The sequence below is a fragment of the Eucalyptus grandis genome, chromosome 8, assembly GCF_016545825.1.
Source record: "Eucalyptus grandis isolate ANBG69807.140 chromosome 8, ASM1654582v1, whole genome shotgun sequence".
NCBI classification, from domain to species: domain Eukaryota; kingdom Viridiplantae; phylum Streptophyta; class Magnoliopsida; order Myrtales; family Myrtaceae; genus Eucalyptus; species Eucalyptus grandis.
Window position 1 is genome coordinate 28781889 of NC_052619.1, and position 72089 is coordinate 28853977.

A 72089-nucleotide genomic window follows, 5' to 3' on the forward strand; every position below is an offset into this window, starting at 1 on the left:
AGTGTTATCAAACATACCCTTAAGTGCCAAAACTTCTAAAAAGTACACTTAAATGCCATTTTTTTTTTAAATTAGAACACTTAAGTGCCAACATTGACGAGGATAGCTAGAAATCCGGCATAACTTATTTTAATAATATAAGTGGTCTAAGTGGCTCACCGGAATTCTTACTTAGCAATGACCGTACAAAATGACATCGTTTTACTCCTAAATTTATTAATTTAATATTAATTATTTTTTAAAAAAAAAAAAAAAGAGAGGTAGCCACAGCTTTGGTGAGGGCTATGGAGGCCCTCGCCGAAGCTATGGCTTGTTTTTAATTTAGTTTCTAATTTATTTTAATTAAAATTTATATCAAAAATTAATTTATGGGGCTTATAGCGCCACATGGATATTTTTTTAAAAGCATTGCCAAAAAATTATCACGATAGTAAAAAAGTTGCTGAAAAATGCCATGTTAGCAATTTGGCCAAAATTTCTCGCCGTTGGCACTTAAATGTTCAATTCTTCTTCAATTTTGCCACTTAAATGTATCTTTTGGAACTTTTGGCACATAAGTGTCTATCTATACCAAGTTTGGCACTTATGGCATTCAATGCTCATTGCTTTTCATTAAATGCATCAATTAGTAATGAGAATGCCAACGTAAATGTGGCATGCTAATGTAAGTTAGGGCACAATGGACAGAGTTAGATGAATATTGATGAGGGTTTTACCAAGTAGAGTCAAGGGATGCCACATTCTTAGAAAATAAATTTCCTAGTAATGGTGAAATCAATCAAGACTTCATTTTTTTAATGAATTAAATGATGAGAAATAATGTTATTGCTCGTAATCATGGGAATGATTTTGTCGACACCCCAAAGTAACCAACTTTTAATTACTATCAACGAATGACTTTTAAAAGGAGGCATATGTTGACACCCAAAAATAATAAACTCTTGGTTGTTTTCGATTAGTGACTATCATGACCCTCTCGAACGAGTGTAAGGGGAAATGACGGGTTTAGAGATAATGTTAAATAGGGGACTAACAATCTTCAATCGGTGCAAGTTCTCAAAACTCCTACCTCATGCTATGTTGGGATTTTCAATTTAAGTCAATTGACCCCAGGATAATTCTATGTGAGGATTCGCCACTAGGCTAATTGGCATTGGCGAAAAACCAAGCGACATATGGGAGTATACCTCACTTTCTACATAACTAGAGATTTAGGGTTGGGAATATAATTACATTAATTATATAACTAGTGCCTTTGCTCTCAACAATCCATCAGAGTCAAAAAAAACAAAAAATGGCTGTAAGTCACAAAGGGGAATATGCTAAGGCCTTGACTTTGTATATTTCACGAAAAATATGACATTAATAAAAAAATATTCTCTGGAAAGTGATTTTCCAAGGAAAATAACAATATATTTTGGTATTTGGCCAAGACCTAAAAATATTTTTCATCTTTTGGTAATGATTTTTCTAAATAGATATACATTATTCCAACGCTAGTGACTTAAGAATGAGTAGCCAAGAAAGACGACACAGGCACTGTGGTTTCAAGTTTGGATCCCGAACTATCAGGCATGAGCATGAGCATTATTGTTGAGTCTAGGCCCAGACGTTGGGGTCTCACACCCGGCATTGATGGATCGAGGTGTGGGCCTAGCCTTGAGAGTTGGGAAGTAGGCATGAGCGCTAAGGACCCAGTCCCAACCTTGATGGACACAAGCACAACATTAGCATCTTAGGTCTAGCCTTGATGGACCTAACCGTGGTAGCTAGTGTCTCGTGCTTGGCCTTAATGGACTCAACCCCGACCTCTAGTCTTAGCCTTGTTGCCAAGGGCCCATAAACAAGTGTTGGGGTTCTCATGATCAAGCGTAGACTTTATGATCTAGGCATTGATATCTAATCATATACGGAACATGATTTTCAATTTTTTAAAGAAGAAATCATTTTCCTAAATTTAATCTTTGGTAAGAAATTTTTTTCCATTAACTCATTTTTTAAAATGATTTCAAACATTGGAAAACAACAAAATGTTTTTCCAGAAAATGTTTTCCATGAAACAAATGGAGCATGAGCCTAATCTTATTATTTCCTATGGGCCTTTATTTTTCATGGGCTAAGATGATTTTCAAAATGTTTTAGGCTTATGCTTACGAATTATGTTGAGATGAACCGAAATAGTGGGCCTTAACATATTTCAATGGGCTGAAGTCTTTTCAATTTCTTATTGGTTATTTTTTATTGCTTTATTATTAATTTCTTTATTACAAAATTGCATATTTGAATTATTGGCAAAAATTCTTGACTCAATAGTGGCAAACTGATTAGATAAATAGTTTGATCAAAACAATTGACAAGTTGAACATAATCAACAACTCTCTGATAAAGCCATCGACACCAAACATCAATCATTGAAGGACAAAGTCATTGATGGCCATAGTAGATTTTACTAAGTGTTGGAACTTGAAGATAGTAATGATGAATCGACATTAGAACATATGTGTGCTGAGTGGTTAATTCTGTAACTTCTTGTAGATAAGTGTTGCTTAATAGTAGGAGATTGTGGAGTAACGTCTTATAACCCTTGATAGAGTAAGGGATTATTTGGTCTTTCAAATTCAATAGTCATAGCATGCAATAGTTGTGCATAATTATTTGTAGAGAGTTATAAATAACCTAAGGTTGCATTTAGTGGCCCGGATCAGAGTTTGGATAGGATAACAAATTATCCTACCAAGTGTTTGATAATGTTCTTTGGACAAGATAAACCTAGATACATTTGGACAAAATGTTGGATTAAATTTAGTCTACGGGGTGGGATAAAGTCGGATTTGATATAAAATTTTAAAAATATTAAAAATTCATATTTTATCTTCACCGTCACTACCCGCCCAAGGACCACCACGAAAATTATCCATCATCATCACTTTTGACCACCGTATGATTGCCGTCGCTTTTGACCACGCTGGTCATCACTACTGGCCGGTGATTATATTTTGACGAGTGAGGATGAAAAGGGGCCCAAAGATGGTCGTCATGTTGGGTTTGCATAGATCATCCTTTCCGCCCAATCGTATATGTCCTTCACGTCAAGCTCGACTTTTCACGCATGACTCACGATCTATCTATTGAACTGTTGGTTGTCGAAGAACGGCCAGCATACTATCAGCTTCTTGGTGACCACGCTCTCGAGTGTTGAGTTCCAATATCAAGAATATTGCAATGGCACCGTGGTGCAAAACCTCTTGTGGGCCCATCCCACGACGCCACACCTTCTTCGCCGTTACCTCTCTTAGCTGTTTTCTTTCCACAATGGAGTTCGACCGTACAACCCACCTGAAGTGCCTGCCCGCAAGGCCATCCCAAAATTACGTGAACTTGTGTCGGTTGAGAGACATCATGCTCCTAAGGTCGACTTGCCAGAGCCATCATCAAGAGGATTTGAGTTTGATGTATAGGAGGAGTAAAGTCACGGATTGGATTTTTAAAGATTTTCAAATGAGAAGGATTTTCAATCTTATCTTAAGTTGCAGATTTTCGAAAATTATCAAAGATTTTTTTTTAAAGATTCCAAGTCTTATCTTAGGTTCCACCAAACATATGAATGGGTATTTTAACAATCTGGGGATAATATTCTATCCCAATCCGAATCTAGACGACTAAGGATGTGTTTGCCAGTTAGGATAAATTCAGGATGCTTGCTCAAAATAAGATAAGTCATATATAAAGGAAATATAGGTAAGATAAAATTATCCCATGAGAAAAGTTGAATTAATGTGCATATGATTTCTAATATCCATAATAGAAAATTTATTTTTCTCAAATAACAATCTTCTTAAATTAACAAATCTAAAATTATATTTCAACCAATATAAGTTCAAAATATCAAAAAAATAACAATTTATTTTTCACATTTAATCTTATTTTTATTTATATATTTGAATTTAATTCTATCTTATTATATAAATTCAATATATAAATATATTTATTACACATTTTATGTGGTTAAGTATTTTAGGTATGTTAGTACAGTTTTTTATTTAATAAAATTTTATTAGAGAATGATGGAAGGAGAAGAAAGAAATAGAAAAGAAATTAATTTAAAAAGAGAGTAAAATAAGATAAAAAGAAAATAAAAATAAAGTAGACAAAAGTATCATGAGAGATTTATACCATCTCTGTTTGCAAAATTTGTGATAATTTATATTGATATGTCATTTATACTAAACAATATATATGATATAATGTGAATATATCTGACTTTATTACTGCAATTACCAAACAATTGAAATGATATAGATAAATCCCTTAGATTTTATATCATATCATGTCCAGTCTTATTTTGATTAGAAATTGAAATGACCAAATGTAAAGTGCATTCATTGTAAACCCCCTCCTAATCAATCACAAAACTCAACATTTTTTTGCACATTTATCTTTATGTTTACTCTACGACAATTTACATTGCTAGTCGCAATTGCCTTTAGTCTTTGTACCTTCAAAAATCTTGTCAATTTAAGCACTATTTGTTTTGTCGAAATTGTGACATTACAATAAAATGTTTTTCGGAAAGTCATTTTCTAGGAAAATGATAATGTTTTCACTATTTGGTTGATACCTAAAAATGAATTGGAAAATATTTTTCATCATTTGGTAAGGAAAATCTTTAGATTTTTCCTAAATAAACACACATTACTTGGGTGCTAGAGACTTGCGCATGAGTAGCTAAGGAACCCAATACAAGCATCGGGTCTCAAGCACAAATCCCCAACTTCTAGGCACTAGTGCAAGCATAATCTTGGTCCACCAAAACCGAGCTAGAGAACTCAGTGCCCGTGCTTGACTCTATAGTGCCTCGACTCGATCTATAGAGGTGGGCCAAGGAACCTTGGCCCAAAGCATCAATGAACTAGGGCTTGGGATCGGCTCAACCCGGTCGATCCTAGTTTGGTTCCCGGGGAACAAGGTCGGTCATTGGTCTTGGGACCCCTAGACCTTGCACGATACGAGGTTGATCCTTGGTCCGAGAAGTTTAGAGTTGGTCCAACCTAGATCAATCTGTACATAATATATATTGTTGACACGATTTTTAGCCGACATGTCATTAAAGGTTAAAAAAATCAAGATTAGCACCTCTAATAACGAAAAAACCCATTTCTCAAACAAAAAAAAAAAATGTTGTTTTTCATTTCATTTTGATGTGTTGTCATTGTTAAACAATTTCCCACTCATTTCCATCGAAAACCCAAAAGTCAAATTGTTGCAATGATTGACTTTTGGGTTGACCTTTTCGTCAACTCTTTGACAAAAAGTTAACCCTAGGTCAAAAGTTGACTTTTTGTACAAAAAGATTCTAAATAATCATAATTTCACTTTAGCTAAATTAATTTTCAAGAATTTCAAATATTTGATTCAAAAATCAACATTTTAGAAAAAAATCAACTAAATAGTTGACTTTTGTTCAACCATTTGACCAAAAAAATTGGGAAAGTAAAAATCCACAAATCATTTCATTTTAGTTTCAATTTGAATTTAGCGTCGAAAGTCTTGTGAAAATCAATTAAAAACCTTATTTTTTGAATTTTTTTGTTTTATGTTTAAAATTAACCAAAAATAAAATTACTTATGTTCTAGTCATAATTAAGTTTAATTCTTTTTACGACATTTGATCTAGGGACCATCACACATTTATCATTTATTTAGTTTCAAGAATGATCATGTTAAAATGTGAATTGTCACTTTTAGCCTTAATTAGGGATTCAAATCAATTCTTCATAAGTGATGAACTGACACTTCCTTTCCACTCATTTTCATGAGATAAGTTTGAATTCAAGGTTTGTTTTAGTAAATTCATTCAGGAACTTTTCAATTTAATGAATTTAGCCTTCTTGAACATAGGAAAACCAAGCTAACAGACTTCAATTAAAGAAATTGAACTTGACCCATTTGAGACTAAGGTTCAATTTTGCAAATCAAGGCGCAATTTCATCATTAAACCTTGATTCATTTTTGGCATAAAAGTTGTCTCACTAATTCAAAGTAAATTTGGATACAATAGGTCACCATAGATATGGGCAGTTGATTTACTAGGTGCCTCACAATATTAATTGAATTCAATTTTAATTAATTTGTGATTTCGATCAAGAAACTAAGTGAAATTGTCCAATTTGGCCTAAAAAGTCCAATTGCATGTACCCATGGTGTAGGTCCAATATTTTTCATGTTAATCAAGCAATTAGGTCAATTGAAAATTACTAGATTGCATTTATATGGTTTAATTGGCCTAATTTCTTAAAAATGGGACTGTTTTTCTTAAATTGGGCAAGTTTTCATTCTAGGGACTAAATTGCATAGAATCTAGAACCCCAAGGACCAAGCTGCCCAAAGGATCGCTGAATCAGTTGAACTAGCTTGGATCGGTCCGATCGATCCAATTGACCACTGGCGAGGAGGCTAGTTCGGCCATCCGCCGACCGGCTCTCGATGGTCCGCAACCAACCTTGGATTTAACGTCACATATATTTTATTCCTTTGCCCCTCAACTTCCCATATTTTGCAAAAATTCCCGAATTTTGTGAAATTATAAAATTGCCCATAATTAGGCCTTAATCGTAGATTCGGTTTAAACTTCGATTTTGATACATCGACATCATCTAGATGATCATGTGATACATTTTGAATTTGATTAACCCCTAACGGATTTAATTAGACAATTCAATCAAGTTTCGATTTGTTAGATCAAACCGACGGCCGAGATTTGATCTCAAAGGGAAAGTACATAAGCATTTTCCATCCAAAACTTAAGGGAGGTTCATTTTTACACATTTTCTATATCGGTAAATTCTCGAAAACTCTCTCTCTCTCTCTCTCTCTCCCTCATCTTCCCACCATTTCTCTCTCCTCCCTCTCTCTTGTGTGCGGTTGCATTCACCACTAACTCACAGCCCCTCACCAGCAGCCCTTGGCACCGTGCCACCTTTTCTAGCCTCCCTCTCTCTCCCTCGGTGCCAATCAAAGCCACTACTGACTCTGGTGGTTGTTGGAACCGTCCATCCAAGTCGATCTACCGATTGAAGCTCAAGACTCGCAAATAAGCCGATGGTTAAATAAGTAGTTCTATCCACTCCAACCAACGACTAGCAGTGGTCCTTCATGGTCCGCCACCGCCAATCCTTCCTCAAGTGTATCCCCAAGCTCACGGTGGCTGGGGAATCTTGCAAAGGTAGATATCTGAAACTTGAATCCAATGAGGCAAGATCGAGTTAGTCGATCGAGGCTCGGATTTGAACCCTAGGTCTATATCTTATGTTTAGATCTATAATTTAGATGTTACATGATGAAATTTGATGATGTTGTGATGATTGAAGATGAGATTGAGACATGATTTGTATGTTTACTTAGTTCTGATAGGTTTTGAACATAAGTTTTGTTGGGGCTGATTGAAGTTCCTAAACCTCGTTATTTGGCTTTGAAGTGTTCTAGACATTTGATCTACATTTGATAAGCTTCGATTTGATATGTACAAGCCCTGAACAGAGTGTTTTTGATACTTGAAATCTATCTTGAAAGTTGGATGATTTCTGTTGGAATTGATGTGTTATTTTGGTTGTTTTGACTTTTGAAAGTGTTGTCTATTTGCTGATTTTTTTACCGATTTTTGTGATTTGATTTTGAAGATAGTTTTTTCATGAAAGTTGTAGAAAACTATGTTGGTCATTACATATCTTTTTTCTAGAATTTTTGGAGTAGATTTGATTAGGAAAATCTTCAAAAAAATCATCACTCTACTATTTTGCCCTATCCGAATCTTATTTGTTCTAAAATGAGGTAGTAAACTTGTTCAATTAGATTTCTATCATTCATAAAAGTCGTAGAATGCATCACAAGATTTCTAACTAGGTATAATTGTGCCAAATTATCATCGTTTACTAGGTCAATCGTTTGTGTGAAGACATGTTCAAACTGTTGCAATTTCAAACATTGATTGCATTGTCTTGTATTCTCTTTTTCGTGTAGGTTTTTGTGAACCAAACTAGACTTTGATGTCTGCGCAAATAACAATCATGACATCGCATTCTCATGTAGGAATTTTGTAGAATTTTACCATGTCATTAGATTATTGAAAAAATTCACGTTCTATGCAACCCCCGCTGCAATTGTGGCTGATCATGTACCTATAAAAACGTTTTTGTTTGAGCTCCTTAAGAGAGAAATTGGCATATGATGCCTTCTAGACATACTTAGAGTATATCACAAGCTTCATAATGATGTATGATATGCCTCATTTGAAGATCATTTGTCATGTGAAAACCTTACACCAAGTTGATATGTTACAACTAAAATTGTCATGCATTTTGTCATAAGTGTTTCCTAATGATGAGTCACCTATCAATGTTATTGAATTTGTGTGATTTGTTGTACATCGATCCAAGGTTAAATGTCTTAACCAAACTTATTTATCACATTTAACCTTACGTCATATTCAAATTTCACAATTTTCATGTGTCTCGATCCGATCTCACCGCCCGATCCCTCTCATGAGGAAAGGAAGTGGGAAAGGTCGGATTTAGGGTACCTGACTATGAGAGTTCTCTCACGGTTAGCGTTCCAAAGACGTCATCACATTGTCTATTAGATCGAACCTCTTGTGAGTTCCCTCTACAAGGTCGCGAGTTCTTCCAAACTCATACCCTGTGTGACGGTGGAGTGTCAAGACCCGTAACCACACCTGCAACACACCTTGAGAAAGGAGGTTGGGTGTGAATATTAGATTTAAGGGTACCTTTAGCATGGTAGCTCTCTCTCTCTGGTACTCTCTTCTCTAAGGATGGCATCACTTCATCCATTAAGAGTTTTACACATGCGGGTATGCTAAACCATGGTGAGTCTTATCAAGACCCGTATCCCACGCGACGGGTTTATTTATACGATCTAATTTTTAAGACATCCTAGAAACAAGACGGGAGTCGCTACTAGCCTTGTTTTAGGGGGGGGTCAGCTAGAAACCCAATTGAGGGTTGAGAGTGTTCCCTCGTTTCCTATATAGTCAGACATCTAAGTCTAAGAAGTTGGGTTACGCTAATATTTCTATGAGTACATTTTCGATACCTAAACAGCATGTTGTATTTACCTAACATGTTGACGCATTTTTTCTTACATTTTTGGGATTATTAGTCTTAAACTAAGCGATCATGTGTGATTGGTCGTTTTCATGCAATTCTATTTCTAAGGAAAATGAAAAGAAAGCATTCAATTGAATTGAAAATTGCAAAGTAGTAGATAAACAAACAAGGAAAATTGTAAATCTACCATACATTCCTAGAAAAAGTATAAAAGAAAAAAACAAATGAAAAGGAAAAGAAGAAAAGAGAACTCGCAACTCATCAAGCTTTGTACAACAAAAGGAACCCAAGACATATGTTGGGAATGAATAGTACATAATAACAATCGAAATGGACATCGACTTTCACCATCTTCATGTCCTCTTTATCTTTAGGATCCCAATCTAAACCTAGTCTCAAAAACTATATAACTAGGTACATACAATAGAAAGAAACAAGCATCCACATCAAAACAACATGACATCATACCAAGGTAAACTCTAAAAGAAATTCAATTTCACAAATTAGATTTGAGTCTCGGGGTCAACCTTTGTCTTTCATGCGTAATTCCTTCTAAGACACCTACCCAATTCATTTTATGTGACTTATAGCCACTATCGACCAATTATATTATCCGCATGACTGATAACACTTATAAGTCTCTAATGAAGCAGTCTATGTGATTCTAGGATTTCCCTTGATATCATGCATCGACCCTATCATTCATCTAGAAATCACATACTTTTGGTGGAATTAAACATGCATACATGTCTTTTGGACTTTATTTCTTAACGAATCAAACAAATGAGTGAGCCGTTGACGGATCACTTATTACCAAAAGCATGCACCAATCGCAAACATAGATACTTCTAAATGAATGACATAATTGTGTGCGTGGGGATATATGTGATGTTTCAAAGACATTTTTCGAAATCATCCACAAAAAGTTTTGAGATAGAGTGATGTCTCGGCTATGAAAGGCATTCAATTGCCAAGACTAGCTTAAGGCTTGTATAAGTTCACTCACAAGCGTTGCATGTATTTTGAATACAATTTAAACCGTGACTTTTCACAATGTCAAATAGAATTTTAAAGAGATTTAAAAATATTTAAGATTAAGGAATATCTAGATTATGGAATACATTCAATTGCTAAGGCTAGCTCAGGGCTTGCATAAATGCACTTACAAAGAGTCATAGGTATTTTGAATACGGTCCAAACCATGATTCTTCCTTAAGCCAAATCGAGCTTTGGAAATGAATATCTTAGAAATTGTTTTTGGGAAACATCACATATACCAAAGTATTTTTGAAAGATGCAATTTGGAAAAGTCAATTATTTAACAACAAAAATCAAAGCATTTAGAACAATTTTCATGAAGATGACATGGCCTAATTTCATGCACAAACTAGCCTAAAGTTTATCTCGCCAACATTCTTCGGATTCGTCATGAATGTACCAACAAGGATTTTTATCCATTCACCCTTCCGCTTCTCCTCCAAATTCTCAATACGTCCCTGCGTGGTTCCATCCAGTAGGGCGAGGTTTAGGTTCACTGGAGCATGCCACCCTCTGCTATTTTTGTTCATTTTCATCATGAATGTGACCTCATATGTAGTCTTCGGCGAGAGCATGATCGTCTTAAACTTGCCTCAAGCATACTTCCAACAACTCTGCCGCGGGTATGTCTACTTCGCCGCTAAAACTGAGAGTCCAAATTTGAAACAATTTGCTCATTAATGATGAAACTTGTAGATAATTTTTATTTTCTTTTTGTTCTTAGAAAAAAGTCTTAGACAAAATTAGTCATAATGGATGGAGCACAAATAGAATTCGATTATTTTGATTCAATTTGGTTTATTACTATGTTATAATAGAGGTAATGTTTTATGCGAGCTCTATCGATGTAAATTAGGTATATCCGAGACTTTCAAAGACAAAAGTTGATTCTATTATTTACATTTAGGTAGACAAAATTATTCATTGATCTTTCGTATTACAAGATAAGGACATCACAAGCATTATAACTTTCGTATGATACTTGAGTGCTATAATTTGCAGTCAATCACTTTAGTTTCATACTTTTTAAAAACGTTTATCCAAGTGCCGAATATTTTATGTAACATGACATTTGTGGTAAATACTCAAGTGATCAATTGAAAATTTATATAATAATGAAATTATTTGAAAAAAAAAATTCATGGCGCTTAGGGAGTGTCATGCATAATTTACTTTTCCCTCCATATTACACTTTCTTGTCTTTGGGCAAAACGTCCATATCAATCCAAAACTTAAACAATTCGAAGTAAATCAAGCGGCGAAGAATACCTTTTCAGATGAAACTATGAATTGATATCAGTCATTGTTTTCTTCTATCACTCATTTTTACAATACAAACACGCATTTCAAGAAATACTGAGATCCACGGTGGATGCTACTAAAAACAAACAAGTACCGGCAGGATTTCGACCATGTAAATGATTCTGTGTTCACAATGAAGAGCGAGTATAGTTACCATTTTTCCTTCTGGTCGATCCAACCCCAGTATCGCTCATTGTTGATCCCAGTGATGGATAACTCTTGAGCAAGCAACAAGAAGCAATGCTTTTCGAGATCTTGGTCGACCCAGAACTTCTACAGTTTTACACCAAAAGTGAATGGAATATTTATTTCATAGATTCAAATCTGCTACACGTTTCTTACGTCTAAATTAAATAATTATAAAGTCACAGTTTCTACAATATTTGTTTCTCCTGATAAAAAAAAAAAAAAAAAAAAAAAAAATCATTCAGAGAGTTGAATTACCAGTTTGTTAGGATTCATGAACACCCCACCGTAGATCCGATTGCACAATTCTTCGATGCCGATAGTGGAATCCGAGTTCGCCGCTTTTCTAACAAAAGTTACGGCGAGGAGAGGAGGCCTTCTCTCCCCTCTTTCTCTCTTCTTGCGTGGCTTCTGCATCTGGCCTCATCGAAACTTCCTTTCCTTTCTGTATATCTTCCGCCCTTTGTTTTCTCTTCCATGTTCTCCCCATTGAGTTTCTTGCAGCGGACTTCACCTGTTTCAATTCAAGAAGATGTCTCGAATCTCACAATATTGTGAGAAAGGATGAGAAGAGAAGGGGTGCCTGTCGAAAGTAGACTTTGCGGTCTTTCATTATGGGTGGTTGACTTTTCAGTCTTAAATAAAAACCACAGGGTATTAATTTTATTTTAATTTGCGAATGCACACTAGAATGAGTTAGGTAAAATCCTGCTGCCGGTTACCAATCAACCAAAAATATGATCTAATGAATTGCAAGACCAAATCGATATTAGTCTCATTCTTTTCCCTAATAATTTTCGCTAGCTTCTTTATTTGAATACTGTATAAAAGGTATATAAAAACCAATCTATTAATTGTGTATGTGTGACTTTTCTTAATTAAATTGTTATATAACTAGTTTTTAATCCGTGGTAACAGATTTTATATGACAAAACATGTTACAAAGAAACTCACTTAGAGACTCTAAATTTAACTATGTACAATTAAAATGAAAAAAGTTTTGTAATCTTGTGGTACATGAAGAGTTTGAGAAATCCAACAATGAAAGCTGTTAATCACAGAAAAAAAGAAAGATTAAGAGAACTTACTCATCTAGGAAAAATCTGAAAGCATCCCATACAATAGAAGGATATAGTACAAATCACAGCGATAGGTTCTCGTAATGCATCGCCAAACACTAAATTGAAAGCTCAAGCTATCCGCCATTCGACAATTCAGATGAGCGAAACCGAAACCCCTATACAATCACGACGATTACCCCCACTGCACCGCGAGGACTCGTAATCCCAGTACTCCTTGGGCCGGATCACGTTGACGTCGGCGTAAACCCAGGCTTTGGACATGCTTCCGAGGTCGCCCGGCGCGAGATCTCGCGATCGCGGCGGCTGCTGTGGCGGGGGGCGGGGGTGGAGTCGCCGCCACCGGGGGTGCCCGCGACGGGGAGGTGCACGACAGGCGCGCGCAGGGCGACGAGGGCGAACGCGAGCAGGAGGTGGAGGTGGAAGGGAGACAGCGCGCGGCGGCGGGATGCTCTCATGAACCGATGGACCGCCGCCGGGAGCCCATTCGCCTGCGACTTCTCGGAACGCCCTTCTGCTCCTTCCGCTTCGCGACGAGGGCAGGAAGATCGACGACGCCGCTCTCGAGATCAGGATTCGATTTCCATAAAGAATCGAATTAAAAAATTACCTTATTAATTTTAGATCCCTTTTATTTCGCCAAAAAAATATTTTAAAAATAATTCATATAGTTTATAAAAATAAATGAACAAAAAATATTTTTATAATCTACAAAATTATTTAAATATATCGATTAATTATCTCAAGTGATACAAAAATTATTTTTAAAAAATAATATTCAAATCTTATCTTTTCTATTCCTATAATTGATTGTTCTTGTACTTATTTTAAAAAAATTAGACTATTCAAAAAGCAATGCGATTTATCATATAATTGTTAGGAAAACGTCCCTATGAATTTGGATGATTACCCAATTGTCTTAGGTACTAATTTTTCAAGATGCATACAAATGGTAACTTTGAGTTATTAGTGGTTCTTTTGCATCAGTAAAGACTAGAATCAAGCCTATAACTATTTAAGTGAACAAGCACCCATTAGAATGGTTGCTCGGAGGTACTTCTATTGAGGAAAGTATTCTTGTAAGTCTTTGGATATTGATAGAAACAAAAGAGTCAGTGGACCTGTCGAGACACGCCACTTTGGTTGTTATCATCATTGAAGATGTTCAACCAAGTCATTCACAATCTACACTTGCTGATGGTGAGGTATCGGATTGCAATGTTTGATGTATTGGCTTTGATGATGGTAAGATAGACATAGAAGATGACCGTTGGTAGTCCAGAAGATAGTTGTTGTGGTCTTGAATTGCACAGTTGAAAGCCAGGTAAGGCATAAGAAAAGCAGTTGACATTTTTTTTTTTTTTTTTTTTTTGCGTCAAAGACAAGACAGGTCCAATAGAAACCATTTTGAGAAACTTGTGTCGATCAGAGGAAGCGACTGTAGGATTAAACCTAATTCTAATCAAGCACTCCAATGACTCTCAAACGGCTAGATGATTGTTCTTGAAGGTTTCCAATGGATAAATTGAAGACCTCTGTATATAAAGAGTAGTGAAGCTGTGAAGAGGGTTAGACATGAGTAATATTGTTATTGTGCTCTGAGCTTTAACATCCTTTCTGATCTTGTTCAGAGCGTCTCTCTGAAGTTTTGAAGCAGTGTAATAATATCTAGGCAAATGTACAAGTGTGAGTGCAAGTGTGTGTGTCCTAGTAGTGTGATCAATTGTGTTAAGGTAACAACACTAGTCGGTTGTAACTCGATTTGCTAATTATTAGTAGAATTCAACTGCTGTTAAGGCTGTTAGTTGGAAATGGACTAGGTTTAAATATAAAGCCAAACCACTACATAGCGTTGTATAATCTATCATTTTCCTCTAATTTACTTACTAGCATCACACATGCTAATCTATTCTTGTTGCCATCTAGAGTGCCGATACTTTGATATTCCGTAGAAGTTTATAAAAACCTCACTCAATCTATTCAACTTTCCCATTTAGAGTGCCTTGTTAGTCTCAACAATTAGTATCAAGGCTTCATTGCTTGTTTGTTGAAGTGCTATACTTTTGAGCATAAATATATGTTAATATGGCAAATCTTGGTAGTTTCCTTGCTCCCGATAATCATGCTCCCAAGCCAACAAGTGTCTATATTTTGATGGAACCTTTGAGCAACTTGTGCTATGTTGTCTAGTTGCGATATATCTCGTATGTAGAGGCCTTTTAATTAGTAGAACATTGGTGAAGCTATGGTAACGGGCTTGCCAATATTGAACCTTTGGATTCCGAATGGTGTAGGGTAGCTATGACTCAAAATTGGGGGCCCTATTGTAAAGTTCAAAGAGAGTATTAATAAAAAGGGATAATAGCTATAGAAGTCCTAAAACTTGTCACGAAAATGCAATTAAATCCTAAAACTTGCAAAAAGTGCAATCAAATTCTAAAACTTATCAAATTATTTCAATCGAGTTCTAAAGTTAACGCCGTCGACTTTTTAACAGAAAATGCTAACGTGGCATTTAAAATTAATTTTTATTTTCTAGGTGGCTTTTTAAATTATTTTTATTCAATTTTTTAAAAATTAGATTTAAAACTAAAAAGAAAAGTTAAATTTTATTTTTAAAAATTGTTAAAAAAAAAAATGGCCCGCCGCCGCCCATTGCCGGAGGGGCGGTGATGGTTGCCGGCCCACGGCGAGGCCGGTGACCCTCGCCAAGCTCGAGCGAGGGTGCCCGGATTTGGGCACGCCGGCCCTCGTGAGGGGCCAGCGACCATCACCTACCCTGGGCGAGTCGCCACCGGCCTTCACGGGGGCCAGCGGCGTCGCCTGCCTTGGTCAACACCTCGTTGGCCCTCGCTTGGAGCCGCTAATTTTATTTTATTTTTAAAAAACAATTTTTAAAAATAAATTTTAACTTTTCTTTTTAGTTTTTAAATCTATTTTTAAAATTGAATAAAAAATAATTAAAAAAGCCATTTGAAAAAAAGAAAAATTATTTAAAATGTCACGTCAGCATTTTCCGTTAAAAAAACTAATGGTGTTAATTTTAGGACTCGATTGAAATAATTTGACAAGTTTTAGGACTCAATTGTATATTCGTGACAAGTTTTAGGATTTTTGCTTCACTTATCTCTAATAAAAAAGAAAAAAAAAAAAAAGCATCCATTCTCAACCGCCATTCAGGAACCAAGCACATGTGCTTATTGAATCTCGCGTCTACTCTAGGGCCACGATTAGGAAAGGCATTTGAAATTCACCAAACTACATGGCAACCTCCTTCAATTAAATTGTCGTGCCAACTTCCACGTCCTTTGTTAATGACCAAGACTTCACTCCTTTTTAAATATCAATCTACAATTTAGTTAGTGGTCAATAATTTGGCAAAATGTTTATCTACGCGCACTTTAGCCCATGCATCAAAGAGCCTGCTCTTGATTCCGTGTTGACTTAGTTTAAGTATAAGAAAATTACAGAAACAAAAGATTCTTTAAAGCATGTGACACAACTTGTAAAGACAAAATATATTGACTTAAAGTTGCCGTTGTTGTATAGCGACGACATTACAATGTGCAATAATCAAGTTATAAACTTTCATTATTACGACTCTCAGTCATTAAAAATGATTGGCTTCATCGGCCTCCTTTTCTGATATTCCTTTTGGTGAATTCATTATGTTTCCACTGGGCAACTAGACAGAGACAGAGAGGACTTATTTATTGCATAATTTATACTTTCTCATGCAACACAACATGTAAAGACAAATAATTTATACTTTCTCATGCAACACAACATGTAAAGACAAAATATATTGACTTAAAGTTGCCGTTGTTGTATAACGACGACCTTACAATGTGCAATAATCAAGTCATAAACTTTCATTATTACGACTCTCAGTCATAAAAAACGATTGGCTTCATCGGCCTCCTTTTCTGATGGTCCTTTTGGTGAATTCGTTATGTTTCCACTGGGCAACTAGACAGAGACAGAGAGGACTTATTTATGTGCATAATTTTATACTTTCTCATGGAGCGTTCCTAGCCCTCAATATCTAACCTTTTGTCGCATACCTCAATATCATTCCTCTCTAACCCTCCTCCATAATCTCTCTCTCTCTCTCTCTCTCTCTCTCTCTCTCTCTCTTTCTCTCTCTCTCTCTCTCTCAAACGCACTAGAGATTCTTGTCCAACAGGAGACTGATGTTTCATTAAACCTTTGGAGCAACATTTTCACATCGAGTCATGATATTGCCAGTTATCGGTAAGTAAAGGACACTCGTTTCATCTTGGCTGCAGTGAACTTCGAGCTACATATAGTTTGTCATCGGTTGTGGATGTCCAAGTTTTTTTATTTGGCGTAGTAGACTTACACTCTGAGCAAAAGCAGATAACATAAAAAAGTAGGGGAAAAGAAGAAGAGAAAAACAACTAAATGTAGAATGAATGCGAGAATTTCCTTTTGTTCTCAAACGTATCAACTTAAGAAACTACATAAGTAACTTGTTAGGAGGCAAATATTCTAATGCAGCAAGCAAAGATCAATGGAGTTACTTGGATTTTCGAGGGCAACCGTTTAATTAGGTAACATCATTCATCATTTTTGCCCAGTGCGCATTCAATGATATTATTCTCTTTTTATGGGAGATGTACTTTCACAATTCTTTTGCCAATACAAGTGTTGCATCTCAGCTGCTTTAAGCAGTGGCATCGTCGTGAAGCAGATGAAGGTGATGCAGGTCTTCTCTTTGCGTTTCAAAGAGCTATGGGAAGAATGGGAGCTCTGCGGTGTCATTTTCCTCAGCCTCGCCCTTCAAATCCTGCTCATTTGTACAGGCAATTGCCGCAAATACATACGCTTCGCCTCGTTCTGGGGGATCGTTTGGCTGGCCTACCTAATGGCTGATCCGGTCGCTATCTATGCACTGGGCATAATCACAAACAAGCTCACGAAAATAAACAGCCAAAGTGTGGACGCAAACACTGAGCGGAATGCCTTCTGGGCGCCATTTCTCTTGTTACATTTAGGAGGCCCTGACACCATCACGGCATACGCCCTAGAAGACAATGAGCTCTGGGTGAGGCACCTGTTGTCACTAATCACCCAAGCAGGAGTAACACTTTATATCTTCCTGATGGATTGGACTGGCCTGGATATATCCATCCTTGCCATCGTGATGATTCTTGCTGGGCTCGTCAAGTATGGCGAAAGGGTTTATGTGCTCTGGGCTGCCAGCAGTGAGCAGTTCAGGGACTCCATACCCGACCCACCTCCTAATTATTCGAAGATATTGGAGCAACATAAGTTGATGGAGGCTGAAGGCTACGACGTCATACCGCATGAAGTGATTGAGGTCCGTGATGTGATCGTGGAAAACAATGTGGATGGTGTTGATCTTTCGTCTCTGGAGGAAAAACTTGATCCAGCGAAGCTTTATAAGCGTGGGCAAGGAGAATTACTTGCAGCCAGAGGCTTGGTCAAAATATTCCAACGCCTTTTTGCAGATCTACTGCTGAGTTTCAAGGATCGCGACACAAGTTGGTCAGTGCTCAAGGATAAGAATTTCCTCGTGGCCTTCAAGATCATTGAGATTGAATTGGGAATGATGTGTGATTTGCTCTACACGAAGGCCATGGCAATCCATACCAGTTGGGGCTTCACTCGCCGCATAATTGGATTGGTTTCGACCTGCATCATATTGGTACTCTTCATCCTGATCGAGGATCATCGATACTCAATAGCTGATCTTTGTATGACCTTTGTACTGCTAGGAGTGGCCATATTCCTGGAGATTTATGCTTTGGCTGTTCTTCTTTTCTCTGACAAGACGGCTTGTTGGTTGATCAAGGAAAAGAAATTCGCTGTCTTGGATATCATCAATTGGTTGAAACCTCTGACTAAACAGCGCCGATGGTCCAATCACATGGCTCAATACAACCTACTGAGCTTTGCGCTCAAAGAGAAGCACCTCTTTTGCCATCGACTCCTTGGATATCTGCACATTGACGAGAAGGTCGAGAAGCTCCTTTACAAACATCACAAGAAAGTGACCAAAGATCTAAAGAAACTTCTAATGTCACATTTCACGGAAATGCAATCCCTGTGGACCACCAGAGGAAGCAGGGTGCTCGAAAAGTTCAACAGAATGGAGAGTTTGAAATGGAGCATTGAGTTGGAGTTCGATCAAAGCATCCTTATTTCGCATATCGCAACCGAATTGTGTTGCCACCCGAAAGACAAAGACAGCTTGAAAAATCCGGTTTACAACGAATGACATATCATAGAAAACATCAAATCGAGATCCAAGATCAGCAAGTGCTTGTCTCGATACATGCTGTATATCCTTGTCATGTACCCTGTGATGCTGCCGACTGGGATTGGACGCATCAAGTTTCAAGAAACCTATGTCGAGGCCAAGAAATTCTTCAAATGTAAATCCAAGCGTCTCGTGACCCCAGACATGGCCAGGGGCGAGTAGACTTCTAAAGTTTATCAGACTGTCGAGGACATGCGGATGGCTCCAAAACTCGAACACCGCTGTGAAGGATTGCATTGAACGAGACTCCATAGGCGTCAAAATGATCCTCTCCAGCCGCATGTCCCACCAGGCGTTCCAAAATAAAGTTGTTGAACATAGATCTGCAAGTGCACTCAAAGACAAGTTGGTGGAAATTGACGTGCGCCGAGGCGAACCGACTTTAGATGTTTGGACTTTAGATGTTTGGTGAGCAATTGAGATCGCTCCATGGATCCACACTAGCGTGCAAAGTGCATGAGACTTGGATGGAGTGACAAGTGTATGATTCTACATCGCAACGGAAAGTGAAGTGTATTAGAATTGAGATTACGCAAAAACAAAGTACATTCAAACAAAACGCGTGACTGAAATTGAAATTACATTAAATATGACAAGTCTCTCCCAATTATTGTCATTCACTTTTTCTAGTTAAAGTTTTCACAGTGTACTTAAAAAAGTCACAAACCTATTGCATCTGTACTAATTCAATTATAAAATTTTTAATTGAACAATTTAGTCCTAGAATTTTTGACAACTTGCCAATGTAGTATTAAAATTTTCAATTGTGTCAATTTAGTCATAAACATATTCACGATTTACCAATTTAGTATTAAATATTTTAAATGTTTATGACTAAATTGACATAATTGAAAGGTTTAGGACTGAACTGGCAAATCGTCAAAAGGTTTAGAATTAAATTGGTTAAATTAAAACGTTTATGCTTGAATTGACATAAGTCCAATAGGTATAAGGATGCGACCAAAAAAACGTTTTTTGGTAATTTTCTCAGATAAAAAGTCTCTCCCAATTCCTGTCATTTTATTTTTATAGTTTATGTTCTTGCAGTGTACTTTATTTTTCCTCCTCGTTCGACTTTGAAGAACCCTCAACCCAAGTTTGGCTCTTGTCATGGCCATGGATCGTCTGATCACTACAAGTACAACGATATTCGTTCATCCGATGACCTGCAGCACAATTTCGTGCGAACACCACCGTGGTGTGATGGTAGACAAGTATTTTTACAAACTCATACATTTTAGTCAAACATAGCAACATCTAGATAAGATAAACCAGAAAATTCATTCAGAGAAATTGGATCGACCAAGCACTTTCATCTTGATCAACAACAGAAACTTATTAAGTGTCAATCAATTCACTAGACAACACCTCTCGCTTTATCTTTTTCTCCAAGTGACGTTGCATACCCAAACTTTTTGACAGATTTGATTTCTAATCTTTCGGTCGAAGGACGACACCTTTGATGAGGATTCCGGACTTCCAATGACCACCCGTTTCGGAGAAGGAAAAGCTTATCTCACCAACATTCTTCGGATTCGTCATGAATGTACCAGCGAGGATGTCTATCCATCCACCCTTCTGTTTCTCCTCCAAATTCTCGATACGTCCCTGCGTGGTTCCATCCGGTAGGGTGAGACTTAGGTTCACTGGAGCATGCCACCCTCTACTATTTTCGTTCATTTTGACAACGAATGCGACCTCATATGGAGTCTTCGGAGAGAGCATGATCGTCTTAAACTTGCCCCATATACTTAGCCAGCATACTTCCAACAGCTCTGCCGCGGGTATGTCTACTTCGCCGCTAAAACTGAGAGTCCAAATTTGAAACAATTTGCTCGTTAATGATGAAACCTGTAGATCATTTTTCTTTTCCTTTTGTTCATAGAAAAAAGTCTTAGACAAAATTAGTCATAATGGATGGAGCGCAAATAGAATTCGATTATTCCAATTCAATTTGGTTTATTACTATGTTCTAATAGAGGTAATGTTTTCTGTGAGCTCTATCAATGTAAATCAGGTCTATCCGAGACTTTCAAAGACAAAAGTTGATTCTGTTATTTACATTTGGGTAGACAAAATTATTCATTGATCTTTCATATTACGGGAAAAGGACATCACAAGAATTACAACTTTCTTATGATACTTGAGTGCTATAATTTTCAGTCGATCACTTCAGTTTCATAATTCTTAAAAACATTTATCCAAGTGCCGAATATCTTATATAACATGACACTTCTGATAAATATTCAAGTGATTGATTGAAAAGTTATATAATAATGAAATTATTTGAAAAAAAAAAAGTTATGGCGCTTAGTGAGCGTCATACATAATTTACTTCTCTCTATATTACACTTTCTTGTCTTTAATCCAAAACTGAAACAACTCAATAAATTCGAAGTAAACCAAGTGGCGAAGAATACCTTTTCAGATGAAACTATGAATTGATATCAGTCATTGTTTTCTTCTATCGCTCATTTTTACAATACAAACACGCATTTCAAGAAATACTGAGATCCACGGTGCATGCTACTAAAACAAACAAGTACCGACAGGATTTCGACCATGTAAATGATTCTGCGTTCACAATGAAGAGCAAGTATAGTTACCATTTTTCCTTCTGGTCGATCCAACCCCAGTATTGCTCATTGTCGATCCAAGTGAGGGATAACTCTTGCGCAAGCAACAAGAAGCAATGCTTTTCGAGATCTTGGTCGACCCAGAACTTCTACAGTTTTACACCAAAAGTGAATGGAATATTTATTTCATAGATTCAAATCTGCTACACGTTTCTTACGTCTAAATTAAATAATTATAAAAGTCACAGTTTCTACAATATTTGTTTTTCCTGATAAAAACAAATCATTCAGAGAGTTGAATTACCAGTTTGTTAGGATTCATGAACACCCCACCGTAGATCCGATTGCACAATTCTTCGATGCCGATAGTGTAATCCAAGCTCGCCACTTTTCTAACAAAAGTTACGGCGAGGAGAGGAGGCCTTCTCTCCCTTCTTCTCTCTTCTTGCGTGGCTTCTGCATCTGGCCTCATTGAAACTTCCTTTCCTTCCTGTACATCTTCCGCCCTTTGTGATGGTTTTAGGTGATGTGCCTAAGTTGGCCCGTCCACCCATGTTGGGCCTAAAAGCCCGGCCTACAAGATTAGGGCCCATGGATGGAGGGATACGATGAAGGGGTACGTTTCTATTTTTGAGGGAACGTATATAAGGGAGGAAAGAGAGAGACAAAACACCCTTTGGCATAATAACGTACGTTTTCTCTCCCACTCTCTCTCTAAAAAGACAAACGAGCGCAAACGGCGACGCCATCTTCCCTCCAAGGCCAATCGACGTCATCGGATCGAACTGAATCGGTTTTCTCTTCCTCTTATCGGCGTTGGTGTTTAATCTGTGACTAACAAGGTACGCTCGATTCCGTGGTGTGCTTTAGGATCGGTGATACATGTGAATTTCCCGGGCTTGTCTTCCGCATTTGTTTTAGGGGTTCGATTTAGCGTCGAATCCGGATTTTGGGAATCCGACTATCCCAACATTGGTATCAAAGCCCTAGTTCATGTTTTCCCGACCCCTTTCATGTTTTTTGATTGAATTTTCGCGAAAATAATCGGCCGACATAGATCGGGGCGAAAAATCCCGACGCCCGAGCACTGTTCATCCACTTTTTCGAGTTTTTGTAAGTCGAAATCGATTTCTGAAAATATAGGGTGAAAGAGCTCGTCGAGACGAGTCCATCGATATGTCGTGCCCTGCCAGACGTGCCGACACGCGTGGCTAGAAGTCGCTGCGCATGGGCGCCACGCGCCGGTGGCGAATCAGCACTTGCGCGCCGTCGGCCGGCGAACCGGCACGCGCCGGTCGGCGAACCGACGCGTGCTGACGTCACCATGATGTCATCCAACGGTCGGTAACCACTGGGATGACGTCATCTATGACGTCATTGCCGGCGACCGTTGGTTGGCCAGTCACCGGCCGGCGACCCGACCCGACCCGACATGCGTGGAAGCCTGGCGCGTGCTGCGCACGCGCCGACTGACGTCTGCATGACGTCAGCCCACACACGCATGCGACACGTGCCGGTCGATTCGTCCGACCCGCCGCTCGTCGACCCGTTGACCACCGTTGACCGACGACCGTTGGCCGTTGACCGTTGACCGTTGACAAAAAAAAAAAGGAATTTGTTTCTTTTTCAATTATGTCCGTGTAGGTTAGAGGTAATCCATTGTTTTTATTTTGCATTTGTTGCATGAATCATGAAAAATTATGTATTTTCCATTATGTTTATTATGGATTATAAGTGATCCATTTTTAGTTCTGCATTTGTTGCAGGAATTATAATGCGTTATGCACGGATACCTGCAATCCCGAGAACGGATGAAGGAAAAGCAAGACTTAAAAGGCTGATGAAAGAGTTAACTGATTATCGGTGGCATGATGATGATTTAGTATCACACGTGGTTAGGGTCAATCAGATGATACAGGAAATCATCTGGAATGGTTATCATATGCCGGATTTTGATAAAGTGCCGGCTTTGATGAACACTCTTCCACCTGAATGGCAAGCAGTGTTAGATCGGCTATGGGAGGTCAACGTGGTCCCGGGTTATAGTAGGCTAGTGGTAGCTTTTGTAAGAGAGTATTATAGGATTGAGTTAGCCAAAACTTCAACCCTTAGATTGAGCGCCACATCGCGCAGAGTGAATGCGCCTTGGAGGCGACATGAAAGCTCTCCAAAAGTTTTTCCATGGTTGGCAAATGTGCCTTCAAATTTCTCAGATATTTTGACTGATAGATTAGAAGGAACATTCCCTATTTATTTCTTAGATTAGTTTGAGATGTTTTTTAGTATGGATATCTCTTTCTATGTTGATATTTTTTTTTCCTCTGTATATATTGCTTAGTGTAATTGATAGTTATATTATGTGAAAGCATTATTATTCTATTGGATGTCAAATATTATTTGTTTTCTGTTATTGTTGACTGCTGCGGGTAGTTCATAGAAGTTTTTGTAACTTCATAGAATTTATTTTGCATAAGACAATTATATTAATACTAATCTTAAGTTAGGATTTTTGGAGGATGATTGGAAATATAGTGACATTTTGATTCTAAAACCTTACTTGAAATTGCTTATTGATATGATGAGTCTAGAAAAAGTGGATGCATAAATGATAGGCATTAATTATTCGTGCATATATGTCTAATGTGTTCGAATCGATGGTTTCAGCAACTAAGAACGTAATTGCTTATATGAACGGCAACAATTGTGAAATATTGAATATGAAGATTCAATATATATTGGAAAAGCAAGAAGCACTAGAAGCTCTTGACCATGTTATGGAAGATCTTGAGAATGTTGTGCACCACCTTGAGCTAGTAGAGGACCGCATAATGGCATTTGAGCCGAAAATAGATATTTGCAATGTAGGTTCTAGCTCAGAAAGGGCTTTGAGCTCTAAGAGCAAGCGTATTGATTCGTTCAATATGTGGGAATGCAAAGGATCAAGTCCTTATTGCAAGAAATCAAGAGTTAACCAACACAAGAGAGGAAAACGTCCTCAAGTGAAGAAAATGTCAAGAGCAAGGTGTTACAATTGTGACAAGAAAGGTCACTATGCTCGCAACTGTTGTGAGCCGAAAAAGGTAAACACCTCTTGTACATTTGAGAACTTTGCTTATGTGTCAAGTTCTGTATTATTGATTGAATCCAATCCTTTGTGGGCTGTAGATTCAAGAGCGACAAATCATGTAGCGAAGGATAGAGGATCCTTCGTGGAATTCCGACAAGTACCAACTGGAACTAAGTGGACCTATGTGGGATATAACTCCAGAGATGAAGTTAAAGGGATTGACACCTACCAATTGAACATGCATGGTGGACGCACCTTGTTCCTACATGATGTTCTATATGCTCCGGAGATTCGTCGAAATTAAGTGTCTGTTTTTGGTGTTGGTTAAGCTTGATTTTAATATGAACTTCCATAATAGATGTGTAAATTTGTATTTGGATACAAACTATTATATTTGTGGTTATTTTCTAGATGGTTTCATTGTATTATATATTGACTATGTTAATGCAAATGTTTGTTATTCCCTTCTTACATCTCCTAATTCATTTGATAATGATGTGAATGTGTGGCATGCTAGACTTGGTCATATTAGCCAACAACGAATGAATAGACTGGCCAAAGAGGGCTTGTTGGGCAACATTGAAAAAGTCGATTTGTCCATATATGAGCATTGCTTAATAGGGAAAACAACAAGGAAACCATTTGGAAAAGGTAAAAGAGCTGAATTTCCTCTGCATTTAATCCATTCTGATGTCTGTGATCCAATGAATGTGAGAAGAAGGCATAGGGTTGTTTATTTCATCACTTTTATATATGATTATACTCGATTCAGATATGTCTATTTGATTTCTCATAAATCTGAAGCATTAAGTTGTTTCAAAAGGTTTATGAACTTGGAATAAAATCAATTATACAAGAAAATAAAAGCATTGAGATCTGATCGAGGTCGAGAATATTTATCTGATGAGTTCAGAAAATTATGTGGTAAAAAAGGAATAGAAAGACAGTTGTCTATTCCATATACTCCTCAACAAAATGGTGTTGCAGAGAGAAGAAACAGAACCCTACTGGAAATGGTTAGGTCCATGATGGCGCATGCTAACTTACCTATTACTTTTTGGAGTGATGCATTGTTAACTGTTGCCTATATACTTAACTGGGTGCCTTCCAAATCAATTACTTCCACTCCATATGATTTATGAACAGGTAGAAAATCGGACTTAAGTTTTTCTTAAGTCATGGGTTTTGTGCTGCCTATACTCATGAGCCCTCTCACAAGTTTGGGAAACTGGGTCCTAAAGTAAAGAAGAGTATTTTAATGAGATACTCCGAACACTTGAAAGGGTATGTGTTCATAGGTGAGCAGGAAAGTGGGAGTATAACTGAATTTGAATCACGAGATGTCACATTCTTAGAGGATGAATTTCCTAAGAATGGCGAAATAAGGGAAAATTACTCACTATTTGAAACCTTGGATCAAGATAATGATATTAGTGAAGTTCGTCCAAGTGAGAGTAACATGAGAAGCGATGAATTTAATTCAACTCAGTCTCAATTGCAACCACATGATGAGACGATATCATCATTATCTAATCCAAGTGGGAGCATAATGGGGAATGATGTGCAAAGTGTACAATCTCCCATACGGCGAATAAGTCGCCACTTTTATGATTGCTCCACAAGATGAGGATGAGCCAAGAAATATCGATCGGTGTCCTCGATTGAGGTCAGGCACCCCCAACAAATCGATGCCTTGAGAAAGGTCGGCGTATCTCCCGAGAAAGGTCAGGTATCAACCGGTGTCCTCGACTGAGGTCAGGCACCCCCAACAAATCGATGCCTTGAAAAAGGTCGACGCATCTCCTGAGAAAGATCGGGTACCAACTGGTGTCCTCGACTGAGGTCAGACATCCCAACAAATCGATGCCCTAAGAAAGGTCGGCACATCTCTTGAGCAATGTCAGGTACCAACTAGTGTCCTTGACAGAGATTAGGTACCCCCACAAATCGATGCTCTGAGAAAGGTCGGCACATCCCCCGAGAAAGGTTAGGTAAACAACTTATTGTTCTAACAGGCGACCGAAGAATGGTTTGGGTCCTGCAAGAGCAATTTCCCATCAAGGTGACCGAAGAAAGGTTTGGGTCTTGAAGGAGCAACCTCCTCATGTCACCAGGTAAGATGATGCCTTGATACTTGCCAAACTCAGGGTTCACACCCTATCTCACTCACTCCCGGTAAGTAACTACAGGTATCTTCTTATCTGTCTTAGTATGTGTAATGTTATATTGCTCATTTTCTGCATAGGACAATAGGTCCCAAATAAAATATAATCTACTGCATATGAACGGACATAATTTAGGTATCGATTTGTCTTTGAATGCAACCTCTGCGAACTCACCTTCAAAGAGAGCCAGCTGTTGACACCTAAATTTTGATTAGGTTATTAATTAGGCTTTAATTTCTTTTATTTTCCTTCTTTTAAATAATAAAAACAACAACAAAAATAAACAAAAGCAAAGAAAAAACAAAAAGAAAAGCAAAAGCCAGCACCACAAGGCCGGGCCTTCAAAGCCCCTCTACTCTTTTCTTTTCCTTCGCACAAGTCCGCGAGGCCCAACCGTAACCTAACTCGGCCCATGCCCCCCTTGTCTTCTTCCTCCTTGGCTTCTCCCTTCACGCCTTTGCAACACACGCACAGAGAGCGGCAGCTAGGGTTTCGGTGAGCGCGTAGGCCAACTAGTGACGGATGGGACGTGCCTTCAAAGCAAGCAAGTGGGCGGTCGAGGTGACGCCAGTTCGGCCGCACCAAGGCTGGTCGCCACACGGAGGATCAGCAGCCAAACCTCTCCGTCGACTAGACTCCCTCGCCTATAAATACGCCAGCACCACCTCCATTGAAGAAGACACGGAAGCGGCGAAAGATCGAGGGCTGCAGATCTTCGAAACCTCCCACTGAGAGACTGAGAGCTTGCGGCCGGAGAGAGAGCGACCGAAAGTGGGCGAGCGTCGCAAGCTTTCCTCGAGAGACTTTAGGGGAGGCCCAAGCACTCGCAAGCCTAGATCTGAGGGAGGGAGAGAGATCTGAGCGGAAGGGGCTGAGCGAGAGAAGAAGCCGGAGGAGGGAGGGTCAGATTCGAGGAGAAAGGAGGTGCCGTCGCCGCTGCCCGACGCCATCCTCGCCTCTCGACCACCCCGACACCGTTCCTTCCCCAGATGTTGTCACTATACTAAGCTGTGTCGCTGCCCTCGCTCATGTTGTTGTTGTTGTACCCTTGGACGAAGACATCCCCGCCGCCAACCATCCAGGCGCCTCATCTCGCCACCGTGCCACACTAACCAGTATCCCCCCGGACAAGTAACAACCGACTCCGCTCGTCTCCGTTGCCGTCACTGCTTTTCCGAGAAATCAGCAGCCGCCGTCATCGTCGCCTCTATTCCCCCTCGAAACCCTAGCCGCCGACCACCTCGTCGCCGCTGTCGAGTCATCCCCAGTGCCCCAACCGACCCCGCCTCGGCGCCGTGGATTGTCGAACCCTAGGGCTCCAGAAATCCGGGTTCGCAAAGAAAGACTCGGATCAGATCTAGGTCGAGTAGGGTTTCGAGGAACTGGGTCGTCGAGTCGGGCTTGGATTATGAGCTGGGCCAGATTTACTCGTCCGGGTTTGGGTTGGCTAGAACGCAGGCCTGCGGGCTGTTTTATGGGCAATCGCCGCAAATACGTCCACTCTGCCTGGTTGAGGGGGATCGTTTGGCTGGCCTACCTAATGGCCGATCCAGTTGCGATCTACACTCTCGGCATAATCACAAACAATCTCAGGAAGGTAAGCAGCCAAGGTGTGGACGCGAACACCCAGCTGAATGCGTTCTGGTCGCCATTCCTCTTGTTACATTTAGGAGGCCCCGACACCATCACAGCCTATGCCTTAGAAGACAATCAACTCTGGTTGAGGCAATTGTTTCACCTAGCCACCCAAGCAGGAGTAACGTTTTATATCTTTCTGATGGCGGGGACCAGCCCAAATTTATCCATCCTCACCATGGTGATGATACTAGCCGGGCTCATCAAGTATGGCGAAAGGGTTTATGTGCTCTGGACCGCCAGCAGTCAGCCGTTCAGGAACTCCATCCCTGACCCGCCTCCTAATTATAGCAAGATAATGGAGCTACAAGAACTGACGGAGGCTGAGGGCTACACTGTCATACCGCTCGAAGTGATCGAGGTCTACGAAGTGGAGAACAGTGTGGATGTTCCACAAGGAGAATTGCTTGCGGCCAAACGCTTGATCAACATATTCCAACGCCTTTTCGCAGATCTCCCGTTGAGTAAAGATGATAGCCGCATAAGTCAGTCGGTGCTTGAAAATAAGAATGCCCTCTCCGCCTTCAAGATCATCGAGATTGAATTGGGATTTGTGTACGATTTGCTCTACACGAAGGCCATGGCAATTTATACTAATTGGGGCTTCGCTCGTCACATAGTCGGATTGTTTTTGACCTGTATTGTACTGGTACTCTTCATCCTGATCGTGGATCAGCAATCCTCAAGAGCTGATTATTGTATGAGCTTTATACTGCTAGCAGTGGCCATATTCCTGGAGATTTATGCTTTGACTGATCTTCTTTTCTCCGATAGAACGGCTTGTTGGTTGATTAAGAAAAAGAATTTCGCCATCTTGGATCTCATCAATTGGTTGCAACCACTGACTGAACGGCGCCGATGGTCGGATCACATGGCTCAATTCAGCGTATTGAGATTTGCTTTTAAAGAGAAGCACTATCCTTGCCATCGACTCCTCAAATTTCTGCAAATTGACGAGATGGTCAAGAAGCCCCTTTACATACATCACGAGAAAGTGACCGATGATATAAAGAACTTTATCGTGTCATGTATCAGAGAAATGCAATCCCAGTCTACCGCCCCAGGGTCCCCGGTGGTCTGCTTGTCAGCATGCGTTGAGCATTTGCAATGGACCACGGAGTTCGAGTTCGACCAAATTATCCTCATCTGGCATATTGCAACTGAATTGTTTTTTGGTGTGGAAGGCAAGCAAGAGTTTCCTCAGCAAGCTGAGCCCGGTAAGTACTTGTCTCGATACATGTTGTATATCCTTGTCATGCACCCCGAGATGCTGCCAGCGGGGATTGGACGCATCAAATTTCAAGAAACCTATATCGAGGCCCTGAAATTTTTCGATGGCGAGAAGAGGGAAGACTCGGAAGAGCGCAAACTCGGCATCACTCAGGCCTACGAACAGCTGCAGGGGCTGGTGAATACGGAGCTGAATTTGATGGTCCCAAAAAGAGAAAAAAGCAAGTACGTGCTGTTCCACGGGTGTCGTCTTGCTTCGCAGCTGCGCAGCGAGATCCCCGATGGAACGCTGCCGAAGGACGTAGTAAGTAAGATGTGGGTTAAGATATTGTGTGTTGCAGCGATTAAGTGTAAAGCGAATTATCATGCAGAGCAACTGAGGAGAGGAGGGGAGCTTCTGACTCATGTCTGGTTCATGATGGCCCATTTTGGCTTGACTGATCACTTCCAGATTCCACTTGCCCCTGCTGTAGCTGAGCTGATCGTGCGCTGAAACAACACTATCGGATTTGTTCTGTTACCAATTTTTAATGTAAAAGAAATTGCTAGATGTCAATTGTTCCCCAAGTTAATTCAGTATGGAATTAGGCCAATTAGCCTTAAGAACCACAAAAACAATTAGTGACCCAAGTAGGGCACTTCTCTGTTTTTCCCCTGTTTCTATATAATTATGTTGTAATCCAAGTGACTAGTTCAATGAAGTCCAAATTGAGCGATTCCAACGGCTAATGAAAGTTTAAGAAGTCTATTTTAATCTTCATTAAGATCATTCACCCGAATTATGCCCCAATTGGTACAGTTTAATCTAACTTGCCCACTCATGGTCCCGGTTTTTTGAAAAATACGAGAAAAAAGAGCAAACAAAGTCCAATTGGCGCCAAATTTTACAGGCAGCAGGCCAAGGATGCGCTTTTCAAATTTCATTTTTTGACTTTCTACAAAACAGAGCCCTTCAAATACTAATAAACACAAGGTAAACACCACAGCCTCAAATCGGAACAATTTTGAAGGCTAAATCTGGCCTTGTTCGAAATTAATCAAATTGTCCGCCCATATCTCATTCAAATATTATGAAATTTCCAGATATCCATTTCATAACTCCTCTAAAACTTTCATTTTTTCAAGTTTTTCAGGAAAAAAAAAACCTTAAACTATTTTAAAATTGCAAAACAACTTGGACGGACGCGGAACAATAATTCTATATCAAGCACAACTTTTCTTTATATTTTTAAACAAAATTTGGATGAACCAAATGAACCCTGATTTTATTGATCATTGGAAAGCTTATGATCTTAACTACAAATCATCTAAAGACAACTTTTTCTAATTCGTTTATTATTTTTGTACAAATCGATGAACATGCAAAGTTCAATCAAATTTTGAGTTTTTCCAAATTTCATTTACATCTTCAACCTATGTCCATGTCAATTTCTAGGCTATGAGCATCTTCAAACTACTCCTATGAAAATTCAAGTCATCATTCAAGCATTCAACATCAGAAGATCATCAAAATCTCTAATTATTTCACAAAAACTCTAAGAAATCAATATGAAAACTCAATCAATTTACTCACTACTTTTCAATCACCTAATATACATCAACCCTAAAGCTAATTCACACCAAATGAACACTCATCTTCATCCTAGGATTTTCGGCTACATCTAAATTCCAAGAGGAATTGAACATGAAAATCATACTATCTAACCATACTTAAACTAACTCTCAAACAACTATCACTAGTATATGTATTGGTTGAGTAGCACCAGGTAATATACGCACAAGCCAATACGGGGATGATGTCATAAGCAGCACTAGATGATTTTGATATGAGGATTGCTTTGTCACTATCAAGTATGCTCTACCGTTAGAGTGATCGCTTCTAATATCAAGGGTGAACAAGGCATTGGGCATGAAAATGTCTATGAGCTAAAAGGGATTTTTCGATAAAGTGAACATCTAGAAGGATCTTGATCGAGAATGAACAAGTCGAGAAGACTAGGGATGTTTGTGATGACTTAGAGGTACTAAGATTAGCTAAACAGTTGGATGGACTTGGTGATGGTGAGCAAACCTAGAATGAGATTGTTTAGTAAAGTTTAGAAGTAGTATGAAGATGAATAGATTGATAGAGTTCAAATTGTCAATATGTTTGGAAGGACCAATATATCAACATGATTGTAATCAAAGTAGTGAATTGTTGGTAGGAGTAGCTATCAATATTAGTGAGATGGAAGACATATGAAGTCTACCTTCCAACCTCGATTTGATGTGTAACAATTATCTTCAAGGTTTGGAACCTAGGAAAAGAGCATCGGAATTGATCGGGAGCGGTTATGGCATTAATGAGTAAGCTTGACAAAAAGTACACTGACATTATTTTAGAAAACTGTTACTCTGTCAGAGAGAAATGGTCAATGTCAATGTCAAAGAGCCGTTTTGACTATTTTGAGAGACATTTTACTGCTAGCAACAATAGAATCAATGGCTACTTCATGGAGTTGATTTGCAAATAGTCATCTAAGGTTTTACCAAACCTAACACAGCTTTTTGCTATTCATTAGAAGAAAGAATGTGTATTTTATGCATAATATTGAGTAGTAAAAAGGCTATCTTGTTGCGACAGCCTCTTGAAGATAATGAAGTTTTGATTTTTTTTTTTTTTCTAATTACAATCTTTAACTAACGTGTTTATATTCTTACCATGTCTAATCTATAATGCCTATTCCAACACATATTGCAACAAATATTTTTAATTAAGATGAAATGGGAAGTAAAAATTGCATTTTGTCGATGTCGTCCTCTTAGAATCATGAGTTGATTTTGTTCATTTTAAATTTGAAAGTGGAGAACGTAAATTTCAGTTTTTCATTGCAAAATTTGAATAGTACGTGGTGGCATAACTCTTTAGAATTAGGGGTAAAAATTATTCTTTTTATATTTTCATTTCATATTGGGAATTACGCAATTGGTGATATTCCTTTTTAAGATGGTGGTGATTTTCTAGACAAATAATTAGCAAAGTAAAGGGAAAATTGTCCAAAAAACCATGAATTTATTGTATGACGGCCAATTCAATTTTAAATCTTTTAATTTTTTCAATTCGTTTCTAAAGCTTCGATAACTTGTCAATTCAGTCATAAATATTTTAATTGTATCAATTCAGTCTTAAACATTTTCACAATTTGTCAACTAGTCCTAAACCTTTGAACAATTTGTGAATTTAGTCATTTGGGCTAATCTTGATCAGAAATCGTTGATGTGGCCACACAATCAGTGCTAGTCATCCTACATGGAGTTGATAGCGCTAACATGTGATAATTTTTTAATTTAAAAAAAAAAATTGAATTTTTTAATTTTAAAAAATTAATTTTTTTATTGATTATTTTCTTTTTTTTTTTTTCCTCCTTTTACACATGGCTAGTGGGCTTCCAACCCCTTTGGCTAAGAGTTAGTGACCTCGACTGGCCCTTGGGCATGGGTGTTACAAGCCATCGCCTAGTGAGGCCTTCATGGCCCAAGCCTAAGGGCCGGTCAAGGTCACCGGTGCTCGACTAGTAGCTGGTGACCCTGCTGGCCTTGTGTAAAAAGAGGAAAAAGAAAAGGAAAAAGAAGGATAGGAAGAGAAAATGAAAAAAATAATAGAAAAAATCAATTTTTAAAAAAATTAAAAATTGTTTACGATAGTATAGACCACGCAACGTAAGATAGCGAGCACTAACTGAGCCATGACGTCAGCAATGTCCTATCAAAATTAGTTAGAATGACTAAATTGACAATTCGTTTAAAGTTTTATGACTAGTTTGGCAAATTGTTTAAATATTTAAGACTAAATTAGTACAATCGAAAGATTTATAACTAAATTGATACAACTGAAAGATTTAAGATTAAATTGGCAAGTAGTCGAAATGTTTAGGACTGGGTTGACAAACTCGAAAAGTTTATAACCGAATTTACTACCATACAATAGACTTAGAACTTTTGGACAATTTTCTTGCAAAGTAAAATATATGATTGATGTAATTGAAAGCTTGCCATATTCATGATTTCATCTTTCTCTTTTTTTAATTATACGTTTTTTTTTTTTGGTGCTGGAGGAACCGCTTTAGCCGACAGTCGCTACATAAACCCACAGGTGACGCTAGCTCAAGACCCACCACCAGGGCACCACGCATAATACACCTAATGGTCTACTAGCCTCCCTACAATTTGCGTTGCAGGGGCTTCAAACACCTGACCTTTCCTTTCAAAGGCAGGAGCCTACCCAGCAGAGCCATCACGGCCGGTGGTATTATACGTATTAGTCTCTTCATGTTTCACAAAAAAAAAAAAAAAAAAAAAAAAAAAAAAAAAAGGTCATACTAAATTTATCGAAAAACATTCCGACATCTTGCCTAACCAAAGTTCAACCACTCATGATGCTTGATGATGAATTTTACGAAAGACTTGTTTATTTTATGATTGTTGGGAATAACTGATCCCCGAAAACTAGATTCGACACTAAATCGAACTTCGAAATCAATGCGGAAGACGAAGCCCGGGAAAACACGTATCACCGATCATAAAGCACACCACGGAGGCGAGCGTACCTTGTTAGCCACAAATTAGACACCGACGCTGATAGGAGGGAGAGAATTTGGCTCTATTTGATCCGATGACGCCTTGAAGGGAAGAAGAACAGTGGCCTTGTGCTTACTGTTCTTTTTGGAGGGAGAGAGAGCGAGGGAGAGAACGTACGTACGTTGATTATCCAAGAGGTGTCATCTCTCTCTCTCTCTCCTCCCTTTTATACCTTCCCCATCCACGGGCCCTATTCCGTGGGCCGGGCCTTTTGGGCCCAGCATGGGCGGACGGGCCTTAAGCCCATCACCAATTAAAACCATCATCTCCCACTCGCACATGGTGGGCTGAACAGGATTCTCTTTACCTCTCTTCAACATTCATACCGGTGAATAATCCGTGCGACCGGCATACTTTGAGAGCTCGTTGCTATACATCTGTTAGGAATATATAGCAGCTCATAATGGGCGTCACACTCCGAGTAGATTTAGTATGCAGTACCCTAGATCGATCGATCACATTTATACCTCTCTTAATCTCTTTTAAACAATTATATATATATATATATATATATATATATATATATATATATTGCATTCACAATTATGATTATCCCAAAGACAGTCATAATTGGTTAACCGGTGAATACAAAACTATAATGTGATTCTCCAAAATCGATCTTCCTCTTTCCTTCAAACTCTCAATTTCAGTTCAGCTTGCTTTTCTAGAAATGTCCTATTAGATCGAATTAACTCATGACCATTGGCAACACCCTAAGATAGCAAACACTAAATAGAAATTTTGAGAATAAGTAAGAGTCATGAGGGGACTAAAAAATTGATGAACTATTTTCCTCAAGAGTCTCACACGACATAAAAAGTTGAGATCAAACTTTTGCCACTCTTATTAGTCGTCTCATGCATACGTAGTATGAAATACGTATTACGGTAATAACTCATTTCTCATGGAACGTATGTCTACACCTTCAATACCGTACAGATGATAGTTTAGACATACCCAATGTCTAACTTGAGTTCACGTATCTACTCATTTACAAAATTCATCAGAACTCACATCTGGCATCTTAGACAGATAAAGTAAAATATGTGGGGTATTTTACTTTTGGACATAGTAAGTATTATGTCATCATCTTAACACCCAGTTAAGGCGACATACATATTTTAAGCTTGAGCTCTCGATTATCACCTAGATAATAAGCTTAAAAACAGTCTCATCTCTATTTATCACACAGTAAATAAAGGCGATTACCCGTGTGAGTGGGCTAATCTTATATCTGTCCGACATACTTTCTCAACTTAAAATAATACACTAAGTATTAAGATGCATAAAGATCAAACAAAGATACATAGGCATTAATGATGAAAACACAAATTCATCAAATGTGAACACTTAGGGAAATTACAATATTCAGTACATCAGCCTCTACGCAATCCTAGAGATTTCATATGGCCACAAAACACATCTCTAGGTATTGGCTTTTCCATAGGATCTGCTACCATTCTATGCGTAGTATGTACTCTAAGTTCACATCTTTTCGTGCAATCATATCATTGACAAAATTATACTTGGTATATATGTGTTTGGTCTTGCCATGATATTTTGGATCTTTGGTATACGCTTTCGCTGCTTGGCTATCACAGTTAACCAATAACAAATCTGCAGCACTTCCAATAACACCTAAATGATCCAATAATCTCTTAAGCCAAACATCTTCTTATACTGCTGCTGATAATGCCACGAACTCAGTTTTCATCTTGGACAAGGCTATACACTTTTGTTTCTTACTGCTCCAACATATGGTGCCATTATTCGGTAAGAGAACAAACCCAGAGGTAGATTTCCTTTCATTTAAATCTTCTCCCCAATCAGCATCAGAATAGCCTTTGAGTTGCAAATCCTTTCCTTAATAACTCAACGTATAATCAGCAGTTCCCTTTAGATACCTCAGTATTCTTTTAACGGCTTTCCATCGTGCTTGACCTGGATTGGATTGGTATCTACTCACCATTCCAACTGCATAACATATGTCAGGTCTTGTACACATCATAGCGTACATCAAGCTCCCAACAGCACTAGCATAAGGAACATATTTCGTTTGTTCCTTCTCTCGTGGAGTCCTTGGACACAGTTTATGGCTCAATCCTTCACATTTTGCAATAGGAGTGTCAATGGGTTTACAATCACATATCCTTCAATTCAAAATTGGAAGACAACCAACTTTTGACAATATTGACAAGCTCCATATTGCTTCCGGCAATTAGTATATCATCAACATATAATGATATGATCACAAATTGATCATTGGATCTTTCGATAAATATATATATATATATATATATATATATATTTCCTTTCACAAATTGATCCTCATCTATCATTGTAAAATCATATGCCATTATGACATTATGAAATCATATATACCATTGTCTTGACGACTGCTTAAGGCCATATATCAACCTCAAAAGTCGACATACCTTTTCTTCTTGGCCTTTCATTATGAAACCAGCAGGTTGTTCCATATATGTTCATTCCTTTAATTCTCCATTAAGGAGAGCAGTCTTTACATCCATTTGATGTAACTCAATATCAATACTAAACACTATTACCAGAATTATGCGAATCAAGGTAAATCTCACTACAGGAGAAAATGTTTCTTCATAATCAATTCCTTCCTGTTGATTATACCCATTCGCCACAAGGCGAGCCTTATGCCTTTCTTTTTATTTTGAGAACCCACTTGTTCCCCAATAGCTTTGCGTCCTTTTGGAAGATCAACCAGTTCCCAGACTTGGTTTGACTTCATTGACTCAATCTCCTCTTTCATTGCATAAATCCATTTTTCCTTATTAGGGCAATTCAGAGCCTCATTAATATTTCTTGGCTCATCCTCATCTTATGGAGCAATCATAAAAGTTTCCCCTTCAATGTAAAAACATCGATGGGGAATACTCTGGCGACTTGTTCGCCGTATGGGAAAATTGTACATTTAGCACATCATTCCCCATAATGCTCCCACTAGGATTAGATAATGACGTTGTCTCATCATGTGGTTGCAATTGAGAATGAGTTGAATTCAATTCATCACTTCTCATATTACTCCCACTTGGACGAACTCCACTAATATCATCATCTTGATCCAAGGTTTCAAATAGGGACTAATATTCCCCTATTTCGCCCTTCTTAGGAAATTCATCCACTAAGAATGTGACATCCCGTGATTCAAATTCAGTTATACTCCCACTTTCCTGCTCACCTACGAACACATACCCTTTCGAGTGTTCGGAATATCTCATTAAAATACTCTTATTTCCTTTATGACCCAATTTCCCAAACTTGTGAGAGGACTTATGAGTATAGGTAGTACAACCCCATGGCTTAAGAAAACTTAAGTCCGGTTTTCTACCTGTCCATAACTCATATAGAGTGGAACTAACTGATTTGGAAGTCACCCAGTTAAGTATATAGGCAGTAGTTAACAACGCATCACTCCAAAAAGTGATAGGTAAGTTAGCATGCGCCATCATGGACCTAACCATTTCCAGTAGGGTTCTGTTTCTTCTCTCCGCAACACCATTTTGTTGAGAAGTATATGGAATAGACAACTGTCTTTCTATTCCCTTTTCATCACATAATTTTCTAAACTCATCAAATAAATATTTTCGACCTCGATCAGATCTCAATGCTTTTATTTTCTTGTCTAATTGATTTTCAACCAAGTTCATAAACCTTTTGAAACAACATAATGTTTCAGATTTATGAGAAATCAAATAGACATATCCGAATCGAGTATAATCATCTATAAAAGTGATGAAATAAACAGCTCCATGCCTTCTTCTCACATTTATTAAACCACAGACATCATAATGGATTAAATGTAGAGGAAATTTAGCTCTTTGTCTTTTCCAAATGGTTTCATTGTCGTTTTCCCTACTAGGCAATGCTCACATCTGGGAAAATCGACTTTTTCAATGTTGCCCAACAAGCCATTTTTGGGTAATCTATTCATACGTTGTTGGCCAATATGACCAAGTCCAGCATGCCACACATTCACATCATTATCATATGAAGTAGAAGACGTGAAACAAGGGAATAACAAATATTGACATCACCACAGTCAACATTTAGTACAATGAAACCATCCAGAAAGTGACCACAACCATAATAGTTTGTATCCAAATACAAATCTACACCTCTATTATGGAAGTTCATATAAAAAACAAGTTTAACCAACACCAAAACAGACGTTAAATTTCGACGAATCTCTAGAGCATATGGAACGTCATGTAGGAACAAGATGCGTCCACCACGCATGTTCAATTGGCAGGTGTCAATCCCTTTAACTTCATTTCTGGAGTTATATCCCACATAGATCTACTTAGTTCCAGTCGGTATCGTCGGAATTCCACGAAGGATCCTCTATCCTTCGCTACATCGTCCGTTGCTCCTGAATCTACAGTCCACAAAGGATTGGATTCAGTCTATAAAGTAGAACTTGACACAAAAGCAAAGTTCTCAAATGTACAAGAGGTGTATACCTTCTTTAGCTCACGACAGTCGCGAGCATAGTGACATCTATTGTCACAATTGTAACACCTCACCCTTGACATTTTCTTCACTTGAGGACGTTTTCCTCTCTTGTGTTAGTTAACTCTTGATCTCTTGCAATAAGGACTTGATCATTTGCATTCCCACATATTGAACGAATCAATACGCTTGCGCTTAGAGCTCAAAGCCCTTTCTGAGCTAGAACCAGCATTGCAAATGTCTATTTTCAGCTCACATGCCGTTAAGCGGTCCTCTACCAGCTCAAGGTGGCGCATAGCATCCTCAAGATCTTCCATAACATGGTCAAGAGCTTCTAGTGCTTCTTGCTTTTCAAGCACATATTGAATCTTCATATTCAATATTTCACAATTGTTACCGTTCATATCAGCAATTACGTTCTTAGTTGCTTTGAAACCATCAATCGAACACATCAGACATATATGCACGAATAATTAATGCCTATCATTTATGCATCCACTTTGCACAGACCCATCATATCAATGAATAATTTCAAGTAAGGTTTCAGAATCAAAAGGTCACTATGTTTCCAATCATCCTCCAAAAATCCTAACTTAAAACTATTATTAATATATTTGTCTTATGCAAAATAAATTCTATGAAGTTACAAAAACTTTTATAACTACCCACAGCTAACTACCCACAGCAATCAGCAATTAACATAAAGCAACATATAATTGACATCCAATAAAATAATAATGATTTCAACTAATACAACAATTCATTACACTAAGTAATATATCCAAAAAGAAATATCAACATAGAAAGAGATATTCAACACTCAAAAACATCTCAAACTAATCTAAGAAATAAATTGGGAAAGTCCCTTCTAATCTATCAGTCAAAGTATCTGAGAAAACTGAAGGCACATTTGCCAACCATGGAAAAACTTTTGGAGAGCTCTCATGTCGCCACCAAGGCGCATTCACTCTGTGCCATGTGGTGCTCAATCTAAGGGTTGAAGTTTTGGCCAACTCAATCCTATAGTACTCTCTTACAAAAGCTTCCACTAGCCTCCTATAATCCGGGAGCACGTTGACCTCCCATAGCCGATCTAACACTGCTTGCCATTCAGGTGGAAGAGTGTTCATCAAAGCCGGCACCTTCTCAAAATCCGACATAAAATAACCATTCCAGATGATTTCATGTATTATCTAATTGACCTTGACCATATGTGATACTAAATCACCATCAAGCCACCGATAAGCAGCTAACTCTTTCATCAGCCTTTTCAGTCTAGCTCTTCCTTCGTCCGTTCTCGGGATTGCAGGTATCCGTGCATAACGCATCATAGTTCCTGCAACAAATACAAAACTAAAATGTATCACTTTTAATCCACAATAAATAAAATGGAAAATACATAATTTTCCATGATTCATGCAACAAATGTAGAATAAAAAATGGATTACCTCTAACCCACACAGACATAATTGAAAAAGAAACAAATTCCTTTTTTTTTCTTTTTTTGGGTCAACGGTCAAAGTCAACGGTCAACAGTCGTCGGTCAACGGTCAACGGGTCAACAGTCAGGTCGTCGGACCGGTCGGACCGGTCGGGCCGATCAGGCCAGGTCGGACGAACCGACCGCACGTGCCACGCGCATGCGCCGGGCGACGTCACGCGGACGTCGGCGGCACGTGCCGCACGCGTGCCGGCGTCCGCGGTCGAGTAAGGTCGGGGTCACGGTCGATTCGCCAGCCGGTGACCGCCCGGCCAACCGTCGTCGTGCTAACGTCATCGATGACGTCACCCTAGCGGTTACTAACCATTGGGTGACGTCATGCTGACGTCAGCACGCGTTGGTCCGCCGACCAGCGTGTACCGGTTCGTCGCCGGCGTTGCACACGTGCCGGTTCGCCGACCGGCGCGTGAGGCGAACACGCTAGCCGATGCCAGCGCTTCGAGCGCGTCGCGCCCACGCGCATCAGCTTCTGGCCACGCGTGTGGTCGTGTGCGGCGTCGTCTGGCGGCGCACGACATGTCGCCGGACTCGCCTCGACTAGCCCTTTCACCCTATGCATTCAGAAATCAATTTCGACTTATGGAAACTCGAAAAAATCGATGAACAGTGCTCGGGTGTTGGGATTTCTCGCCCTGATCCGTGCCGGCCGATTTTCTTCGCGAAAATTCAATCAAAAAACATGAAAAGGGTCGGGAAAACATGAACTCGGGCTCTGATACCAATATTGGGAATAATCGATCCGAAACTGGATTCGACACTAAATCGAACCCCTAAATCAATGCGGAAGACGAAGCCCGGGAAAACACGTATCACCGATCGTAAAGCACACCACGGAGTCGAGCATACCTTGTTAGCCACAGATTAGACACCGACACTTATAGGAGGAAGAGAATTTGGCCCTATTCGATCCGATGACGCCTTGAAGGGAAGAAGAACAGTGGCCTTGTGCTTACTGTTCTTTTTGGAGGGAGAGAGAGCGAGGGAGAGAACGTACGTACGTTGATTATCCAAGAGGTGTCATCTCTCTCTCTCTCTCTCCTCCCTTTTATACCTTCCCCCATCCACGGGCCCTATTCCTGTGGGCCGGGCCTTTTGGGCCCAGCATGGGCGGACGGGCCTTAAGCCCATCACCAATTAAAACCATCAATGATCATCCAAGGTACTTTAGGGTAAATATTACTCCACTAACGTTTATAATTTACCTCTGTATTGCAGAAAAAAAAAATGAAATAATATGATTAATCGCGAGCCTTTTTGCAAGCTAGCACTACTTATATGAGGGATTTGTGAACAATTTAAACAGATTTACATAATGAAAGATGGTGTGATTTATTGTTATCTTGAGATACTAAGATTGTCAATTGCAGGTCCAAAATTTGTTTGGTTGACTTATGTTCCCTTTCGTTTGACCACAATAAAATTAATAGACATCATATGGATTTGCCATTCTATAGACAAATTATTTGTTTTGCACAAGATGATTGGACTATTTTTAAAGCCTAGTCCATTTCCTGAATTGCAGAGATTAATATTCTAGTATATTATTTACTGTGGAGATGAGGAAGTTAGATACTAATAATTTGGAGGTACATCATAATAAATTCACTGCAGGCATTGAACCTAGTATAGTCCCTGTTATATTTACTAAATTTACTAAATTTTTAATGATAATGTTTGTTGACAAAACTATATTCACTCATTGGCCAAATGATTGTTGGGGAAAATCTATTTGTCTTCCTCATGTGGCGAACAATTAAGAAAAAGAGAGCAAATGCTCATGAGAAATTCAGTGGAGCTTGTGAAGGACGCTTTAGCAACGTCGAGTTCTAAGAGCTATGAAATAGTCCCCTACATGGTTTGGTTCGGTCCTAATTTCCTCAATGAATCCAACTTAACTTAGTTCATTAAACGTATTATACATAATAATGATGGCATCAATAAAGTTAAAAAAAATCTCTCGTATCTTTCGATGTACTTATTATTGTTATTAGGTTATATAATTAATTTATTATTAGATTGCATTAAATTGTATTTTAACAATGACCTATATAGTAAGGGGTCTAATTTATATATAAGAATGTCGACAATGATAATAGAATTTTGGTATTGGGAATAATGGCAGAATTTTAAAAGAGAGTAAATGCTCGTGATGCATTCTTTTTTTCTTTTTTCTTTTTTATCTTATAGTATATTAAATGCTGCAGATAATTTCAGAGAAGAGAGGAATGGCCCAGTGGAGGCTCCGTTCTTTTTATTTGAAATGGTTATGGGCTGAGAGGAGTAGATTAATTTGGGCCCAAGATGCGAACAAGGCATGCTGATTATCTTCTACCTTCCTTTCATTTTCCCCAGAATTGTTCCCTATTATACATTGGAACGCTTCTGATCCATAGTTTCATGACGAGCGAGTGAAATCTGAAGTTCGCAAACTTTCGGGTACTGCGAAAAAACGAGCGACTTGTCCAATGGGTCAAAAATTGATAGTTGGATCCGCATGACCACATGGGCGTCAAAAGACTCGTTTTGACGGGCAGAAGTGTATTTTCGGGGTTTACGACGGGTTTTGTGCATTGTGTTTCATCGGTCAAACATTGATCGACTATTGGTGGACTCTAAGTCGAACCCAAAGATTTTTTAAAATGATGGCAAAATTTGAGGTGTGTTATCTCGCAATATGTCCAACAATCAAGGTGTTGCTCAAAATCGATTCTTTTGAAGATTGAATTAACTCGAGCCTTACACGAAAAATCATTGTACACAAAGAACTTTTAAACCATCCCAGGTATTGAACCTCAATCTTTGTCCTGTTTTCGTTCGTATACTATGCTGTGGTCTTCAAAATCATATCAGAAATTTTTTCTTATTTTATGTCTGCAAAAGTCAGCATGTATAATTTTTTGTGACGTGCATTCTTCTTTCCATCAATTAATATTGGCTGATTTCCAACTATTTCACTGTTAACACCTATTTCTTTTTCTGTTAAACAACAATCTGTTTCATAATTCGATGAGGAGAAACGAGAGGATCCTAAGCATATGCTTAAGGAGATCCGAGAGCACAAACATATGTTGCCGGAACCTTTGTATACTCCCATTTGGGATTTAACCTTATTGCACTCGATATTTAACTATTTCGTGCCTCTTCCCGATTTACAATTTAAACTGGAAACCTCAAGTTGTTGGGTTTTTAAAAATGCTTCTTTACTAATTAATAGAGGTACAATAACCAAAGAAAGAGTTTAAGATTAAAATTATTTAATACAAATAATACGGTATGATAAATAAATAATAAAAAAATGCATGTCTTGTTTTGAATATAACTTAGACGCTCGAGCAACTTTCGAACTTGTGTTAATGTCGAGAGGGTTTAGGACGAGAGAATGCATCTGAAGACCTCGTCAAAGGAAAAAGAATGTATCTTCTGACTACACATCAATTGCATTAAATGGATATATATCAGAGCAGATAATTCAATTTACCTAACATAAGTAATTAAAATGACTTGCTATTGAATAAACCAAACACTGTATATTAAATAAATTTTATAAGGAAAGTGAAGAAGAAAGAGAAAGAGGTAGGAAGCCCAACGAACGAATGTGAAGTATTCAGAAATGTAAGATGACATGTTAGAAATTTGTGTAAGGCGTTCGTGAAAAGTTAAAATTACGAAAAAAAAAAAAAAATCAAAGTGTTGTAACTTTGGCATTTTGCAATTCTAATTAATATCTTTTATTTTCTTGAAAAATTTGACAAACCGCTACATGGTTAAACTTGTGATTGATGATGAAGATGGAGAGGCGCAATGTGTTGATGCTTGACATAGCATTAGAAGTTATTGGATGCCCTGTCGAAGAATTAATTCAATTATAAAGATTGGTGTTTGGTTATCCTTATTCTCTATCTTAATTACGATGAAGCTTTATTTTGTTCAGCAAAATGGGTTCAATAACTTCTTCATTATGTGGAATATAGCAGAAAGGAATTCAATGAGCAGATTTCAGTGTAAAGAAAAGGAGCTGCATCTTCCATGGCCAAGCTGACAGGACGAATGGTTACTCCGACTGCACATTGAAAAGGATAATAGGATAAGAAGCGATCGGGAAGTGACTCCACTAGAACCTCAACAAAAAGGAAGTAGAACTAAATAAGAACCTAATCATTCAATCAAGAACTTCAGATTTATCACGTACTTGTCGACGTAGATTTCAGCCAAAGAAAGGTGAGCTTTGGGACTAAAGCACTTCAACATCGACCGTATGAAATGGATATATAAGATTCAAGCAACATCAAGCTGATTATAGGACTCAATAGTTGTTATTATTTCACTTCCAAGCATGTTTAAAAACAGCGACCAGAAATCGAAATTCAAGCTCAGCATGTGTTTATCTTAGAGGACACTTCTTAGATTGGAGATGCGCCTCCACGACAACGACGACGAATATCGAGATTTACTCGATTTACAAAATTGGGTTTCTCGTACGTTGACGGGAAGAACAACCTCGTTTCTATCCGTCAAAGAAAAAGCACGCCAAAAATATTTGGTTTTGTCTTCAAGCATTTAATGCAGTCGTCATCTAATCACAAACATCTGAACAAGTAGAGAGAGAGAGAGAGAGAGAGAGAGAGAGAGAGAGAGAGAGAGAGAGAGAGATGGTCAATATATTTATGATCTGGAACAAACTAAGTATCAGCTAGATGATTCCTCACCTCTCTCTGTCATCCAATTTTGGAAGATGCTAAAAGGAGTAGCTAATCAACGTAGAGTCTAGTAAATTGATGACGAATGAACTACTTAACAAGCTGCGAAAGAGCACTAAAGCCTAAATCCATAAAAAAGAGTTGATCAAGCAGGCAACCATGCAGCGGCAAAAGCTACATTATGTCCCTTCCATGTTAATACAAGATCATCTTCTTCCTTCTTCAATCCCCAGCCCGCTGCATGCTCGTCGAGCATGGCCTTGACTTCCGAGACTGCATCATCTCCGAATGGGACGGCCCGAAAGTCCGCGTTCCTCATCCGCTGCACCCACCGGCTCTTCGGCTCGAGCCTCTCGATTCTCTGAAGACCCTCTTGCGCGATGATATTTTGTATCTTCCAGTATATGTAAGACTCATACCACTGCCTCTGCTTGCTTCCCCTCGGGAGGAACGTGTCGACCGTGTCGTAAGGAATCCAAAGATAATTGAATGCTGACCGCAATCTCGAGGCGACATTATTCGATGTGAAGTCCGCATCCTCGTCCACTATGATGACAACGTTCGGGTCTAAGCACCGAAGTGCCTTAAGGAGGGTCGACCGAGGAGAATATACCGATGAAGACTCAAAGAGGTAATTAGGGTTTGCTTCGGAATCCGATATTAACGGAACGGTCTCGTCGGGCACAAAGTGAAGCATCATGTGACAATTTATAACCAGTGCTTCCGGTTCACCAACTCCTCCCGAGTACATTAGTTTCTGCATCCTGAGTTGTTCAATCAAGGACGAGAATCCGTCTGCGTAACTCGAAGAAATGACCTGAAATTCCATGTGTATGTTTCGAGACCTTGCGAAACTCACCAACTTGGATCCCAACTCTTCGTACGAAAGGTCAAGCATGGGCGGCGCATCCTCCACAGCGCCGGCAACCGTGAGCTTCACCAATGGGGGCCCTTCAAGACGATTGGCGATTGCATCAATAAGAGTAGGAATCTGCATGCAATGCGTCGTGCTCAAGTCGACTATGTGAACCACCGAATACCCTTCGACTGCTTCGATTATGGTGGCATTCGCTGCGGTGAATCCGAACCGATGCCACGGGGTCAGGTCGACGAAATTCGCAAGCTCAATGATGGAGAACTTATGCGTCTCATTGCACAGGTTGTCGTAGTTCTGCGCATTCGCCATGGCCGCCAGCATCTTGCACGTACCGCTCTTGGCGGCCCGAGCAATGAGGGCCCGGAGGAAGCCACACGTGAGCCGCTGATTCGAGTCGCCATCGGCCGGGGCAATGTTGTTGAGGACCCAGAGGATCTGCTGGGCGAGGGTCGCGTCATTGGTCTCGATGGCGTTTGCACAGTGCACTAGCAGCTGCTCCATGCAATTCGCGTCTCCGAGGCTCCCCAAGGACTTGGGCATCGGGAAGCCGGGCCAAGGGCGGGTTCGGTGCACTTGGTTCTTGTTCATGGAGAGGCTGGAAAAGAATGGTGGTGGTGATTGGTGGAAGGAGGGGGTTTGAGGTTGTGGTGGTGGGATTTCAGTGAATTGCATCATCAGTTGGTGGTCACGCAGAAAGAGAAAGAGAGAGAGATTGAATTTAAGAAATTTTTCTGGAGGAGGGAGCAGAAAGAAAGAAAGAGACTAGACTAACAATGGTACCTTGACATTGGGAAGCGACCCACAATATGGAAAAGCCTAAGAAAAAAAGAAAAGAAAGAGAAAAACTTGGATTTGAATCAGCTGAGAAATGGACAGTTCATCTTTTCTTTCTGGGTATTTTGGGTTCTTGCAATGGGGTGGAAAAAAGGACTGATAAGTCAGGAGGGCAGAAAAGAGTCAAGAATCAAAGAGAAACTCAGCTGTTAGTCAAGAATAGGCAAAAGAGACACATCCTTAAAGGGGCAAAAAGAAACATCAGCCTTTTTCAGTTGTGATGCAAATACCTGGTATACATTAAAACAAGGCCAGAACAGCAGCAGCAGCAGCGCCTGCAGGAATTCAACAGACCTTCACCAAAAGGACTCCCTCGTAATAACTGCAAAACCCTGCTCTTAATACTCCTTCCTGCTTCCGTTTATTGTCAGTTAATGAAGTTCATAAGCATCAGAGAGAGAGAGAGAGAGAGAGAGAGAGAGAAGGGGGCTAAGGAGAGAGTTGGATTTTTTTGGTAGCATGTGAAGTAGCCGGCCAAGGAGTTGTCTCTATGCAGGAGTGGGGGTGGCCTTGGCATGTAGCGGGAGCGAGTGACCGGGGGCAGTTAAGCTTTGGCTCACTCACGGGCCACCATATCATGAACAAATCATTTTTATGGCAGTTCCCTCCTGATCTCCTCGTTTTGTTTCTTCCTTTTACTTTTCTTTTCCCCTCAGTCCTCCATTTAGCAGATTCTCCCTTTCATCTGTGGGGACAATTTAGCCCAGCATGCCATGACACCCTTTCAACCGATTTTTTTGTATGCTTTTAGTGGGCGTTGCTAGTTATACTAATGCTACCATGTGAAAATCAGTCCATCGAATGACGCGACGGATTGTAAATACAGTAGATATTACGAACAAATGAATTATATTCAGCTACAAAAATCGAATAGATCTGAGTTTACTCAACTTTAGATGGCTCCTTCGTTAGAAAATACTTAATTGTAAAACTATAGCGTCAAATAATTTCAAAAACTCTTCACAAAAAACCTTCTTGCCATTCAACCGCCAACTCTCCATCGCTGTATATATCTCTTCTCTCACAAGCAATGTTTTGAAAATCGTATAATAGACCAAACCAATGTTTTGAAAATCGTGTAATAACCAATCAAAATGGCTAGCTTTTAACTTAAAGGTCAATTTAAAATAGTTTGTATTTATAGTATAATAACAAACATAACATGTTATAATGTAATCAGATCTGACAAGTATCCAATTGAACTCATTGAACTGGCTAATTCGATCTGACTTTAGATTCACCCCATCTCCCTTGTCTCTTTCTCCCCCTCCTCTCTTCACCTCATTGTAGCTTTCTAATAGGACTCCCTCTCTTCATATAACTTGTGGCTTCGTCGATTGGGCGGTGCCATTAGCTACGATTTGGCAGGATAAAATGAACAACTCCTTGTATCGCTTCTCATATCATAATGAATGCCCATAATTTTTGCGCTGGAGTCCCACTTGTTTGGTCATTCGATTCAATCTTTTTCCGGACCACTTATTTAGCGTGAAAACTGACTAAACATCCGCAGGAAATTCTTAACATAACTGGACAAAACATAAGTCACTTCATCAGTTCCCTACAACTTCATCATTGAGTGATTAAATAGTGGGAAATGGCCATATCTGCCCCCGACTTCCTTCCAATCGGCCAGAAGAAAATGATGGGCATGTGTCGTTTCATGCCAAACCTTTCACCATCTAGTTGAGGCCAAAATCTCCACATCAATCCAAAAGGACAACGGGATTAGTCATTTTCCAAGCCAACGATTATATTTGAGCTTCCCTCTCTCTGTCTCTCTTGCTGCTTTTCACCGAAAGGATATTTTTCAATCGGCACATGCTTCGTATTGTATCCCAATTGAGCAATTATTTCTGCTTCTTAAGCATATATGTTCCCGCCATTATGATCCACTTCTTCCAAAAAAATAAAAATAAATTCCCCCATCAACAACCCAAGTCGTATAATGTCCTTCACTTACGATGACTTGATGGATTATCCTTTTATAACACGCTAAGAGACAAACAATTTGCAAAACAAAAGCTAGCATTCAAGTTGCATTTTTGAATGAATTGTGACAAATCTTGTGGAACAACTTAAGTTTTTCTTTACTGACTATGGAAAATTTTCTAATAAAGTATCTTTTTGTACGGTAAACCGAATGGAACGTTTCTAATTATATATTTATGTCATCCATAGATAGATTAAAGACAATCAGGAAAAAAGCTTATCCATTTGGTCACATTCTCTAGGATGGGTTTTGTCCGGGTATAATAATTTTCGAATGGAAAAAGAAGATCCCATACTTTTCGACATCCACTAAAGATGGAAGCTTTGGTCCCATGTTTCGGTTACTTGAAGGAGCTATCGCATTTAGACGTCTATTGAATTATTACACCGACAACTTTTTACGAGATTTGTTTATGGAAATCTCAATGATTGCATTGTATAAGAACCATGGAAGAAAGAATTAAGAATTTTGAGAAAAGATTTAATAGTTGAATTTTCCACGTGTGTAGAAAGATCCGCTCGCAGAATATGCCCTTTACAATGTTAGAAAGCACCACTTCGTTTCATATTTGTCTATTTCATGGCGACTATACTGGAGTCAAGAACTAATGAATAAGAAAAGGTAAGATTTTGGCTTATTTTGCGAAAAGTGAATGATTTGGAAAATGTATTCCTGAAAATAATTGATTGTATCACTTACAAAAATAGATGAACAAAACATAATTTCATCGACACAAAAAGTTTAGACATAAATTGGTTTCAAAATGAAAACATTTTTCATTGATTGATTATTTCATTTTTAGGAAAATATTTTTTATATCATTCATTTTCTGCTAAATAAAGGTAATCTTTATGAGAAACTGCTCTGTTTTTTCCTGACTTAGTAAAGACGGGAAACAAAACGCCTAACACAAGTGCTGCTTTAAGAAGTACGGTTTTTCAGGCACGCACAAAATATTGATAGATGGTTAGTTTGAAATTGAGGTAGATGATGCCATATGGAGCTTATCTATAAGCTCGTAATATATAGTTTTCTTTAGGATTTTTCTTGGCACTTTTACGTGGGCAACATTTTCCTTCTTCCTTGATTGGAAAACCCTCTCTCCAGTCAGTCCTCTGATGGGTGGGGTTACGAGCACGAACATCCTCCTTACTTAAGATTCAATTAATGACTTGCATGGTAACATTTTTGTTTATTGGTTTTTTTTTTATTCTTTTATTCTTCGGAATATAAAAAAAAAAACATAAATCTATTTGATAACGTCAGTTAATTTTTTTATTCCCCAGAATAAAAAAAAAAAAAAATCAGGGAATAGATTTGGAATGAAAACAAGAAATAGAAAAAAAAAAAAAGTGGCTTATTGTTCCCGAAAATAACTTCTAGAAATAATTTTTTTCTTTCTTTTCTTTTTTCTTTTCTTCTTCTTCCTCTTCTAATCGGCTAGTGGAAACTCGTCGCCCACCGCTAGTTGCCAACCTTTGCCTCTTGCTCCACCAGTTGTAGGCTGCTAGGGCAGCTAGAGGAGGAGAAAAAAGAGAGGAAAAAGAAAATAAAAAGAAAATAGAAAAATAGAAAAAAAGTATTAAAAATTAAAAAAATTCTATGGCATAAAAAAATTTGTGGGTTGTAACAATTATTCCAGAATATAAATTATGTATAGTTCTTAAACGCGTTGTTTCATTTAGAAATTATTCCAATGAATAGAAAAAAATATTTCCAAAAAGTTAAAACTGTTCAAAACAAAAATGTTACCAAACATATCCTAAGTTTCCAATCAAGGGACGTTCACAACTTGTAATGTACCAATCAGAGGCATGATTGGAGGAAGTTTGCTCCAATAAGAGATTGAGAAAACATAAGCCTTCATTTGTAAAGCGGTCAAGTGGCATCTAGGACAACTTTCACGCATTCAAACCGATCTATCTCTCCAAAAACTTTTAACTCCATGTTACCACATGAATCCAGTGTATCCAAAAAAATTTCAGTACTATGCCGCAAGCTGCAGCACACGTGAACTCTCTCTCTCTCTCTCTCTCTCTCTCTCTCTCTCTCTAGATGAGAAAATTGATTTGTTCACATCCATCCGTAAACATAGGACCTTATCCGATGACGAGTCTCTGGATATTCCTTGTGTCTGGGTCCTCGATATGGCACTACATATTAGGAAAGGACCCATTAGCATGTTGAAGGCAAACACGTGATGGCACCTCTTTTGTTCCCTCACGTAAAACGACCGAACCCTGCTTCCCTTCTCCGGCAAATAGCGTACACCCGCCCCAGCAAAATTGACCACTCGACCGCGCCACCTGTTTCATGGGGTCCCAATTATGCGTCTCGATCTCGTTTCGGCATTGCTTGCCCTCAATCATCCATGCGCTAGATATCTCTTCCAGAATTCACACCCTAAAAAGAATAATACGAGATATCGTTGATGTTTTATAAGTTGAAAATCGTATTTAAGGTAACCCTAAAAAAGATCACGCAAGAAGTATTCAAATGGAAATGCCCATCTTTTTGTAATGAAAAAGAAGTGATTACTAAAAGATTATATATGACTTTTTACATCGCGATGACCCCAACATTAAAGTTCTAAAAGAGTAATATTCACAATATATGCAAAAAGTTATTAGATAACATTTTCCTAAAGTTTCTCGATTAGGTTTCATTTTCTTCCTCAAACTAGAACAAGTTAGTTCCTTGGACCCATAATAGAGCAATGGAAGAAAAGAGTGCAAGACACATATATATCTCCCGTGGGCATTTTTTTAAAGGATATGCTTAAATCAGTCCACCTCCTGATACTATGAAACATCTCTTAGAACTAACTTGGGTATTAGAAAGGCAGGTTTGCGAAATTTGTTTGCGTAAAACCCCACAGGGTTGGTCAATAGCAAGTGTGTTCGTCTTCCTTGTTGATGGTTCAAATTGCAATCACCTTACTAATGCAATATTTTAGAGTCATCCCACGAGCATGGCCAAGTTATGCTCCGATAATTAGTCACAAGGCAAGGAATACAGCAACTTTCAGGGATTAGTAGAGTACTTAAGGAGTTCGACATGGTCCTTGTTAGAGAAAAGAGAAAAGGATGATGGTACGTCGAGATTTATCAATTACCATATAGACTTGTGATGTTGAATAGAATTGTTATAGATCCGATTGCCTTGTATGTAGTTTATTAAAATGAATTTAGCTAATAATCTCCCCGATAATTATTATAGGTCAGACATCCAACTAGTCACCTGCGGAACAAAGCACCCAAACAGACACCAAAAGTTGTACCATGTTGTTTTTTTGCCGCAGGTCGATTCATGTTACAAACTTTCACCAAGTCAAATTAGACCTCCTGCGTAGAAAAGCTGCTTCACTCTTTCCCAACCCATAAACTATTATTTCCCACATTTTCCCCCAAAAAATAAATTTCTCTCTTTTCAAAAGAACGATTTTTAGAAGAGCATAAGAAGAATCCGTGGGCAGCATAAAAGGAGAGCCACATAAGTCCAAAAAATTAGGGCATCGAAAGGCTATAAAAATAATTAAGTTTTGAGAGGTTTGAGGAGGGCATTATTCCAGAGATTGTGATACAACAGCTAGAGGACATACTGGCTAGCGCAACAGAGTTCACCCAGCCCGCATTGGAATTGCTCAAAAGGGAATTCCCTTGCATCCATGCTCCTTGGCCTTTCTTCCATTAAGACAGCAAGTGGAACAAAAGGTGCTACCATGAAAGCAAGGAATGTATCCCATGTGGCTCAGATACCCTCGTCGAATATAAAATCGCACTGCCATTGGGGTTTTGTACTTTACTGATTAATTGCTTAATGAGCACACTGGCATTTGCGCTTTATTTATTTGGGGGAAGAAGCACAATTATGCCCGAACGTATGGAAGCCAAACATATACGGACAAGGACTCTGATTGACGTTCGGCTAGGAGAAAAACGACAAGTTCCCTTTGCATCATGCGAGATGAGTTTGCGCTGTTTAGGCCAAAACGCCAATTCAATCATTGCTAGGGCCTGTTTTCTCCCCCTTTACGGGTGGCGGACTTAAAAAAAGATGAGAGCCTGTATAGTTGCTAAGTCACGTCACATTAGGGTTTCGTTTTCGGGCACTATATAGTACTCTGAGAATGCAGCTTGTAGACGTGTTGATGGGATTGATTGGAAATGGGGACAGCACTGATGAGTGGTTTTTCCTTTGGCGAAGCACTGAATTTTCACATTTAATGCAGGTGTTCACGTGTCGTTAATTTAGATTGATTGTTGCGAATAGGAGAATACGAGACGCTAGGAGCTGAAGGGACAAGCTTCGCGCAGATTACAACTATGCTCGTCCAGTTAGCTGCTGCTCGAGTGTAAGTTTGGTTTTGATATGTTCAGGCATCATCTCCCAGGCTCATTCATAATTTATTCGAGTAACTTGTTGGCCTTGTCCTCACCTAATAGAATAACGGTTTCAATAGCATAATTTCATCATTTACTAAAACCTTATTTACCTTTTACTTTGAACATCCCTATTTGAACTAAACACATATCGTGGATTGTCTAATTTTGATTGATTTTGATGATACAATTAACTCAAGTTGAACTTGGCTATATTGAGTACTAAATGAAGTCAAGTAGAGAGTCAAACGGAGTTAGATAAGATATCTATATCATGACCTCACCACCACTAGGAGTGACGGTCCAATCTCAAGCGACCCAAATTCAGGATTGCTTGAAGCCCGTGTCATTTGATCTGGACCTGCAACCTTTCCACCAAGATCAGGGGCATAGATCCAAGGCTAGAGAGAGAGAGAGGCTTGGTTGTGCAAGCGGCAATGTCGTGGGGCTCGTATTGAGGCAGGGTGGGGCAAATGCTTCTCCTTAAACTCCTGAAAAAGACATTATATCAATTAGATTAAAAATGTCTATCTACCGAAAGTTAGATTTAATTTCTCACAAATATTTATTTGTAAACATATTATACCTTAATGAATTAGCATGACTTGGGAGGGACAGCATTCGGTGTGGATCAGAAAAATAGGACTCGTAATTTTTAAGACACGACTCTAATATAATCCCAATCCTTGATATACGCCCATATATTTGAATTCATTTGAACAATGGTCCCATTGTTTATGTTCTTTTTTTAACATTTGACCAAACATTGACTATTGATTCTCCCTCGCTAGCCACCCAGTGGATGCGATTTCGGTTGCATCGAAAAGAATTTCATCCCTACTTTGGTAAAATGCGCTGACTTATTCTCTGGATCTTAGTCGCTTCGTGAGACGTAATGAACAGCTACAAAATACTCCATTTGCTAACCTAAGACCGGCGGAAAAGGCCATGGGCTTGATACTGACGAAAAGGCCATGGGCTTAGCTTGCTTCTAGGCGGATGGGGATATGCGAGTCAATTGCATTTCGAACTTGTTCTTGCTATCTTACTTTAATATCCGCAGCCACGCACTGGACGTTGATAGAGTTTGTGAAATAATTTATTTTGAAGACTGGTAACAGTCCCCAGCTAATCACTCCTTTTAGGAGCTTTTCTACGTAGAATCGGTTGGGTCCTTTCATTGCCGCATAATGCATCGACAATTAAAAACCTTAGAATTAAGTGCCACGCATAAATCACGATATGCCATCCAAATACACCTGTTGAATTTGTTTGCTAAATGGTGAGAGGTCCTGCATATCTAGTCCGAGTCTAGGTTTCTACTTCGACCAACAATTACAAGAACGTCAATACTTAAGTATGGAGTCTTTGACCTCCCAAATCCAACATTAGATGAAATAGATTCTTAATTGATATGTATCCTAAATAGTTGCTATCTAAACGATTCACTTGGGAGGCTTTAGGCGAAATGGGTCGAATTGTTAAACATATCGGATGTATGCAAAGCTTAAAAAAATGAAATATCTGATTTTCTCAAGTCACCCATGAATTTTAACAATGCATAAATTTCATTTATACTTTATTATTAACCAGAAGGACCACATTACTAACGGGAAGGACCAAATTACTAAGTTATTGGGAAAATCATCAAAAAAAAGTCCTACAATTATTGTATTTGTACCCATTCAATTATAAATCTTTCAATTAAGCCAATTAATCATAAACATTTTCAAGTTTTGCCGATAAAGTTCTTCCGATCAATTTTAGCCAAAAATCATTGGCATTTATAGAGCTCAACATGAATAGAATGGTGGCAGCAGAGAGGGGGAGGGGGTAAATTGTGTGATCACTCATACCCGTATTGAGAAATTAGTACATGAGTATAATATATGTACTAAGTCCATCAGTTTTGTCTGTCCTTGCAGCAGATGGTCACATGCCCAACCCTTAGCTTTCTTTTGCTTGACTCGTGCAAGTTTGGAATTTGCTCGTGATCCTCGCAAAATGGTCAAGGACACAAATGGCATGTCGATTTCCACAGGCAAGATGGTACGACTTCTATCATCTCCACGAAGCGAGCATCTTCTCGTCACGAAAAGAAAACAAACACAACACTTTGGGAACTTAGAACAAAGAACGTGATTTTGAATGTTTTCCCTGTCGACGACTTTAGGTACAATGTAATCCCACTAGATTCTCATTCTTTGCATTATTTCTTACCAGTCCCCCAGGAAAAAAAAAATGGACATATGTACAAGTGGTTGCGAGAATGTTTTATTTCCAAGGCTGACAAGCTTTGATCGATGAAGTAATTTTATATTTATTTTCTATGCAATCCTTTGTCACCATCCGTATTTGAAGTGTGGAAGTGGGGGGAAATCTGTAAAAAGAAATACGATTTCTATATATTTTAATAGAAGAAAGATGCAAAAACTTGCATCGGTTTTTACCCTATGACCCAAAAATATACCTCTAATTTCAAAACTAAAACTTACATGCCTCGACCCCAACTAAAATGACAATTCGTTTCGAGCTAATTACATTTTACTTTAAATGTATTTGTCAGAAATAACTTTCTTTATTTATAGATACGTCGATGCGTGCATATATTTCAAATAATCAAAGATAAATTTGACCATCCAGATATAATAAAATTCCACGATCAAGAACGTGCATGAAGCTAGCACAACTTACAACCCCGGCTTCACCATCGAAGATTTCCAGCTGCCGCGGACGTCCGACGTGGACGGCGAAGAACTGCAGCATTGGCCCAAACGTATTGGGCTTTTAATAGAATTTAATGTATCTTAGCAAACGAAAAAATTGATTTTCTCATTAGTAGGAAAGCTAGACCCGGTCCAGAACGTGGCCCAATAGCCTCGTGGGCTGGTCCAACCAACTTATGCTGGAGAACAAAGGCACGGCCTTTGGATGAATTCGGTTTCACGTAAAAGGCCCATCTGACTTGAGAAAACCGGATTTTAATTTTCAGAGTATGATTAGTCTTTTAGGCCCTGCATGGTCAAAAATGTTTATGTTCCTGGGAACACAAATTTTTGTTTTTTGTTCATGTGAAAAAAAGAACAAAATGCGTTTATTTGCGTTTTGTTCCAAACTTGATTTTGTTAAACACATCTCCTGAACGAAACAAAAGAAAGCAAAAAAAAAGTTGTTTTTGTTTCTGGAACAAAATTTATGAACACTTTTCTCTCTCTTCCATTTTCTTCTCTCTTTTTCTTCTTCTTTTCTTCTTCTTTTTTTCTTTCTTTTTTCTTTGGTGGTCATCGGTCTCGACCATGGCGGCGACCAACCGTCCGGGCCGGTGACCTCGTCGGAGCGTCGCCGGCCCCCGAGGCCGAGCGTCGCTAGCCCCTAACAAGGGTCGGCCTCGCCTTAGCCGGGGAGCTCGGCATTGCCGGATCCGGGCGAGCTCGAGCTCGCCCAACCAAGGCGAGGCCGAGCCTCGCGGGGCCGCCGGCCGAGCTCGCCGTGGCCGGGCGAGGTCGCCGGCCCTCGCTGGCCGTCGATCGCCGCCATGGCCGAGGCGCGGACCGGCCAAAAGAAGAAAAAAAGGAAAATAAAAAATAAAAAATAAATAAATAAGAAAGAAAAATAAAAAATAAAATAAAATAATTAAAAAATTAAAAGAAATAAATTATACAAATTTACCAAACGTGTTTATATTTTTTTTATATTTTTGGAACAGATTTACAAATGTGTTTTTTTGTTCAAAAATTATTTCCTAAAACAGAAATACTTTTTTTATTTATTCTCGAAACAATTTTTAAAAGAAATATTACCAAACGCACCGTTATTTTCTTACGAACTTATCTCGTCAAAGCACGGTAAAATTTCTCTTTATGAAGAAAAGGAGCTATACTCCATCAAAATTGCAAAACGAAGCTTTTCGCTGTTGGTCTTTCAAACCACCTCATCTTTGATTTTTCAAGTTGAAAACATCGAAAAAAAAAAAACTACAAATGCCTTCGACATAGACTCTAAACGAGCTTTCTGGATGGCTCTTTTGGGCCTCGTAACTCCACTAAGATTTCACTCACGACTCCTAGTAAGTCCATGGAAATGGAGATCATACCCTATTCAAGTTGGCTTTCTTTTTTCCAAATTATTCGGAGATTTCAACATCCTGTAATGTTAATTACACTAGAACTGAATGTTTCAATTAGAGATATTACTGTTCGGGGAACGGCCCTGCTTGCATGCATGAAGTTAACTGATTATTGGGAGAAGAAATTGGGTAGTTCTAATGTTACATGAGAAAAGTGGATCAATTGAAAAAGTCATAGGACATATGTGCCAACAATGTCTTCTTGTTTTTCTTTCTATTTCCTCCTAGGGTAGTTTTAAGTCCAAAAAGTAAGACTAAACTCACTTTTCCAGTTATATATTAGATTATTGACTAAAGTCTCTTTTGGAAGACAAAGGACCAGAACTAGTAGAAAGGAGATGATTCAAGTAGTCGAACCCGGTGCCATTAGCCAAGAGATTCAAGGATGTGATTTAAGTCGATGACTAGAGATAATTTTAATTTCAACATGCAAGCAATTTCGATTTCAATCCATTTACTAGAGTTTTTGCCAATGTTTGGTAGTATTTATGGAACCTCGAATAAGTTGACAGAAGGCAGGATTTCTCTGAGAGAGAGATCGTCTTAGGTAGGTAAATCTCCGACTCATGAAATACCATGTTTATTTTATAGAATAGGCAAGATGCGATTCAAGCATTCCGAATAGGCAGCTCAGCACTTTGTAACATGAGAAATCAAACTTCTACAGTGCCCCTAATCCACGTCGGTTCCGTGATCGCCTATTCAAATCCGTACCATTGAAATCCCCAAAAAATGAGACGCGAGAGATAGGGAAACGAGCTCCGCCGCTGGGCTCCGACACAGATTTCCAGTACTCGGTCGGAACGCAGGGGGCGGCTGCCGTGGGGAGATGTTTGGCGACCGAACCGAAGGACGCGAGTTTTACGCGCGGGATGCATTGCATCTCGTGTCGTGGTGCCGTGGTGGGACAAAGTCACGTGGCGTACGAGAACATTCTGTGGGCTGGAAGAAGGGTGGGGGAAGTGGGAAGCGGGAAGCGGGGTGGTCGAAGTCAAACATCAGGCGCGGGAGATTCCGCCCCCCGCGCTCCGCCGATCCGGGGCGGCGCCCTCTTCAAGCGGATCCGCCGCGCCCTTCCCCCACACTGTGTTGGCCCACCTCAGCTGTCTGAAGATAGACATGCCCTGAATGAGGTTAGCTTGGAGCAACTCATTTGAAAGAGGATTGATCTAATTATCAAGTGCACACGACTCGCACTTAAGATATTTGTCGACTGATTTTAAGACTAAATCACAACTCGTGTTGAGCATGTCAGATGATCTACTTACACGATTTGTGTCAATAAGTAGGTTGTGCCTATCCTGTCGTGTGATAACTCCAATTTTCTCTTTTATGTTTTCACTTTCATTTCATTTTGTGGCTTAGTAAACTCTATTGAGTATGGTAATTTCAATATGTGCCCATTTGAAATAATAGCGAAGCATGCGTGTATGTCTTATAAGTATTGGCCTTACAGAACGTGCAAGTACGGTGATTGAAATTAATGGTTTTTCCACCGACTATCAGGCAACCCTTTGTGATCAAAACGAACGTATTGCTCAGCATAAAGCTGCCATGCATTTGACCTTTTTGGTTCTTCCTCTTTCTGGTCGACTGCAGCATGCATGAACTCGGTTCACGGGTCTCGTGGACATCCTCTGTACAGGATGTCGCATTCGGGCTTGAACAGACTTAAAAATCCTATTATTGCCCCAATTCACATGATTTTCTTTATATATTATTACGTTCGGGAGACATAACTTTGAGCTATCATCATGTGCACGGGAAAATTAAAGTCGACTATTGTGATTTTCCCTACAAGTATTCAAAAACATGTTACAAGCTAGCAATCGCAATTCGGGAACATGAAGCAGCCATTGAGAAGGGTTCTTTTTAGGCTAACGCAGTATTGAATGACCCTTAGAGCCTATGATTTTCAAAGTAATAAGGCAAGCCAGGCAAGAGGCAAGAGGCAAGCGGCAAACAACGAGCGGGAGCAAGACGCGCATTGAGTGTCACTTACAAAGAGGGTTTCTAAACTTCTAATTAGGGCTTTATTCTTTCAGATTTAATTGGCAAAGATAAAAAAAGAAAGAAGAGGACAAAACATAATGCCGGAGGAGGAGGACTCGTTGATGCCATTAACGTTAAGTTAGGGTTATAGACATTAAAATAGATGAGGGAATATTATATGTAATATATTAAATATATAATATATCTATTATATATATATATATAGTATATATAATATATAATATTTATGCGGTTGGGTCTGGGTTGGTCTGGGTTGGACATAGAGTGGTTGCAAGAATGTTTTATTTCCATGTGATTGATGAAGTAATTTTCTATTTGTTTTTCTATGCAATCCTTTGTCACCATCCGCATTTGAAGTGTGGAAGTGGGGGAAATTTGTTAAAAAAAAAAGATTTCTATATATTTTAATAGAAGAAAGATGCAAAAACTTGCATCGGTTTTTGCCCTATGACCCAAAAATATACCTCTAGTTTCAAAACTACAACTCACGTACCTCGACTACAGCTGGGTTAGGCACATTTCATTTTAAATGTATACGTCAGGAATAACTTTCTTTGTTTATCAGATATGTTGATGCGTGCATGTGTTTCAGATAATCGAAGATAAATTTGACCATCTAGATAAAATAAAGTTCCACGATCAAGAACGTGCATGAGGCTCGCACAACTTACAACCTCGGCTTCACCATCGAAGAATTCCAGCTGCGGCGATGTCCGACCAGGACGACGAAGGACTGAATCACTGACCCAAACGTATTGGGCTTTTAATAGAATTTATTGTATCTTAGCAAAATGAAAAATTGATTTTCTCATTAGTAGGAAAGCTAGACCCGGTCCAGAACGTGGCCCAATAGCCTCGTGAGCTGGTCCAACCAACTTATGCTGGAGAGCAAAGGCACGGCCTTTGGATGAATTCGGTTTCACGTAAAAGGCCCATCTGATTTGAGAAAACCGGATTTGAATTTTCAGAGTATGATTAGTCTTTTATTTTCTTACGAACTTATCTCGTCAAAGCACAGTAAAATTTCTCTTTATGAAGAAAAGGAGCTATATTCCATCAAAATTGCAAAACGAAGCTTGTCTCTGTTGGTCTTTCAAACCGCCTCATCTTTGATTTTTTGAGTCGAAAACATCGAAAACAACTACAAATGCCTTCGACATAGACTCTAAATCAGCTTTCTGGATAGCTCTTATGGGCCTCGTAACTCCACTAAGATTTCACCTACGACTCCTAATAAGTCCATCGAATCAAGATCATACCCTATTCAAGTCAACGTTCATGAAATCCCTTTTTTCCTCCAAATTATTTGAAAATCTCAACATCCTGTGATGTTAATTACGGTAGAATGAATGTTTTGTTTAGAGATACTACTACTCATGGAAAGCACTGCATGCATGCGTGAGATTAAGTGATTATTGGGAGAAGAAATTGGGTAGTTCTAATGTTACACGAGAAAAGTGGAAAGATTGAAAAGGTCATAGGAGATATGTGCTAATATGATCTTCTTCTTTTTCTTTCTATTTCTTCCTAGGGTAGCTTTTGAAAGTCCAAAAGGTAAGATTGAACTCACTTTTCTAGTTATATATTAGATGATTGGCTAAACTTACTTTCGGAAGAAACATAATTAGAACTAGTAGAAAGGAGATGATATGAGTAGTCGAACCCGGTGCAATTAGCTAAGAGACTCAAGGGTGTGGTTTAAGCGGGTGACTCGAGATAATTTAAATTTCAGCATGCAAGCCATTTCAATTTTAATCCACTTACTAGAGTTTTTGCCAACGTTTACTGGACCTCGAATAAGAGAGAGAGGAGGGGGGGCGGGGATCATCATAAGTAGGTAAATTCCGATTCATGAAAATACCATGTTAATCTTCCCAATAGGTGGCTTAGGGGGAAGGATCATCGTAAGTAGGTAAATTCCGGTTCATGAAATACCATATTAATCTTATAAAACAGGTAAGGCACGAGTCGAGCATTCTCAATAGGCGGCTTAGCACTTTGCAACTTGAGAAATCAAACTTGTACAACGTGCCTAATCCATGTTGGTTCCGTGATCAGCCATTCAACTCCGTACCATCGAAATGCCCAAAAAATGAGACGCGAGAGATTGGGAAACGAGTCAAGCATTCTCAATAGGCGGTTTAGCACTTTGCAACTTGAGAAATCAAACTTGTACAGTGTGCCTAATCCATGTTGGTTCCGTGATCAGCCATTCAACTCCGTACCATCGAAATGCCCAAAAAATGAGACGCGATAGATTGGGAAACGAGCTCCGACGCAGATTTCCAGGACTCGGTCGGATCGCAGGGCGGCTGCCGTGTGGGCATGTTTGGCAACCAAGCCGAAGGACGCGAGTTTACGCGCACGATGCAATGCATCTCGTACCGCGGTGCCGTGGTGGGACAAAGTCACGTGGCGTGCGAGAACATTCTGTGGGCTGCAAGATGGGCGGGGAAGTGGGAAGTGGGGGTGGTGGGTGGTCGAAGTCAACTATATCAGGCGCAGGAGAATCTGCCCCCTCCCCATGCTCCGCCGATCCAGGGCGGCGCCCTCTTCACGTGGATCCGCCGTGCCCTTCCCCCACACCTAGTCGGCCCACCTCGGCTGTTGAAGATAGACATGCTCCGAACGAGATCAGCTCGGAGCAATTCGTCTGAAAAAGCATCGATCTTGCTTTTGCCTTGGTCCCATTGGTGGCAATGTTGAACACATCCTCTCTCTCTCTCTCTCTCTCTCTAACTATTTTACTTTTTTTTCTTCTATATTTTTCTCAATGATGACCCCCCTTTTCATTTTCAAAGGAAGTTGCTTGTGAAAAAAGAAGAATACTTATTCCCATCTCATGTTTCCAAAGATAAAACTCGACAAATTAGGGTTCTGTGTTAGCATTTAACGGGACTTCCAAATTGAAAACTACCCAAGGTGGGGATAGCATTGCCCGATTTGTGTGGGTAAGCAATACTCGCACTCTTGATAAAAGTTGATTGATTTTAACACTAAACCACAATCTGTATTGAGCACATTAGATGATCTACTCACATCTTAAATGTATCGATTCGTGTCAATGAGTCAATTGTGCCTATTGTGCCGTAGGACGACTCCAATCTCCTCTCTCTGTGTTTTCACTTTCATTTTGCTTCGTAGCTAAGTAAGCTCTATCGAATATGGCGATTTCAATGCTTGTCCTTTTGAAACAGTAGTGAAGCCCACGCGTCCGTCTTATAAATATTGACCTTAGAGAACGTGCAAATACGATGATTTTAATTTTTCCACCGACTATCAGCAACCTTTTGAGTTCAAAACAGATATATTGCCAAGCATAAAGCTGCCATGCATTTTACTTTTTCGGTTCTTCCTCTTTTCTGGTCGACTGCAGCATGCGTGAGCTCGATTCTCGGGTCTCGTAAACGTCATCTGTACATGATGTTGCATTCGAGCCCAGCTGCTTTTGGGCTTGAACAGACTTAAAAATCCTCTCGTTGACCCCATTGACATGATTTTCTATATATATTACATTCGGTTCATGACATAACTTTGAGCAATCATCTTGCGTGCAGGGATAATTAAAGTCGGCCATTGTGGTTTTCCCTACAAGTATTCAAAAACATGTTATGAGCTAGCAATCGCAATTTGGGAACATAAAACTCTGTCCAGACTATCATTCTATCTACCGAAGTTAGCACCTATCCTGTTCATGACCTGGCAGCCATTGTACCCGAACCACGAAACCCTTGGATACCATGAGACTGTACCACCAGATCTCTCGAGATCGTAGGGGCTCCGCTTGCTTACCCGACGACAAAGGAATCGATCGCCATCGACCATTCCACTCTCGACCCAACCATGCATTGATGGTGGGGGCGTCGCTGCGACCATAATTGATACTCAAAAAAGGGAAGTACCGACGTGGTCCATCAGCACATGCATCCGGAAATGGAAGCTCATGAGCTACGCTGGGCTGGAAAACCTCTTCTTTTCTTGGCCTCCTCATTTATTTTGGCCCCCTCATTTATTGAGTGGTCCCTGCAGATCCAGGCCTTGAGGAGGACAGATCTCGAACGTTGAAGACGAGGTTCGAAGCGAATCTGGGAGAGAATAAGCAAGAAACAGACACGACGGGGACGTTCGAAATATGCACTAAACTGGGGAAGGCACGGCCCTTCAAACTCGGGAATACGAGGTGCGTCCGAACGAGCTTGCCCGATAAATCGAGGGGTAAAACAATTAAGATCTTGCGCCGCGTCTTGATAAATGTGAGGCCTCGTGTTCAATCTCACTCAGCACAAGGAGTTGGGGCTAGGCCGACGAGGAAATGGTTCCATACGGATTGCTTAATATCCTGCGGATGGCTCGCCGAGTTGAGTTTAGTCTGGTCGCCAAAACTGGCTCAAGGAAATCATGTTTACATAGTAATAGGTCTAGTTTTTTTAAGTGGTGTGGAAATTTCCATGACCTTATAAAGTATATCGAGAAACTAGATATTTTATTAGTGGGCGAAACATTACATGTTTTGATTAGGCTCATCCCGTTCCCATGCCATGTTTTGAAAATGTTGGACACTTAAAACCCACATAATGCAATCCGTAAAAATGACACGAAAGAATATATTATTTTGCAGACACACCCTTAGGATGCGTTTGTCTAAGTGAAAGAGTTTTCCATAAATTAATTTTATGGACTTTCCATGTGTTTTGATTAGCTGAAAATGAGCAATTAATGAAAAATCATTTATGATCAAAGAAATATGCACGCTTAAAGTTAGAAAAATGTATTCTCTAACCTTGGGGTGTAGTTAATACTCCCTATCGACAAGAAGGCACAAAGGTCCGGGAGCTACCCCGACAAGAGTTGCAAGGGCGCCGCTAGAAGACTTTTATAATTTGAGCCCATATTTGACCAAAGTTTGAGCTTGAATGCATAAATAACCATTGTGTGTATCTCTTTCTCTTGTAATTAAAAATTGTAATAGAGATGTGCGATGTGTTAATTATAATGGAATTTTCTGTTGGATGTAGCCCTAGTTTAAGGGTGAACCAAGATAAACTTTATGTCTCAATTTCTCTTTCTCCCCTTTACTCTATATTTCGTTGTGTTTGTGAGCAAATCCTAACAATAAGGAGAAAACATTTTTTCATGAAATTTCTCCCATTTGTTTTATTAAAAAAAAAAAAAAACTTTATATTGAAGGAAATGGGTTTACCCAAAATTTATTTTCAAGAGAAGCGATTGATTTTCCCTTGTTTGGTTGGGAGAATGAAAATGAAAAGGAAGTACGTTTCCGGCGTTTGAAAAATTTATGAAGAATCTACAAGAAGGAAAAAAGTCCAATTGTAGCATCTCTTTGGGGAAAATGACTTCCCTTTCCCTTAGAGGTGAATTCATTCTCCAAAGTTTTAGCTGCCAATTTTGATCTATAGAAAACACTTTCCATTGACAGATTCATTCTCTGGCATCCAAATACTTAAAAGTCTGACAACACTTTCCTGCAAGTGGTTTTACATCAAACAAATGCACCCTCATTGTAATCCCATACCATGGGTAAGCATAGAAAAAGAAAATAGCATGGGATCTTGTAAAGGTAAAGTGAGAGACTCTATTAGTGATGATCAACATGGTCCGGCTATTTCGGCCTCAAGATAGGAAACACATCAAGAAACATTTTAAATGTTTAAAAAATTCTTCAAGTGATATATCTTCTTGAAGCAAAACAAAGTACAGGTAATCTAGCTGTAAAATAGACCCAGCAATAATTGATTGGGTTGAAACCCCTCTGATCAAATGAAAGCAATACATCTTGGGCGTGCATGGATGATCTGGAATGCTAGGAATCCTAGATCCTGGACGGGAATTTTCACAGTATTTTACAAAGAGGAGCAACTTTTAAATTCCGCAAAGGGCCAGATGTCTCTTTGTAAAGCCAAGTCGTGCTCCTTTGAACGAGGGTTTTGCATTCTAAAAACAAGGTTGGACATTTGGAGACACCTGTTCGTGAGAAACAAAAAGAAAATTATTATTTTTCTTTTAATGTTAGGAAATTCCCATATGTAGGGACTAAACGAAACCAAAAACAAAATAAAACAAAGAAATCACCTCTTCCAAGACCAACTATGTAATCGGATCAAACTGATTGATCTAGTTCTAGAACCAAGTGGGCCGATTCCACAAACTAGGAATTGATCCTACCTTGGAACTGATCACCCTTATTAATAATGCATTCATTGGCATAACAATAATAGTATCTCTTTGGGTAAAATGATTTCCCTCTCCAAACAAGAGGGAAATTCATTTTCCAAAGTTTTAGCTTGTCAATTTTAACCGATAGGAAATTTTTTTCTATTGATCGATTCATTTTCTAGAGTCCAAATAGTTGAAAAGTTTGAAAACATTTTTTTTTTTTTTTTTTTTTGCAAATAGTTTTACGTCAAACAACTACATCCTTTGGGTAATCTCGTACTATAAATAAGCATAAAAAAAAAAAAAAAAAAAAGACGGGAGTTAAACAGACGATTGATCAAATGAGATTCTAGTCCACTTCTCCAGTATCATGTACAACGATCTAGTGTTAAGTCTCATAAAAAGCAAAGTGAGAGACTCTATTAGTGACGATCAACATGGTCCAGCTATTTCAGCCTCAAAACGGGAAACAAATCAAGAAACATTTTAAATGGTTAAAAAATGCTTCAATTGATATATCTTCTTGAAGCACAACCAAGTACATGTCATGGTAATATATATATAAATAAGCATATGCACTTATATAGTAGACATGTACTCTAGCTGTAAGGTAGACCCAGCAATAATTGATTGGGTTGAAATCCCTCTTTATCAGATGAAAGCAACGCATCTTGGGCGTGCATGGACGATGATGATCTGGAATGTTGGGAATCCTGGACCTGAGGAAAGGCTTTTTGATTTCGAAAATCAGATATCTCACAGCATTTTACAAAGAGATGAGCGACTTTTAAATTCCGCGAAAGGCCAGATGTCTCTTTGTAAAGCCAAGTCGTGCCCCTTTAAACTAGGGTTTTGCATCCCAAAAACAAGGCTGAGACACCCGTTCGCGAGGGGCAAAAAGCAAAAGGAATCGCCCATTTGAATATGATGAACAAATCAAATAGTTCTCTCCAGCAATCCCCGTATCTCTAAAGCCAACATGGGAATCAAGGAGATGTACAAAATTCATAAAAAAGAGAAGGGAAGAAGTTGAATTCACCCCCAACGTCAGCTAAATCCACTTCCTGGTAGACCCCAGGGTTTGCCCACTTGCTCCCGCAACTTGCCCATGAGAAATGGAATTTATTAATCCTCTTGGCTCTTTCGGGTTTCGAGTCTCGCCTGCCACTCGTCGGCCTCATCGGCTCCTGGAGATCCGATCTTTGCTTGAAATCGAAATCAGTGTTTTTTTTATTATTATTATTATTCGTTTCGTGCGATATCACGAATCGCTTGATTCGATCTACTTTTCCGTCGGAATTTCAGATGTCATTTTAATGTTAAAAGATCATGAAAAGATTTTATTACGAATCCACGCGTCACTGATCATATATCACGAAAATTTTGCATATGATTAGGAAAATAAATGGAAGTGCGGAGTCCGTCCACTTTTTGGATGAAGGAATCCAAGAGAAGTCTTGCACTTACATTGAGGCATTCAAGGGGCTTTTCAAGTGATGGTGGTTGTAATCTTGGTAAGCTTTGTCATGTTGCAAAGGGACCCAGCTATTGAAAATGGTAGCTAGTTTTCCTATGGACAACTGAAGTTTTCAGACGCCTGATTTTCCCATGTGCAATGAAACATCGGAGGAAACATTTCGCGCTGAGGTCATGTTAGCAAGTTAATCCTAAGACATTTGATTACTATACTTAATTTAGAATAATTCACTTCACAAAACAAAGATTATGGAAAACTTGAAAACAGTCATTGCATCAGTAACTGCAAAAACTTCTTAATTAGATACTTAGCGGCTGCCCATGGGTACGTTTTGACTAAATCTAATGAATCGATTTAAGATCGATGCAAAGGACATGGATCATTTTGTGGGGTACCACATCCACAACCACAAAATAAATGGTCGATGACCTCAAACCCTACTCATAAATCAACCAATCTCTCTCTCTCTCTCTCAAATTGACAAACCATCATAGATGTTGGGGGAAATCTCAAATAGTAGGTCGAGGCTTCCAGTCTAAAGTTGTCTTGACGGTCAATTATCATGGGGGTCGGAAGATGTAGATGAGAGGAAAATAATGGAGCTAGATCTCCACCATGGAATAATTGCTTATGGATGTGCATGTCTCAATTATAGTGCACATGTTAGAGATTTCAACTTTCAAACCACATTGATAAGTTCCCAATCCCCTATTCAATTGAAGTGACGATACTCAGTGTATGAACAGAAAATTAAGTCACGTCACTTTATCGCGATATAAAGTTTCATGGCATACATACCCGACATCTAATCCACACTATGACTAACCATTAAAGAGTCCAACTAAAAGTGAGAGAGAGAGTGCAAATATTTCTATGTTGCTTATATTTGACCTCAAGATTTGACATTTTTAAGACAAGGAAAGGAAAAAAAGAACCTGAGACCAACACAAGATTAATGCATTGCTAGTATATTTGTCATGGTGAAATTCCAATGACGTATTAAATCTCAACGTCTTTACTCCAATTTTGATGTCTCTTTAGCTTCAAAGACATTATCAACTCATATTGCGACATCACATCCATATGCATGTCATATCTTGGACTCGGCAATAATTATATAATTCAGAATTTCAATATCTTGGACTCAGCAATAATTATATAACTCGGAATTTCATGACCCTCTTGGATTCCCCAAAATTGGCCATGGAAAGAGGCAAAACAAAAAGCCGAAACCTCCTCGCAACACAGCCAATAAAGACTCGGCGGAATATTCATCTAATCCAAAAGCAACTAGCAGAGGGAACCTACGCATCTATGCTTATCCAGTACAAACCAATGTTTAATTTCCACCAAAATGACCTGGCCAGTTTGCTAGTTTTCTAATCCCAGCACCAAAACAAAAAAAAATAAATTAAATAAAACGCTAATGAGAACAGCCATGGAAAATGCTTCACAAAGTAGACGCTTACCCAGCTTTTGCTCTCTCCCCTTCTTTAATCATAAGAAAAAAAATAGCAAATCATTGTTATTTTTTATTATTTTTTTGGGGGGAAGTAGCGTATATTATAAGGTAGGAATGGCATTAAATTATGGATGGTGGGTGCATTAAAATAGAGGGGCGCGACTGCACCAGGAAGTTTGGGAGCTGTCGCGGTTGGCCAAGTTCAATGAAAGTGAGGCGGTGGTGAATTCCGCGTCACACCTGCCTTCCTCCTCTTCCATGTCTTTGTCTGCGTAAAATATGAAAGAGCAATCTCTAGGAACCTTCAATATGCTTCCCACTTCCCCTATCCCTCTTTTGTTTAGTAATTGATGCCTTGATAAATGAAAAGCCATAAGTTCGAGCCATGTGATAGGCGAACCTCTAACCTAATTAGACCTCGAGCATTTATTATCGAATAAGAAGAGGTTTTTCAAGAATTTTGGCTCATTGATGGAGTTGTAACGATAGGCTTACATACACGCCAGTAGGTTGAGCAGTTATAATTTGAATCAGTCATGTTCGCGTAGCTACGTTGCTCTCCCGACCTTGCATTTTCAGTATATTAGAAAAAAAGAAAGAAAAAGGAAGTGATTTTCTTTATCTGTTGATTGTAGCAAATCAACGTAACTCAATTCAAACATTATTTTGGGGCCAAAAAGATCTCAAGTCCGACTCCCTTAAATGTAGGCAGCAGTGTTAAATCGCAAAGTTCTTTTTTTTTTTTTTGGTGAGGTCCTTTCTTATACTTATCTTACAAGCCATTATATATGCTATGTACCGATTGCAAAACCCTGGCCCCTCACTCATACGTCCCCACCTTAATCATATTTTCAAAAAGGTGAAGAATTGAACTTATCACTTTCCCCTTTACAAGTGAGAAGAGTAGCCATCGTGACAACCCCTAGTGATCAAGATTCTCGGAGTTCAACTTGCTCATTATCTCAATGACAAGTTGTCATCGACAACAAATCCCATCTTTCGATTCCATAAAAAGCCCGCGACTCGATGGCTTTTCGTGTCACTGTAAAGGGATTTAAAGCAGATGGCACTCTCTAGTATGGTTCGAGACCAAAACAAGTGGTTAGAAAGAGAGGGTACAAATTGAAGTACCACTTCATCTTCCAACTAAAATTTCCCCCTCACAAAAGCATAGTTCTCCCCCTCCCCGATTGATTCATTCATCCGATCGGAGGAGCCCCCTAAAATCTAGAAGTGGAAAGCGACCGGACGAAGGGGTGGGAGCCCGGGCAAGAATCCTGCCCTAGATCGCACCACCGTCGACTCAATCACCAATATAAATAATTTAGTGGGCCCCCCACCCCCAAAAAAAAAAAAAGTTTTAAAAAAAATGGAAATGAAAATGAGCCACTTGATTTTTGGGAGGAAGGAAGGGGGTGGGCCCGACAGGAGCAGTGACCACAACGAACGAGCAACAAGTGGGGCGCAAGCTGAGGTGGCGCTGACAGCGCTCCAACGTGGGGCCCACCCCCACGAATGCGGCGAGGCGCAGCGCATCGCCCCGCGATATTTTCTCTTTTTCTTTTCTTTTCTTTTCTTTTTATATCCCTCTGCGTAACTTGTGGAAAAAGCCATTTTTAGTGCTAAGTCTCTCTCTCCCTCTCTTTCTCTCTCTCTCCTCTTTTATTTCCCACTTTAAAAAAAAAAATTAATTTCTTTTTTTTCGTGGGGTTCTCCGGAAAAGAAAAGAGGGGAGGGGGGGATGCAACTTGCGACCTGGAATTGGCGAGGTGATGGCGTATGTCGTGGTCCCATCTTGTCCCAAGATAAGGGGAGAATAGACGGGGTCTTTCCCTCAGATGGTGGAAAACGCAAAATGTTCCTTTTCTCTTTCCCCCAGTTTTTTTCTCATTTTTGGTTTGGCTCCACCAAATTTTCTCAGGATCGGCGCATTAAATTCAACTTTTCTTATTTTTTTATCTGGTTCATCTTTTGTTTGGCTCCACCTAATTTTCATGTATTTTTTTTCCTATGCCTAATATAAATAGGCAAAATCATGTTTCATGTACACGACATATTACGTTTGATGCAAATACCGGACTTTTTTTTTTGGTAGGTTTTGTCAAATAGATATATTCGAGCAACTTGTGCACTATAGCAAGATCTTTTTGTATCAATTTTAAGGGTATTATTTATTTTAGCTTAAGAAAAGGTGCTCTCTTCCTTTTCCTTCAAAATTTTGAAAGAAATACATTGCGAGTCTTGAAAATAGATGAAAAATTCTTAGATAATTGGAATTTCTGAAACTTTCGGCGTCGAACGAACGTCAAATTTCGAATGTTATGAACTTCAAGAAAAAAAAATAGATAATCACCGTCTTCATGAAAATGATAAAAATTGCTGATTTTCCAAATATTCTCCCAGTCTTTTTGGTAATTCCTCTTTTACCAAATTTACAACAATCAAGTGCGGGAAAAAGCCAAAAAATCGAATTCTCGAAAACCTAATCCACACTCCCCCATAATGCCAAAACCGACGATGATAAGTGATAAGGGGAGGTGGAGGTGGAGGTGGAGGTGGTGTTTCGTCGCGCCCATTGGCCGATGGAGACGCTAAAGAGAACCCCAGCCCCACTTCCTCTTCCCCCGACGTTGATTTTTCCCATCCATTTTCACGGCAAAAAAGAAATCCTCTAAAAAAGAAAAAGGGAAAATATAAAAATAGGAAAATACCTTCTCCCTTCCTCCACGCCTCTTTCCACCCCCTAAAAGCCCCAAAAGCCGTCTCTTACCTTACAAGCAGAGAGAGAGAGAGAGAGAGTACAAAGGACAAGTAGTGACCCGACTTTTGTTCTTTCTTCATCTCATCTCGTGTATCTCCAAACTATTCAATTTTTCTTTTGAAGGGCATTTCGGATATAGACGTCCTGACTTTTGCGAGGAGGGGAAGCGTCCAGTGAGAAAGGTGTGCTCGAATTTGGACCCACATTCTTCCACAAAATTTCCTCCATTTTCAACTTTTGACCCCTCCCCGCCCCGAATTGTTTGGAAGCATTCTCCCACGTTCCTCCAATCGCATGGGCGTTGGATGACTCTTCTCCACGTATGCATATACATACAAGGTCAAAGGAGACGCCTCCTGAACGATTTTTCAAAAGAATTCATCGATCTGTCCATCCTCCTAACCCCCCCTCCTAACCCTTGGAGGCGGTGGTGGGCGGATAAGTGGATAAGGGTTTCTTTGGTCGATACGTTTGGCTTTGATTATCTGAAGATTAGTTTACGTGGCGGATGAGAAGAGCTCGCGACCGTCTCTCGTCTTTGCATAAAATAAGAATGATGGAATGCGGAAACTTGCGCGTAACTCCACAAACCAAAGAACACAGAGACAAATAAAGAAAATAAGAAAGAATGCGACTTCGCCCCCATCACTCCGTGTTCAAGAAATCACGTAGAAGTTTCTGGTTGGGGGCCATGGGCAAATAGGGATTTGATTCAACCGATGTTAATAACTTAATATGTTAAGTGTTTATTTAACTAGCATCCCCTGAGATTGTTCTATTCCTCTTGTACGTTTTGTTCTCCTTAACTTTCATACCCGACGATTTCGTTTACGATCTGGGGGTTTTTCTTTAGTGGGTTAATTGGAAACCGTGAATCTGGAAGCCGATCGAGTACCGGTTCACGAGTTCCTCCTTCGTTTGGCCAGAAGCGTTCGATCGGATGTTGTCGGACTATATATCTACCGGGCTTCATGAATTGTGAT

At 39.2% G+C, this 72089-nt stretch overlaps 4 protein-coding genes across 4 annotated transcripts; 2 read left to right on the forward strand and 2 right to left on the reverse strand.

The window, feature by feature from the left end:
* The first annotated feature begins 17441 nt into the window (after positions 1–17441).
* LOC120287127 lies at positions 17442–18992 on the forward strand. Its single transcript, XM_039299820.1, has one exon. It carries the CDS (start codon positions 17442–17444, stop codon positions 18990–18992), a length of 1551 nt encoding a protein of 516 aa, XP_039155754.1.
* A 1473-nt stretch (positions 18993–20465) lies between these two features.
* Positions 20466–22082, reverse strand: LOC120287128 (uncharacterized protein PHLOEM PROTEIN 2-LIKE A4-like). Its single transcript, XM_039299821.1, has 3 exons — positions 21915–22082; positions 21641–21759; positions 20466–20841 (listed from the first exon to the last, which is right to left on the reverse strand). Exons 1-3 carry the CDS (start codon positions 22080–22082, stop codon positions 20466–20468), a joined length of 663 nt encoding a protein of 220 aa, XP_039155755.1.
* Positions 22083–28382: 6300 nt separating this feature from the next.
* Positions 28383–30200, forward strand: LOC120287129. The gene has a single exon (XM_039299822.1). The coding sequence runs from the start codon at positions 28383–28385 to the stop codon at positions 30198–30200; it is 1818 nt and encodes a 605-aa protein (XP_039155756.1).
* Positions 30201–44948: 14748 nt separating this feature from the next.
* Positions 44949–47135, reverse strand: LOC120286884 (scarecrow-like protein 32). Its single transcript, XM_039299464.1, has 2 exons — positions 46949–47135; positions 44949–46814 (listed from the first exon to the last, which is right to left on the reverse strand). The coding sequence occupies exon 2, from the start codon at positions 46557–46559 to the stop codon at positions 45153–45155; it is 1407 nt and encodes a 468-aa protein (XP_039155398.1). The 5' UTR covers positions 46560–46814; positions 46949–47135; the 3' UTR covers positions 44949–45152.
* Positions 47136–72089: the final 24954 nt, after the last annotated feature.

Coding starts and splice junctions, on each gene's coding strand:
- LOC120287127 (XM_039299820.1), top strand. CDS start 17,442: ATGAAGGTGATGCAGGTCTTCTCTTTGCGTTTCAAAGAGCTATGGGAA.
- LOC120287128 (XM_039299821.1), bottom strand. CDS start 22,082: ATGAGGCCAGATGCAGAAGCCACGCAAGAAGAGAGAAGAAGGGAGAGA. Junction 21,760..21,914: donor TCATGAATCCTAACAAACTG/GTAATTCAACTC, acceptor GTAAAACTGTAG/AAGTTCTGGGTCGACCAAGA. Junction 20,842..21,640: donor ATCGACCAGAAGGAAAAATG/GTAACTATACTT, acceptor TTGGACTCTCAG/TTTTAGCGGCGAAGTAGACA.
- LOC120287129 (XM_039299822.1), top strand. CDS start 28,383: ATGGCCGATCCAGTTGCGATCTACACTCTCGGCATAATCACAAACAAT.
- LOC120286884 (XM_039299464.1), bottom strand. CDS start 46,559: ATGATGCAATTCACTGAAATCCCACCACCACAACCTCAAACCCCCTCC.